The sequence below is a fragment of the Capricornis sumatraensis genome, chromosome 9 (genome assembly GCF_032405125.1).
Source record: "Capricornis sumatraensis isolate serow.1 chromosome 9, serow.2, whole genome shotgun sequence".
NCBI lineage: Eukaryota > Metazoa > Chordata > Mammalia > Artiodactyla > Bovidae > Capricornis > Capricornis sumatraensis.
The window spans coordinates 38313361-38383707 of record NC_091077.1 but is presented as its reverse complement, the minus strand read 5'-3'; the positions used below and the strand labels follow the sequence as shown (position 1 = coordinate 38383707).

Below are 70347 nucleotides of genomic sequence, written 5' to 3'. Positions count from 1 at the left end.
GGCTCCCTGTTGATTTTTTTCAGGGTCAAGCACAGTATGTCAGTCTGACTCAAATCTTTTTTTAAAAAAAAATATTTATTTGACTGTGCTGGTTCTTAGTTGCAGCATGCAGGATCTTCGATCTTAGTTGTGGCATGTGGGATGTAGTTCCCTGACCAGGGACTGAACCTGGGCCCCCTGCATTGGGAGCATGGAGTCTTAGTCGCTGGACCACCAGGGAAGTCCCTAGATTTTCATTCACCATTGTGTTCCCTGCCCTCCTCTATGCAGCCCCTCCTCAGGCCCCTGAAACAGTCACAAGGACCCCAGCTATTCACCCAGTTCTTAGCCATTGTCAAGAACCACCTTCGTTTCCTTCCAGCCTGCATTAACAAGCCCTCTCATTCTAAAGACATCCCTTGATTTCCACTTCTGTCCATCGCCTGGCTACCATAGGAGCCTGCAATGTGGCTACCATAGGAGCCTGCAATGCGGCTCTGAAGGATGGTGTTGGTCCCTGGTGAGAAGATGGTCCCTCCTTAGATGCATTAACCCTCATTACGTCCATCACCCTGGGAGACTCCATGTGTGTTTTGGAGGTGCTGTCCCAGTTTCCAGCTCTACTCAGACACTGTAGTGGCCCCTCACCCATCTCTCCACCTCTGTATTAGCAGCCCCGCACTCTCTGATCTCTTCATTCCTCTGGGAATGAAATCCGAAGCCTGCAAAGCCCTCTATGGTGTGGCCCCACCTGGGACCACGTTCTCCCTCACTCTGTACGTGGCCTCTCTACTGGAGCAGCTCTGATTCTCCCCACTCCTGCCTGCCTCCGGACTACTGTGAGACTATTCCCTCTGCCTGGAATACTCTTCCTCCCACTCATCACAAGGCCAAGCGCTGTCCTCCTTCTACCAAATATCACTTCCTCATGGAGCTCTTCCCTGCGTCAGATCAGGATCGGTCCCCAGTGTAGACACTCACAGCTGCAGTCTACTGACCTTCAGGGTCTATGTTAATTATAGTCAGTGTTTCCCTGGGTGTTTATTTAATGACTGTCCTTGCCTCTAGATTTCCAGCTCTTTAGGGTAGGGTATAACCACCGACTAGAGTGGCACCTGGTATACAGTAGGTGCTCAGTAAACATTTGTTGATTTACTGTGCCTTCCTGTCCTCGTCTGTCCGATTTCTTCTTCAGCTTGGGCCCCCAGGTCACCTCCTCCGGAAAGCATCACTGAACCCTGCCTGGGGTGCACACAGCTCCTGGGCTTTATTCCTTTGTTTGGTTTTCAGTTCCCTTTGAGCCTCATTCTCCTCTTATCAGCCTGTGCCTCGGGCATCAGTGCTAATGGTTTTGTGTGTGTACTTATAACATGTGTGTTCCCTGTGTCATCATCATTTCTTTTGTGCAAATGGCTTTATGCTTTAGAGCCCATTTCATTTCTTACCGTTTCTACTCAGCACGAGGCTTCTGAGGTCCTTCCATGGCTGTGCATCCACTGGGTCCCCGGCACATGTGGTGCATCCACCTCCCAGGATGGACTCCCAACTGCCTCCAGCCCCTCCTCCAAGCTTCCCCATGTGGGCCCCTATGTGTGAGGGTTTGGGAAGAGAGGGTGGGATACATTCAGGCCAAATTGCTAGATCATAGGGCATGCATTTATCTAATTAGTTGAAAGCTCCCAGGCAGCTCTCTGGGATAGCTGCACCCACAGTCCAGGTGGGTACCCTCCCACTCCTACTCCCTGTCCCTGCTGACACCTGGCATTCTCCAGCTCACTAACTTTTGGCAGTGTGATAAGCGACATCTCTTGAGAGCATCTCTTGCATTATTCTTGAGTTTCAGGGTCTCTTCATAAGCTTGCTGACCTCTGGTTTCCTTTTTAATCACCTCATCATACTCTCTCTTTAGTGGATTTTGCTGTTGTGGTTAATTTTTGGCTGCACTTTGCAGCATGCAGAATCTTGATTCTCCAATCCGGGATTGAACCTGTGCCCCCTGCAGTCAAAGTGTGGAGTCTTAACCACTGGACTGGCAGGAAAGTCCCTGTAGTGTTTTGAAGTGTCTTTTTCTTGTGGATTTGCAGGCCCCCCCCTTGGATGCCTCATGCTGTCCTGACACAGGCTGACTGGCTTACAGGCAGACACCCTGAGCCTAGGTGTGGTAAGGGTAGTGATGGTCCTGAGCCTTCTCGGGGTTCTCAGCCCCACTCAGAGAGGGGAGGAGGGTTGACCATCCCTTGGTGGACACTATGGGGCTCATCATTGTGAGCCCCTCAGGAGGCTATGTATGTATTCTGAGGAGACTGTCTTAGCTCCTAGCTTGACAATCTGGAATTTGAAGTTTGAATCTGGGAAATTCATTCAACACATATTCGTTCCGTGAATATCTAGGGAGCACTTATCCACAAGGCCCCCAGATCCCGTTGTTGACAAGTACAACTGTGAACAGAATGGTCCCTTGGCTTCTCAGAGCTTGCCTTCTAGGGAGGTGGCAGTCAGTAAAGAGTGAGCAAATAAGATAATGATAAAAGAAAACAAACAAGGGGCTAAAATATGGAATAACGGAGGGGGGACTTTGGCCAGAGTGGTCAGGAGAGGCCACTGTTAGGAGACGACCTTTGTTCTAACAGCCAACCCAGAAGCACTGGGGGACTAGTATTCCCTGCAGAGACCTGCAAGTCAAAATCCCTGAAGTTCTCATGAAGTTGGGGTGGCAGAGAAACAGAAAGAAGGTAACTGGGTCTAGAGGCTTGATGAGGGAGGGGTGTGCAGGGAGTTTGGGGAGTGGGCAGGGGTCAGTTCAGGCTTTGTCTGATGGGACTAGGTTCATCCTGGGCTGGCATGTGAAGCAACAGGAGGACAGAGGGGCTATATAGGAGGGTGCTGGCCCCAAGAAGCTCTGCAGCTGGCTCCTGGGACAGCCTGAGCTTTGTGCCAGGCCGCTGTGGAAGCTGATGTATACTCAGAGGGGATACTTTTCGTCTCTAGTATTTTTTCTTTTCTTTTAATGAATTATTGTTATTATTTGTGGCCGTGCTGCATGACTTGCAGGGTGTTAGTTCCCCAACTGGGGCTTGAACATGGAAGGACTGGTGCTGAAGCTGAAGCTCCAATACTTGGGCCACCTGATGCGAAGAATTGACTCATTTGAAAAGACCCTGATGCTGGGAGAGACTAAAGGCAGGAGGAGAAGGGGAGAACAAAGGACAAGATGGTTGGATGGCATCACCGACTCCATGGACATGAATTTGAGCAAGCTCCAGGAGTTGGGGATGGACAGAGAAGCCTGGCGTGCTGCAGTCCATGGGATCACAGAGTTGGACACGACTGAGTGACTGAACTGAACTGAACCACGGCAGTGAAAGTGCAGGGTCCGGCCCACTGGACAGCTAGGGAATTCCCTCTTTTCTTTTTTTTATGTGCAAAATTTTATTACACAATATTAAGTAAACATAGTAAATATAAGAATAGTATTGATACATCTGCTGCCCTTATATATATATTTTTTAATTTCAATTTTGGTAAATAACAATGCACGTATCAAGTTTAAAAATCAAAAGAAACAAAGGTCCCCTCCCTCTGTGGCCCCATCCACCGAGTTCCTCTCCCCGGAAGCAGCCATAGTGACTGCCTGCCCACCCTTCACAAGTGATTGCATCCCCACAACTACAGTAAGTGCCTCCCGGGGACAGGGGCGCATCACATCATTTCAAATTTTCCCCTCAGCGTTGTCAGGTGGAGCGAATTCCCCGTCAGGACACTTAAGAGCTCCTTTATGAAGGCTCTGAAACTGTCTTGTCAATACACAGCTCTTTAAACTTGTATTTAAATGAACTAAAATAATCTGTTAGTTGCATGAGCCACATTTCAAGTGCTCAGTAGCCATGTATGGCCAGTGGCTACTGTATTGGACAAAACGGATAATTTCCATCATTGCAAGAGGTCCTCTTGCCAGTGCTGCTTTAGAGAATTCTATGCCATCCATCATTTATCTCTAGCCTGTCTGCTTCAGAGGTTCCCTGGTAGCTCAGATGGTAAAGAATCTGCCTGCAAAGCAGGAGACCCAGGTTCAATCTCAGGAAGATCCCCTGGAGAAGGAAGTGACTACCCACTCCAGTATTCTTGCCTGGAGAGTTCCACGGACAGAAGAGCCTGGCAGGCTATAGTCCATGTCTGTTATTAGCAGTGACTTGGAAGGGGCCACGGTCATCTAGGCAGAAGCCCAGTTGTGTGGGTGAAGCCATCCTTAGCACATGCAGTAAGTCCCCTAGCAATTATAATAACCTCCTTCCCCCAGAATCTGAGGGCTAGCCCGTTGGGCAAGGTTGTAGAGCTGTGCTGTCCAATATGGGTCTGGCTGTCTCAGTCTTCCGAGCCAACCCTCCTCTCCTGGAACCTGGTTTCCAAGGGTCCTCCGCTGTGAAAGGAAAGGGCCTATATCTCCCTGACCAGGAGCCTCATCATCGTCCTTACCAGGTCATTCGGTCATTTCACAAACCTTTGTGGGCCTGCTCTGCACTTCAAGAGGGAGCCCATGAGGATCCTGTCCTGAGTGAGACAGAGAGGGCCATAAATGGGTTATTCCAGTTGTGCATAGAGGTGGAATGCCTAGGCTGTGCTGTGAGATCAGTGTGGGCTTCTTGCAGGAGGTGAACGCCGAACCACGCCCTGAAGGGAACAAGAGTGGTCTGGAGGTTGAGAGTTGGGAGGCGCCCACAGCCATAGGCCACAGGGCCAGTGGGTGTGATCAGTAGGGCCAGGTCAGGCTGGGGCCCAAGCAGCAGCAGAAGAGATAGAGGCCGGCACCAGAAGCCCGGAAGGGACTGGCGCTGTGGAATGTGAGTGGCAACTGAGTAGGAGAGGATGCGGGAAAATGCTGGGTGAGTTCAGCTGTTGGCGATTTCACGCCATCTCCTCAGCCACTTCTTGGGGACAGGCCCCAGCCTAGGGGCCCAGGTGCTGATGAAGGTCAGATTTCGGTAGCAAGAGAATAAAAGGAGATTTCCTCTGGAGGGGGGCCCTCTCCCTGCAGAGAGAACTGCAGCTGCCTCACACTCATACTCTGGGATTAGGCTAAATCCAACAGCAGGTGGAGGGATGGGAGGGGGGCTCCCAGTTAGGGTCCTAGAGTGTGGGAAGGGGCAGTCGGTGGTGGTACACACCTGAGTGTATGTTCTGGGGGGTGAGTCTCCTCCACCTGTCCCTCCGTTCTGCCTGGTGCTGCCCTGGATGGGAGTTGGGGGGCAAGGACAGTAACTGCTACCCTGGATCAAGGGCTACATGAACATGGCGGGAGCAATGCAAGAAGGCTTAGAAAATGGGGGCAGTTTTTTGTGGGAGCAAAGAGGGTGGGGACAAGGGGGTAGTTTTTCATGGAAACCCTTTTGTGCCATTCAAGTTTTTGTTTCAGTTATTTAAACCATGAACACAGGATGCCTCTTTAAAATGTGGTTCTCAAAGTGTGGCCTCAGACCAGCAGCATCCCCTGGAAACTTGTTAGAAATACAGATTTCCAGGCTTTACCTCAAACCTCTGTGTGTGTGTGCGTTTAGTCGCTCGGTCAGGTCTCACTTTTTGTGACCCCGTGGACTGTAGCCTGCCAGGCTCCTCTGTCTATGGGAATTCTCCAGGCAAGAATACTCAAACCTACTAGATACAAAATTCTGGGGTAGGACCCAGCAATCTAAACTTTTCAGGTAATTCTGATATATGCTAAAATTTTAGAACTACTAGTTAAAAATCTACCAAGGCAGTGCTTGCTTCCTGGGGATCACACTTTGGGGAAAGGAGATTCTTGTGAGCATCCTGCTCTATAGCAATGAGAGCATGAAGTGGGGTGCAACTTGGAAGGAGGCCTTGGGGAGGCTGCCCCCCAAAATGAGGTTTAAGTGAGATCTAAAGGGCATGAGGGGCTTGGCCAGTTAAGTGGGGGAGAAGAAGCAATAGCCCATGTGAGGCCCAGAGGTGGCAGAGATGAAGGTCACAGGGCTGGAGCTCAAAGTGCTGGGCCCAGCACCTCTGTGCTTCGGTGTCATGAATGACCATCCATTTGTGTGTGTGGACATTCCATTCATTTCTGCTTCATAGAAATCCAGAGCCTCTCCTGGCCCTCAGAATGACTGGGCCACCAGGGCTTTGGGAACGATCCCTGCAGTGGAAAAGGCACCCGTTCCTGAGTACTGATTCTTTCACTGCCCCCATGCAATCTTGGGAGGAGGAGGAAATGGCAACCCACTCCAGTATTCTTGCCTGGAGAATTCCATGGATAGAGCCAGGCGGGCTGCAGTCCATGGGGTCGCAGAAGAGTCAGACACGACTAAGTGACTAACAACTTCAGGCCAGTCACTTCCTCGTTCTGAGCCTCAGTGTCCTCATCTGAGCAATGGGGACAAGCATGCCTTCCAGGGAAGGGATGCCATAAAGAAGGCATGAGATCATGGCAACCCAGACCTGGGGGCCATTCCCTCCTAATCCATGTAACAACAGCCATTTTTGACAGAGCGTTTCCTACCACTCTCCAAGGCATGTTGTCATTCCTGTGTTTCAGGCTCAGAGAGGGTAACTTCAGTCATAGCTCAACACCCTCCCAACCCCCTTACCAGGGCCAGCTTACCCCTCCCTCCGAGGCACTGATTCCCTCCCAGCAGCTTCCTGCCTCTTGGCTCTGGCTTCTGAGATCTGAGTGGCCGTCTGTCTGTTGCTCCTATCAGAACCTTTGGCTGACCCAAGCAGCCAGCAAGTGGCAGAGTCCGGAGGTGACCCAGTGCTTTTCGGAGAGGCTCTTGCGGTTGGGTGGGGGAGGTGGGTGGGCACTAGCTCAGAAGCTGCTTGGAACCCAGGCAGACCAAGGGTGTCAGCTCCAGATGCTGCCACGATGCCCAGAGCGAGTTTGGGGGAGGGGGGATGGAGCAGCAAAGCTTGCACGGGGGAATTAGTAGCATCTGTCTCATTCTGACATGGGACGTGAGGAATGTGGAAAGGCCCAGTAAGCACGTGCCTGCCAGAGAGACTAGCAGGGAGGGGGCACAGGGAGGGGCAGCTGAACCCCTCTGGGACCCCAGGACCTACCAGGCAGCAGCTGCCCCCATCACTCTGATGAGTCTCCCATGGACACAGGACCTGCTGGGAACCTGGTGTGGGGGATCAACTGAGCTCCTTCCTTAGACCCTAATCCTTATGACCCTGGGGTCCATCATGTCCTCAGTTTCTCTACTATTAAACTGGGAAAACCAATCTTTATCTGGGCCTCCCAGGTGGCGCTAGTGGTAAAAAAAAGAAAACCATCTGCCAATGCAGGAGACATGAGACTTGGCTTGGATCCCTGGGTTGGGAAGATCCCCTGGAGGAGAACATTGTAACTCACTCCAGTTTTCTTGCCTGGAGAATCCTGTGGACAGAGGAGCCTGGCAGGTTGCAGTCTGTAGTGTCTCAATATCTGGCAAGGCTGCGATGAGGGACAGTGGTGGGCCTCTCCCTCCACTGTGCTGGGCCTAGCACAGCAGTGGGCTCACGGTGGGAAAGTGGAAAATGGGGGTCCTCGTTTGCCACTGCCTTGTCTTTACGCACTGCTCTAGCCTCCCAGCCCTTTTCTTCCCTGGGTGGGCTTTGAGGGATCTGTGTTTGACTAGGTTAATAAAGGACAGTCACTAGCCAATAACTTCAGTGGGAGAATAGGGGCTCAGTCAGAAAGTTTGGAGGACTCCTGGGAGCCAGAGGGGGTTCTTGAATGCAGGAGGAACATAAGCCAAGAGCTGCTTTTGGAAGCTGTCTGTGGAGCCACCTGCAAGGGAATAGGAGGGGAGGGGATGGAGGAGACCTCGGGCAGGAAGGAGACCCTTTGAGACAGCACTGAGACTCAGGGATGTGGCAAAGGCCAAGTTCACCAATTCTTAGGGAAACACTCAGCATAACCCACGTGAACTCTGCAGGGCGTCCTTCCCCAAGCATGTGCTCCTCTGAGACTCATTTCATCCTAAACCCTAAACCCTGGAGGTAAGCAAGCAGGGGTACACCACTCATATGGGTGAAGAGTTATGATCTAGTAAGTGAGACAGTGGCCATGGGACAGCGGAGGTGGCAACTCTGAACTTCCTAGCTCCAAGTCCAGTGTTGTCTCATTCCACTGGGGGACAGGGCTCCTGAGGGGAAAGAAGCAGTCAGAGAAGACTCCCTGGGTTTTTCTCTGGCGCCTTCTCTGAGATGGGGGCTCCTGGAGGAGGTACAGTTTTGTGGGGGAAGATGGGACATAGTGAGGCAAAGAGGAGTAGGAAGAGGAGACAAAGAGGAAACCTGGAACAGGAAGAGAAGTGTGGCTGCTGCTCTGTCTTCCAGGATGGCCCTAGTCCCAAATCCGTGCTCCTAGCCCCTTCTGACCCTGTTTGTACTTTCAGCCACCACCCCCTAGAGGTTCTGGGGGCAATCCAGGAGCTTCCACCAAGGGTCTGTCCTGGATGGGAGCTCCTGTTTCAGCAGGGCCAAGCAGGCCCAGAGAGAGTGCCAGGCACTGGGTCAGGTACCTCTTCTGTGGACTGGGGGGCTGAAGAGCGGCAGTGACTGCTGGGAGGGAGCCGGAGAAGTTCCAGGGTTAGAGCCCTGAGAAGCTGATCCCTCCACCCTCCCCCAGAGGGTGTTTGAGAACAGGGCCATGACGGCCTCCCCAGGGGAGGACCAGGCAGGCAGAGACAGCTGCAGCCCAGCCAGGCGGCAACCAGCTGCTGCCTGGGAGACTGGCCAGGGTGGGGTGGGGTGGGCAGAGCCCCCACCCTGAGCGGCAGAGCGTGGGAGCGGGCAGCAGCCTCGAAGCTGAGTTTCAGGCTTTCATGCTGTGTTAATGGTCAGCTTGGTTAATGCTGAGCAGATGGAGGCGGGGTGCTGCCAGCTCCCTTGGGGACAGTCCCAGGGCACGTATGCACATAACACATGTGCAGAGGGTACAGGAGTCCCGCCAAGTGGATGGTGCCATGTGGACTCACCTGCCAGTTAGCACTCGTTCACACTATCATATATCCGACGAGGCTGCTGAGACAGACAAACCAAGACAGAGGGGCACAAAGGCTCCTGGGTCCACCCTGAGGCAGCTGGAGGTGGATATTAACCCAGGGCCTGGCGTGGAGCCCTCCGTCTGTGTCATCCCCAGCAAAACTCCCAGCTCAGGGATCTCTCCACCCTGTTCCCCCTCCATCCGCTGTGGGGAAGACACCAGGCAGGCACACAGAAGTTTATTTCAAAAAAATAATTTATAAAAGGTCATTTGCTTCTGTGTTTTGGCAGGCTCCCAGCCTCTCAGCCAGCACGCGGCGGTGTGGGGATGGGGTGGGCACGAGTGCTCCTTCCATCAAGATGCTGGGACAAGCAGCAGAGGGAGGTAGGGGAGGCCTGGGGAAGTGGGGTTCAGAGGTCTAAGACCTCTCTTGGTATGGGGAAGCGGGGAGGTGTAAAGACAGCCCTGCAGCCAGGTCCAACCAAAGCCCCGGAACAAGGACTGAGTGCCAAGGCCCAGAAGTCCAAGCAGAACCTTAACAAGCCATTAGAACACCGGGGCCTTGACTCCAAAGAACAGGGCCTTGAGATTGGGGTCGAACTCTGGCTTGAGATCCAGAGGCCAGAGAAGGAAGTCTCAAGACTAGGGACCCCAGGACCAAGGACTGACCTCCCCAAAACATAACCAGAGATCTGGGATAGTACCCTTAGGTCAGGGCCTGGGGCTGCCAAGGTCGAGCGCCACCTGGTTGCAGTTGAGCCAGGAGGCCCAAGGCTTGCAGCCAACCCTCCCCGTACAGCCTGTGCCCCTGCTCACGTCTGCTCCCCAGGGAAGGAGAAGGAGCTGGGCCTCAGTGGTAGGGGGTCGTGGCTGAAGACAGAGTCGCTAGAGGAGCAGGTGCTGCTGGCGTCCCCGCCGGCAGGGGAGTAGGGTCCAAAGGTTAGGCGGAGGTCGAGGTACTGTGGGGAACAGTGTTGGTCAGCCCTGGTGGTCAGGCAGGATGAGGCCCAGAGGGCAGTGGGCATGGGGATGGGGGACGGTCTTGGGACCATAGGGGCGCAGTACCTCCTCAGAGACAGCCAGCAGGACCTTGTCCAGCGCCTCCACCAGTTGCTTGAAAGTGGGCCTCTGAGAGGGTGCTGCGTGCCAGCACTCGCGCATCAGCCCGTACCTGGGGGAGGAGCGGGGGAGGGTCAGAAGGAGCCTAGGGCCTGGGTGAGGGGGTGTGGCGAAGGGGCAGGAGGGTTTGATGCGAGGTGAGGCCATTCAGTGAAAGAGTACCCTGCCAAGCCTTCCAGCCGGTGACCATGAGTGAGAGCTGACCACTCTGTATGACTGGACCGTGAGGTCAGGGTTAGGACAGAGAATGAGGACTGAAAAGTGAGGGAGAGTGGGGTGAGGCCTCACAGCTCTGGGGGGCAGTGTGGGGGCCGGTCCATCCGATGCCCCTCTCGTAGCAGCGAGAACAGCTCCTCCACGGGGATGCCAGGGTATGGGGAGCCCCCGAGGGTGAAGATCTCCCACAGTAGGATTCCAAATGACCACCTGGATGGAGGCAGAACCCAGGCTCAGCAGGGTACAGCTTCACTCCCTAACCTTGCGGCTAGGATAGGGGACCCCACAACTATGATCCACCATGGGGGTGGGAATAAGGACTTCTTTTAGAGTCTGGTCCCACTCAGACCCAGGGCAAGGGCTTTAGAAGGCCAAAGGTTGCCTGCAGTTATATCCCGGGCCCCAGCTTCCAGGACTCACACATCACTCTGGTGTGTGTAGACTCTGTCAAACAAGGCCTCTGGTGCCATCCACTTGACAGGCAGGCGGCCCTGGAGGGAAGAGGGCACACTGCTGCCAAGGGCCACGGGTCCCAGTTCCTGGCCCCAGTCAGCTGCGCCCCGCCTCCCTTACGTTGCTAGTTTTCTTGTAGTAATCAATGTGGTGGATGCCACGGGCCAGCCCGAAGTCTGCAATCTTCATCACGTTGTCCTCGGTCACCAGCACGTTGCGGGCAGCCAGGTCCCGGTGGATGCACTGAGGGTGGGGCAGAGGTCTTACATTGAGGACACATGGCTGGGAACTGGGCACAGGTGACCTCACAGCAACCCGACGAGTGGGAATCATCCACCCATTTTACAGATGGGGAAGTTGAGAGAGGGGAAATGTAAGCCAACTAACTTCAGGGCCCACACCTTGTCTCTCGCACCACCTCTTCCTGCCTGTGGGAGAGGAAGGAATGGGAAGATGCAGTGTTAACTGCATGTAGATGAGGCAGTACAGAAGGACTCAAGGACACTTACAGTAAGGAAAAAGAGGAGAGGGAGAAGTTGGTGGCATTTAACACAAGGCCTGAAAGTGCGGGGATGGGTCATTACCTTCCGGGACTCAAGGTACTGCATGCCCCGGGCCACCTGGTAGGCGCAGGAGACCAGGGCAGGGAAGGAGAGCGGCCCCTCGCTGCTCCGAGGCCCGTCAGGGCTGAGGTCAGGGCCTGGGGGGCGGCGGGCCCGCAGGAACTCCCGCAGGTTGCCCTTGGCAGCACACTCCACAATCACGTACAAGGGCCCTGCAGAGGAGAGAGGCGACAGGGAAGCTGACAAGGCTGTGGCTCCATGCCCCCACCATCCCCGCCCCTCACCCTGCCCCGCTCCTACCTTCCTGGGTGCAGACACCCAGCAGGTTGATAATGTTTTTGTGTCGGCCAATCAGCTTCATCACCTCCATCTCAGAGACCAGGTCTGCCAAGTCCTTGTCGGAGGCGTTGTCTGTGAGGATGACAGCCAGGGTGATTACACAAGGGAGGCTTTGGGTTGGGGACAGGACATGGAGCCCTAAATGCCATGCCAGGAAGGTCTGGGCCTGAATCCCTGCTAGGCTGTGTGGCCTTGAAAGAGTCTCTTAACTTCTCTGAACCTCAGGATCATCTTGTATGAAATGGGACGGTGGATTATGCCCTACTCTCATCACAGTTGCAAGGATGCGACAAGATCAGGATCTAGAAGTGCTAGGCCTGCCAGTGAGTGCAACCAGGAAACAGGAGGGAGGGGAAAGCGCTCTGAATAGGAAGGAAGCTCCATCTGGAGGACTTGGCATTAGTCCCCGAATGGGGTGGGAGCTCCTGGGGGCGGGAAGTGGGCTGGCGCCCTGAGGTCTGTCTGACCAGGGCCTGGCGTCCATCTGGCCTGGGAGTTCAGGGAGCTGCTGGTAGAGCGCAGCCAGGGGAGGCCAGGAAGAAGCTGCTCTAGTTTCTCTTGAGAAGGCTAAGGACCAGGGGCTGAGCCCCTGGGGCTGACCTGTGGCCCTGGGCCAATGACATACCCTCCCCGCCAGACCTCACAATGCACATTTCTCAATCCTTGCCTCCCAGAAAGTGCCAGGTGGCCCCAGCTGTGCAGAAAGGAGGGGCTGGCGGGAGTGGAACAACGGTTTGGGCTGCTTTTGTAGAAGGGGCTGGGGGAATAGCAGCGAGAGGCCTGAATGGTGGGTCCCGCCCAGGTGTCCTGAGCCTCCTGGGGCTGCTGCTTGGGCTGTTCTCTGAAAGAGTGGTAGACACAGGGGGAGATCTGGGAAGGACCTGGGGGAGACCGAGGGTGCAATCTTGGGGGGAAATCATGGGGTTGAGGTGGAGGCCTTCAAGGCTAATAAGGTTATTTGAGGTCAAAGCTGACACAGGGTAGCAGACCTATCACCCTAAACTCTTGTGGTCACCATCACCCCAGCAGTGAAGATTTTAGGTATCATTTTCCACCAACCTCAGGCTGGGAGGCGGGGACTGTTATTTATCCCATGTGACCTGTGAGGGAAATCGAAGCTCAGAAATGACTTGCCAGGGTCGGTGGCACATTTGGGCCCAAGGAGTGGGGGGAATGACAGCCTTTCCTGGTCCTCAGCCACTAGCACCCTGAGCCCTGTCTGTTACTTTCCAGGTCATAGGGTCTCCCACAATCCGCCACACTTACCCTTAAGCATCTTGACGGCCACGGTGCTGGCTTGGTCCGGCCGGGTGGGGTCCATGCCGAAGGCCTCTGCACATACCACCTGCCCAAAGCAGCCCTCGCCCAGGGGCTTTCCCAGCACCAGCCTAAAGATGAGAGAGACAAGGCCTCATCCACTGGGCATCACTCCTGCACAGGGTCTGATCCCCACGCTCACTCGGCACAGCATACCTGTCCCGGGGGAACTCCCACAGTGGGTCAAGAGGCAGGTCGAGACTCACGAGGCCAGCGAGCAAGGGGGGGCCGCTGGAGGAGAGACGGACACCCCGCACCAGGGACAAGCTTGACTTGGCTGAGGAGCCTGACTCCAGTGAGAACTGCAAAGTGAGAGACTTGGTCGGTCTGCTGAAGCTGAGCTGGGCTGGGAACGCAGGCCCTGAGCCTTTGCTATGGGAACACCGAGGCGGGGGACAGCACGCTGGATACCTGTCGGGCCAGAGGGAAGCGAGATAACTTCTGCACGGTGGCGGGCTGTCGGTGGTGTCGGGTGAGGAGCGTCTGCCTGCGATATAGCCCGACCAGCAGCAGGAACACGATCAAAGCCAGAGAGCCTGACGAGTACAGGATGATGTCCGTGTACCTGCCTTCGGGTGCTGTTGCTGTCCACGTGAGATCCTCCTCTGCCCGCAGAGGGACACACAGACAGAAACTGATTGGTCAGTCAGCAGTCAGATGGCTGGCCCCACCCCGTCTCACTGAAGCCCTTGTAGCTCCTCACACAGAGAGACACACACCAGTAAAACTGCACTGATACCCTATCCTGCGTACCCACAGACTTCCTTGGTGGCTTAGACAATATAGAATCCACTTGCAATGTGGGAGACTTGGCTTCAATCCCTGGGTTGGGAAGGTCCCCTGGAGGAGGGCATGGCAACCTACTCCAGTATTCTAGCCTGGAGAATCCCATGGAGAGAGGAGCCTGATGGTCTATAGTCCATGGGTCACGAAGAGTCGGACACGACTGAGCGACTAAGCACAGCACAGCACTGCACACCCATGTCCCAGAGAGTCGCACAGTCATATGTGGACATGCATAACAGGATTACTGTATGCAGAATCCCAAATCCACACGCCACATCCCAGATCCATATCTCACAGACCAGGGAAGACTCCCTCTACCCAGCAGGTCACAGCCTATGGCTGGACCACAGCAGGAGCTCACCTGGCAGCACTGTGAGCCAGGCCGACTGGTAGGAAAGGCCAATGGAGTTGCCCGCCAGGCAGGTGTACTCGCCTGCATCCTCAGCAGATACATTCCGAAGGTACAAGACCTCCACCTCTGAGCTATTGATGTCCGCTGTCTGGGGATGGGGGATACACTCAGGGGTCACAGCAGGGCCTGGGATCCCGCTGTGGCCAGGAAGCGAGGTGGGGACTCCCCACCCCCGTGGGAGGATGGTGGAATCAGTTGCCAGCAGGGACTAGACCTTTAAGACTTGAACATAGGGGAAGCCGTCGGCACCGAAGCTGCTGCCGTTGATGACGATGTGCTTCAGCCACTGGATGTGGGGCTGGGCGTCGCTGTACACCTTGCAGAGCAGTTCCACGTCACTGCCCACCACAGCCGTGGTGTTGGCTGGGAGCCCTGCCTGAAGGATGGGCCGGTGCGGGGACCGCTCTGGGGGAGAGGCCAGGCCAGGCTGTCAGCCCTGATCGCTGCACCTTACTGCCTCCCGCCTACCCCCCAGCTCAAGGGAGGAACCTTCCTGATACTCAGCTCAGACCTTGTTCATCCCCTCCTTACACGATTCAAACCTTCCGTGGCTCCCCACTGCCTATGGGGACAAGCACTCAAAAACCCTCCAGGTCTGGCTCTCTGCTTAAATCCCACAACCCAGGCATATACCTCTCCACAGAAGCATTGTATTCTTCATGCCCAGGGCCTTGGCTCAGCCTGTGTCCTCTGCCTGGATGTCTTTCCCATTTCCCCACCTCAGCTGGGCCCTGCTTCTCCAAGCCCACGTTACTCCCTGTGCTTCCCTCGGCCCCACCTGGACACTTTGAGTAGCTTGAGTGAGTCGCCTAAGCCTAAGTCCATCTGGCTTGTCAGGCTGGGTCCCACCTGAAGACAGGGACAGGGCTCCCACCCTCACGCCCCCTCACCCACCTGCCCACCCACTCACCCAGCACGTCCAGCAGGTAGCTATAGCGGATGCTGCCCAAAGAGTTTTCCACGAGGCAGGTGTACGTGCCACGGTCAGAGGGCACCACGCTTTCCATCACCAGGCTCCAGTGCTGGTGGCGCAGCTGGGGAGCAGGCAAGCGTCCACGAGAGGCCACCGAACCGTGCCCACAGGGGTCTTCTCAAGCTCTCTAAGCCCCGGGGAGACCAATGCCAAGGGTAGGGACTTTGGGACAAAGGAGAAGGCTCCCAAAAGTATCCAAACCATGGGTTTGAGTCTTTTGAGTTTTAGCTCTACTTCTTCCAAGCTGGGCCACCTTGAACCAGTTTTTGCCCTTTCTGAGTCTCAGCTTCCTCTGAGACAATAGCTTGGAACTGACCCTGTTGTGGTCTCATCATGAAAATGAGCCGCTGAAACACTGATACCTGCTGGTCAATGATCCTTCCCACTGTACACATGGAGTTGCTAAGGTCGGCAGGTTAAGTCACTTGCCAGGGAGTAGCAGAGTGGGAACTTGACCCAGAGCTGTCCATGTCCACGGTCTAATGCCCCTTCTCGGGCCCTCGGCTGCCTTCCTCATTAGAAAAAGAGCTGTGGGTTTGACTTGAGGGCACCGACGAGGGAACCTGGAGACTCACCCGAATGCCTCCAATGCGGTGCTCCCCGTGGAAGTCCTGTCCATCCTTGAGCCAGCGGATGGTGGGCATGGGGTTGCCTGCAGCTGGACAGCGGAACTTAACGGTGTTCCCGGCAGGCACTGCATGCAGTTTCTTCTCCATGCGCTGGGGGTGCGTCCAGTAGGGTGCTGAAGAGGAGGAGATGGGAGAATTCAGTGTCTACTAGAAGACCTCCTGTTCACACACAGATCTGTTCTCAGTGGCCAGCAGGAAGGCAGGGTCTTTGAGGACTCACACTGACCTTGCTGGGGGTAAACGTGCCCATTCAAGGGGCCCCTGTGGATCTTGGGGTCCTCGTCGCCATTGCTGGAGGTCATGGAGTCTATGTCCAGGACAGAAGGAGGCGTTTGAGGCCCAGGACAGAGAATCTCTCCCCAGGCACCCCTTATCCTCTGCTGGTCCCCCTTACCATCCACAAACAAGGTGACGTTGTGCAGAAGCAAGGAGCCTCGTGCCAGGCAGAGGTACTGGCCAGCATCCTCGGGTAGGAAGCTGGCAATCTCCAAGCGGCCTCTCCAGCCTCGTACCCGGCCAGCAGGTGTCAGGCGACTGCCCTCCTTGTACCAGTGGCCACTGCGCTCAGCCCGCCCACAGCATAACTGCACAGGCTGCCCAAGGGCCACTGTCAACTCCTGCTCTTGCTGCTCCGGGCTGGGGGCCAGGCAGGGCTCTGTGGGTCGAGGGCAGAGGTCCGTGAGCCCCGCAGCCCCCTGCCTACAGAGAACATGCTGCACACACAAGACACGAGCACGCTCGACACATGCTAAACACCTGCTGCCCCTTCACGGACACACAACCACATGCTGCAGAGGCTATGTGCAGGGCAAACGCCACCCCTCTGGTGCATAGCACACACACACGGCACATAGCAGACATGCTGGACTGGACATGCCACTGTCTACGGGACACACACACACAAGGCACATGCTATACGTGCCACGCACAGGGCACACACCACACCTCTGGGGCACATCACACTCACAGTGCATACACCACACATGCTGGTGGGGCCCCCCAAGTCCCACACACCCAGTGCACAGAACACACACGCGCACATACACACACGCCTACGGCCAAGGGGCTCACCACCAGCTCTGCGGCCCAGCTCGGGGCCCCGCACCCTGCAAGGCCAGTCCTCTCTTGGGGACACACAGATAGGTGGACGCTTGCTGGGAGCCAGACACCAAGTCTCCATGGCTGAGTCCTGCCCTGCCGTCACCTCCTCAGGGCCTGGGCCAGGATCCTCTCCAGCCTTGCTCAGCCAGCTGCCCCCTCCTGAGGCCCACTCTTCCCACCCCGGCCACCCTCTCCCTTCTTAGAGGCCATACCCAGCTCCGTTTCCTCAGAGGCCTCAAAGGACAAAGCTGGAGCCCCAGGTGCCCCCAGCAGGACCCCCAGCAGGACCAACAGCAGCCGCATCTCCTTCCTGCTGCTCTCAGGGACCCAGGCGGGGCCTCTTATGACTGCCTTCCTGAAACAGAGAGGGCGAAGAACTCCTACTAGACCCACACCTTTGCTGCCTCTCTGCTCCTGTTTTGCAGATGAGGAAACTGAGACAAGAAATGGCTGGCTGACTTGTCCAAGCCCAACAGGCAGCGTCAGAGCAAAGACTAGAACCAGCTCTGCCGTTAACTAGAGCTCAAGGCTTCCCCATGGTAGGTTGGCGCAGGGTTGGGGGGGGCTGAAAGGGGGCTGGGCTTCCTGCCCTTCTTGGGTCCTGCTGAGACCTTTCTTGGCACAAGTTCACAGAAAGGGCAGTTTTGGAATTCTTTGCTTGGAGGGAAACAGAGAATGGAGACACATCTTCTCCCTCTCAGCACACATAATTTATTTTTTGCTGAATAAATGTATTGCTGAAGAGCCAAAAAAAAAAAAAAAAAACCTGAAATATAATACAAGGCCAAGCTTCAGCATTTGGATGTTATCTGATCTGACCCCCACTCCTTAGAGCATTGCTTACATTTCCATGACCAGCTTTGGAGACCTATGTGGCAGGGTGGGTGTGTGCTTAGTCCCTCAGTCATGTTTGACTCTTTGCGACCCTATGGACTGTAGCCTGCCAGGCTCCTCAGTCCACGGGGATTCTCCAGGCAAGAATACTGGAGTGGGTTGCCATTGCCTTCTCCAGGGGATCTTCCTGACCCAGGGATCAAACCCAGGTCTTCCACACTGCGGGTGGATTCTTTACCGACTGAGCCACCCAAGAAGCCCTGCAGTGGCAGGGTGCTCACTGCTCACAAGGGCATACATCCCATGGCCAGGAAAAATTCTGAGCCAGAACTGCATTCTGGGGATACTTCTGTTTTTTGTACCCCTGCAACTCCATCAGAGGTGACACAAGCTCTTGTAAAGCAGGTAGACTCTAGTGTCTGACAGAACCAACTTCAAATCCTGACTCTTACCAAGTGCAAGTCACTGTCCCTCTCTGGGCTGCTGTCCTTATAGGACTGCTTTGAGAATAAAAGAGAACATATGTAGGGCCAGGCGCACAGAACGCTGCAGTGCTTTCTTCCCTTTCCCCTCTCCATGACTGTCATCCTGCGTCTGCTCTCAGCCAGTCACCTCCAGTTCTGGTGCTGTTCCTAGCAGGTGTGATGTACACGCCCACCCCATCTAGGTACTCTCCTCCAAACACCATCAACGATGTCTCCATCCACCAAAAGGAACCGTCAGACCTAAGCCTCAGCTGGCAGGGGAAGAGGGTGGCTAGTATAGTCCCAGGGGCCTGCTGGCTATCACCTGGGCCCGAGTAGCAGGTGTCACTGATGGCTCTGCATCCACCTCACTCAGGTATCTCACTGCACTCCTCCTCAGCCACTGGTCCCCCTGTCCTGAGTTCTGAGGCAGGGGGCGCTTCACTTGCCCTGGCCAAAGCAATATTCCCCCCCTTCAAACGGTTTCTTCTCTGGGCTGTCCCCACAGCTGGGGCATCGCTTGCACAGTCTCTCTCCAGCCCATCTCACCTTCCCTGCCTGAACCCAGAGCATGTGACAGGCATCTCTAGCTTGGGCCTTTGCAAACATCTCCCTTGATTCTCCAGCAGAGTTTTAGAAATTTATGAGCCTGTCATGTCCCCCCTGCTCAACACCCACCAGCTTACAAGCCCATAATGGCTGCCTCTGTGCAGCAGCATCCAGTCCACACTGTTTATCCAGCATCCAAGGCCTCCCTCCTTGCCCCAGTCATTCTCACTGGCCACACAGTCTGCTTCTTCAGCACTGAGAAGTCATCGGCTTTCAGAACTGGGCATGTCTTCTCTCTTGCCCATACCTCTGTGATCCCACTTCTCTACCTGGCTCAGATGCCACAATCTGTGCTCTGTCTGTGCCCACCTTCGTTTTCCATTGCCCTCCCCTGTGACATCCCCTCACCCTGCTCTGCTCTTCAAGGATGTAGCTCTCTGGGTTGGGAATGGAGTGGGAGGCCCAGGGATTCTATTCCCACTCCGGGGCTACCCTGACCTCACTTAGTCGGGTCACCCGCGCGGCTGACGGGACAGACTGCCCTGCACCTGGGGTCGAAGGGTCTGACTCTGACATCAGGTAGTTCTGGGTTCTCCAGCCTCCCGCAGTCAAGCCCTGGGATAGCCTGGGCAAGTGACTGCACTTCTTGGAGCCTCAGCTTCCTCATCTCTCTATTCGGGGCGAACAGACCGTCCAGCAGCCGAGGGACCAGCGCGCCCTTCCTCCGCCCCTATCGGGCCACCCTGGGGAGCAGTGCCAGTCGGTGGGTCTCGAAAGGAGCTGCAGGGACAGTCTGCCCGCCCCCGCCCCGGTGGGCAATGAGTAACCAGCTCCGCGGCCAGGGTGCTCTTTGGACGGAGCGGGACAAAAGGCCCTGTGTGCGCTACGGGTTACTGATTTACCTTCCCCTTCACCCCCACGCCGAGCGGACGCCCAGGTCCCTAGTGCTGGGAGGGGTCAGCTCTCGGAGCCCCGCTGCCGCTCGCCCCCTGGCGGCTGCGAGAGCAGCACGGGCCTGCACGGGGTCCCGGCTCACCTCGAACCTCCGTGGTCCCGCTACTGGCACAAGGTCCCGACTTACCTGGGTCCTCCGCGGCCTCGTTCTCAGCTCCCACCAGCCCCGACCCCCGCGCCCAGCGAAGACAGAAGACTGCTCGGCAGTTGCGCAGCCCCCGGCCGCAGAGCCAGGAATGCACCCGAGACAGCGGCGTGGCCACGGGTAGCCCAGCGCCCCGCCCACCTCGGGTTTCACCTACTTGGGGCTCCGCCCATCCTGGACCAACTCTGTCCTAACAGCGGGTTGGCGGGGAACGGCCCAGCGCCCCGCCCATCTCGGGTCCCGCCCGGCCGGGACCAGCTCCTGACAGCTGGTGGGTGGTACAGCGTCTCGCTTACCTGGAGGCTACTCCTCGAACTCAACTGCGCCTGGTAGCCTAAGGGTCGGCCCAATGCTGGCTGGCACACCCCTTCAGAGTCCGCCCCTTTGCCGCACCTGGGCCAGGCTTCCAAGTTCTTGACCATCGCTCCGTCCCTTGGTTCTTACACCTCAGGGAACAAGACTCAGTAGTTCAGACCTGCCACCTGCGCAGAACTTGGCTTAGCCTGGCTCCTCTGTCTTCTGTACAATCATCATAGTCTCTGCCCTAACCTTCATCCTTCTCTGCACAATCTTTAAAGTGAAAGTGAAGTCGCTCAGTCGTGTCCGAGTCTTTGCGACCCCATGGACTGTAGCCCACCAGGCTCCTCAATCCATGGAATTTTCTAGGCAAGAGTACTGGAGTGGGTTGCCAGTTCCTTCTCCAGGGGGTCTTCCCGACCCAGGGATCGAACCAGGGTCTCCCGCATTGTGGGTAGACACTTTACCGTCTGAGCCACCAGGGAATCAACCACAACCATCTGTTTAAAACTTTTCAATAGCTTTCTGCAGAGATTATTGGCCTGACCTGGCCCCGCCCACACCTCCAGAGGAAGCCTTCCTTACTTCTTCCCTGCTCCCACCCTACCTCTGGACCGTGCACAAATGGTACCACTTTCTGAAACAATCTTTCTGCTCTAGGTCTGATTTGCTGTTTAGTCATTAAGTCACAAACTTGGCTTAAAACTCAACATTCATAAAACGAAGATCACAGTATCTGGTCCCATCACTTCATGACATATAGATGGGGAAACAATGGAAACAATGACAGACTTTACTTTCTTGGGCTCTAAAATCATTGCGGATGGTGACTGCAGCCATGAAATTAAAAGATGCTTCCTCCTTGGAAGAAAAGCTATGACAAATCCAGACAGAGTATTAAAAAGCAGAGACATTAGTTTTTCTACAGAGGTCCATATAGTCAAGCTATAGTTTTTCCAGTAGTCATGTATGAATGTGAGTTTGACCGTAAAGAAGGTTGAATGTCAAAGAACTGATGCTTTCAAACTGTGGTGCTGGAGAAGACTCTTGAGAGTCCCTTGGACTGCAAAGAGATCAAACCAGTCAATCCTAAAGGAAATCAGTCCTGAATATTCATTGGAAGGACTGATGCTGAAGCTAAAGCTTCAATACATTGGCCACTTGATTCCAACTCATTGGAAAAGACCCTGATGCTGGGAAAGATAGAAGGCAGGAGGAGAAGGGGACAACAGAGGATGAGATGGTTGGATGGCATCACTGACTCTGGACATGAGTTTGAGCAAGCTCCGGGAGGTGGTGAAAGATGGGAAAGCCTGGTGTGCTGCAGTCCATGGAGTCCCAAAGAGTCGGACACAATTTAGCAACCGAACAAACCAAGCAAAAAGTCACTCAGTCATGTGCGACTCTGCGACTGCATGGACTGAAGCCTACCAGGCTCCTCTGTCCATGCAAATTCCCGAGTAAGAATACTGGAGTGGGTTGCCATTTCCTTTTCCAGGGTATCTTCCCAATCCAGAGATCAAACCATGCCTCCTATTGGCAGGAGTATTCTTTACATCTCAGCTCACGTCCCCAGAAAAGCCCTCTGAACTTGCCAGGTTCTTCCATGTCTTTTCTCCTGTGAGCATGGGAAAGAAGCAGGTAGTGAAGTGATTTAGAGCACAGACTGCAGAACTCAAATTTAGCACCATGACACATGGCCTTACCAAGTTACTCCATCCCTGTGTCTACATTTTCTCATCAGTAAACCAGGTACGATAGTATCATTCTCAAGAAGTGGTCGCAAAAAGTAGACATGTTCTTCTCACACACAACAGTAGGAATATAAATTCGTGGGGTCCCTGTGGAAAACAGTATGGTGGTTTCTCAAAAAATGAAAAAAAGAACCACCATGTGACCCAGCAATTCCCTTCCTGAGTATATATGGAAAAAAAAGAAAACATTAATTTGAAAAAATACATGCACCCCTATGTTCACAGCAGCATTATTTACAGTTGCCAAGATATGGAAGCAACCTAAGTATCCATCAACAGATAAATGAATGAAGAAGATATTTTATATATATATATATATATATATATGAATATACAATGGAATACTACCATATATATAATGGAATACTACTCAGCCATAAAAAGGATAAAACTTTGCCATTTGCAACAACATGAATGGACTTGGAGGGTATTAAGTGAAATAAGTCAGAGAGAAACAGACAAATAATGTATGATATTACTTATATGTGGAATCTAAAAGGTAAAACAATCTAGTGAATATAACAAAATGAAACAGACTCACAGATAAAGAGGACAAACTAGTGGTTTGTGACCACAGCCCGCCAGGTTGCCCTGCCCAAGGGGATATTGGAGCGGATTACCACACCCTCTTCCAGGGATCTTCCAGGCTCAGGGATTGAACCTGTGTCTCCTGCATCTCCTGCATTGTGCGCAAATTCTTTACCGCTGAACCCAAGCCTTCAGAATGCTGACTGACATATAGCACTAGCTTTATCATGTAAGCTGTGATTATTTAGGACTTGTTATTCCCTCACTACATGTTCAAAAAATATAACAGCCAATTCTGTAAATAGAAGGCAGGAACGGCCCATAGGCCATACCATTATATCTCAGTTGCCTGGTACACAATAGGTGGACTCTGAATAGATCCACCATGTCCCTTCTGGCTCAGGTCTGCCTCAACTGGGAGCACTTCTCTTGAAAATATGGTGTCATTGGTCTGCTGACCTTTGATTTCTATCCAGTCTTCACCCTAAGTCCAAGCCCTGTGCTCTTAAGATTTCTGCAGGAGAAAGGAACCCCTGCAGTGGAGGCTCAGTCTTGCCTCCCAGTCAGCCCCCAGGCTGGCGGAGACCCTGCCCTTGAGAAGTAGCTTCCTTTCTCTTTGTTATGCAGAGGAGTCCAGCTTTCTCCACCCTGACTCCCAAAGAACTAGAGGCTTTTCCTTTGCATAACTAAAGTGAAAGAAAGTGAAGTTGCTCAGTCATATCCGACTCTTTGTGACCTCATGGACTATAGCCTACCAGGCTCCTCTGTCCATAGGATTTTCCAGGCAAGAGTACTGGAGTGGGGTGCCGTTTCCTTCTCCAGGGGATCTTCCCGACCCAGGGATTGATCCCAGGTCTCCTGCATTGTAGGCAGACGTTTTACCATCTGAGCCACCAGGGAAGTCCTAAAAGGCCATCAAAGTGATTTTTCCCTTTTCCCTCTCAGACAAAAGAAGGGTCTCTTCCCAAAGATAAATCAGAAAATAGTTGATTATCTTTTAAAAAAATATATTTTATTTATTTTAAATTGGAACATAGTTGATTAACAATGTTGTGTTAGTTTCAGGTGTATACCAAAGTGATTCAGTTATATGTGTACAGTATTTTCTTTTTTCAAATTCTTTTTCCATTCAGGTTATTACAGAATATTGAGCAGAGTTCCCAGAAAATAGTTGGTTAGCTTTTAAAAACTGTTTGTCCTGATTCCCCCACGAGGGTCCTTCCGCTTGGAGCACCCTGGAAAGATGAGGTTCCGAAGCAAATGGGAGCCTCCTGCCCAGAGAGGGCCTCAGACCTCCCGGATTCAGCTCCCCACTGCTGGTCCTCTGCTGGCTCCTCCGTGAATGTGGTTAGTGGGGGGGCAGTGGGGTGAGCTGCCAGCAGGAGTTGGACCCCACATAGCTTTCATTCAACTTCCAGGCACTTTCCCGGTTTACCTGAGCCAAAAGCAGAATAAGGCTTTCATAGTCCAGGTTGTGCAACCTCCCCGTCCCCCGAGATGCCCAAGCCCTTCAGCCTAACAACCCACCCCCACTCCCTGCCTCGGCACACGTGCGTCCAGCCCTCCTCCCACACTCACAGCTTCTCACGCTGAGCCTGTGCAGAGTTTGACACTCTCTCACAAGGTCTCTCATTCATTCACTCATTCACCAAGCATGTATGGAAGGTTCATTATGTAGCATATACTGTCCTAAGTCCTGGGGTTAAAGCTGCTGACACAGTAATAGGGAAAAGATAGATAAGTACACAGAGCACAGAAGGAGACATGCGGGGGGAGTCTGGGAGAGGCACCCAAGCCTGTCTTCCCTTCACGGTCTTGCTCTGTTGCTAACAATCTTTCACCAGTCACATCTTCAACCTTTCTCAAAGATGGTCAAACATGCATGGACAAACACACACACACACACCCGACTCCTAACAGTGGCTCAGGAGCCTGCCATTCTGTGATTTTGTCTTTAGTTGTCTCAGCCTCAATTTCTTTAGCCCCAGAATGGGTTCACCCTACTTCCTTTGCCTCAGGGGTTTTGGAGGAATTGAATGAGTTAGGAGAATGGATTTTACCAGAACAGGAAGTCGAGAAGAAGAATTCCTCATGTTGACTGAGTTTCCACTGTATGCCAGGCACCGGGCTAGGCTAAGGTATTATCCATCCATTATATCCTTTGATCCTTCCCTCCAGCCAAATGGGGGAGGAGTCCTTAGCTCCCTTTTGCTGGTGACAGAGCAGGCACTCAGGCAGACAGAATGACTTGTCCAAAGTCACATAGCAAGTGAACTTGAATGGAAGTGAACCGTGAACCCTACTCCCTTGGGCCAAAAAGGGGAGGGAGAGCTCAGGGTGACTGTCTACAGAGCTGGGATGGTTGGTGCTAATACATCAGCCCACTGTCTGTCTGCATTTCTCTCTCTCTGTGGCCTGGAAAAGTGGCGATTCACCTAAGGTGAGTATGTATGGGAGCTGGGGCTGGGCATTGCTCTCTCTGCCCATTTGGCCAGGATTGATGGGCTACCTATGAAGTGCCAGGCCCAAGGCAGGGGTTGGCAGGCTCTGGGATCCTGGATTGCAAGGCTGGGCCAAGAGGGACTCCTGAGGCCAGGCCCCACCCCCCACCTGCCTGGGAGCAGAGTTAGGGGGAGGGGGTAGACATTGCCTGGTGCCGACCATGTTGTTCTTGGATGGCAGCCGGGCCTGGGGAACACTGGGGCTCTTGTGCAGAAGGGCTGCCGTAAGCCCCTGCCCAGGCCCCACTCCAGCACAGGCCTGGCCCCATCCTCTGACCCAGTCTTGTGCTTTCTGCTCTTCTTTCCTTCATTTTTTCTTTTAAAACAATTTTTATTTTGAAGAAGTTTTAGAATAAGGAAAAAGTACCCAGGGTAATAGATTAACAGTTGCTACTCAGAATTGACAGTTAGTATCACTTTACCATTTTTTCCCAGACCTTTTCTCTTCTGATTTCTCCCATGGGCTCTGGGGAGGTCTGGCTTGGCTTGCAAAATGGAGGTGACACTGATAGCTATTGAGTGGTGAAAGGCTGAGTGTTAGAGTCAGACAGATAAGTTATTTGAATGCTGAAAGCTTTGTGACCTTAGATAAGTCACTTAAGTTAAGCCTCAGTTTCATTTTCCATAAAATGGGAACAACAACTCTTCTGTGAGGGCTCAATGTGATAATGATGTATCTAAAATATGATGCACACAGCTCATGTTCAGGAAAGAATAGCCAATACTAATACTCACAACTATGGGCCTAGGTAGGACCTGGTCCAAGGTATGGGAAATATACTCCTGAGGCCAGAAGGGAGGGACTATGAGGGTCTTCTCTCCTCCAGTCCTCATATCTCCTCATAAGCCACCCATTGGGCACATCTACATCCAGTTTCTACTCTGGGGACAACAAAGCCAGGAATTACAGGCTGCCCAGGACCTTGGTAGCAGAGGCAGGGAGCCTGGTGCTGATGTTGGTAGTCTGGGAGAGTTCTCAGGGAGGCCCCCTGAACCTAGAATGATGGATAAGAATGGACTATGAGGGATATGAGGGTATCTCTGGGTCAATCCTGCTACCTCCCAGAGTCTCAGCAGCATTCTTGGTCCCCTCAGGCCTGGTCTCAGATACTGTTAGCCCGTGTCCTGGCATATTAGGACCAGAGGTGTCTCAGGGCTTTTGTGGTTTGCCAGCCTCAGGCCTCCCTTAGCCCCAAGTCTGGAGGTAGGTGAAGGTCATCTTGAAGTCATCAGGATTGTGGTTTCTTCTGGTTGCTAGACTTTTACCTCATTGTTGCAAAATAGTAGCTTCAACTCCTGCCATCACATCTGTGTTCAGGCAGGAAGAAGGAAGAAGCCGCAAAGAGCTGAATATGTACCCAGCAACTTCTGATTTTATTTCTTTGACCAAACTGTGACACATGGCCATGGCTAGCTGCAAAGGAGGCTGGGAAGTACATATATTAATTCTGGTGGACACATTGTCTTCCCTAACAAAACCTGGATCCATTAAAAAGAAGGGGTGGCTGAGCATTGGGCAAATGCCTAATGGTGATACAGTCTCTGTATCACCAGTCTCATTGGCCCTGCGGTGACTTGTTTAAAACACAAAACTAACCCAGTCACTCCTCAGCTTCAACTACTCTCTCCCTACCACATACTGGTATCCCCAGCTCTTTAGCCTAGCACTCAGGACCCTTCCAGACTGGTGTCTTCTGCCCTCTCTTGTCCAATTTCCCCTCTCTGATTTCCAGCTGCACTGAACTCCCTACTGAACAGACTTGATTTTTCACATCTGATGCCTTTGTACTTGCTGTTCTTCTTGTTGGGATTATCCTTCCTTCCTGTCCCTCCTTCCCTCTCTCCCTCCAGTTATCCCACCAGATGCCTGCCATTTGGGTTTCTGGATTCCTTTCAAGCATTCCATCTTCTCTGAGACCCTTCCTGACCACCCTGATCTGGACATTTAAATCCTTTCCCTCTCTGTGGAAACAGGACCATCTTCTCTGAGGTCCTGGCCCTCATACTCTGAATTCATGTGAGGTTTGGGTAGGGCCAACACTTCTCCCTGGTCCTGTGGTGGGCATGTGTCCCTTCACCTGGACAATGAAGATATTCCATCTTCAGCCTATTATGACCAGTTTAGGGATGAGCATACGGCTCTAGCTGGGCCAGTGAGAGGCTGTCTCGGCCTTTTATTGGAACTAATGGGAAGCTAACACTCTCCGAGGTTTCTGAGGCATGAATATGGAAGTCTAGAGCTGCTTGAGTAAATCTGCCTGTGAGTGAAGCCAACACAGGAAACAAGAGGGCCAAGAGATTGAGCGTACTTGGATCCAGCCGTGCCTGCAGCCATTACCTCTTCGAACCTTCCATTTATGTGAGCCAAATACTTTTTTCCTTAAGTTAATTTGACTTTTGTTTTCCCCCAAACTCTTTATACATAAAAGGCTCTTAATAAATATCTTCCCCAGGAGAAATTATTCCTCCCTCCTTTGTGTCCCCACCACCCTCTGTTGGCTCTTAGACCATACTGTTCATCTGTCCACATGTCAGCAATTCATCATGTCTCTGCTTCCATTTGTTTAAAACCATTCAGTGGCTTCCCATTGCTTTTAGAATAAAGACCTGTATTAGTTATCTATGACTGTATAACAAATTACCCCCAAACTTAATGGCTTAAAATAACAAACATTTGGCTGGCTGTTGACAGGAGCCCTTCACTTCTCTCCACACAAGCCTTTCCACCGGGCTGCTTGAGTGTCCTCAGGACATGTTAGCTGGTTTCCTTCATAGCTGGTGATCCAAGAAAGACTGACTGCATGTCTTTTATGATTTACTCGAGAATCATACTCGGTCATTTCTACATGATTCTAGTTGTCAGAACTGAATCACTCTGTAGAGGCCACTCAAGGTAGGGGGTGGGGTGGGGGAGAGGAAATTAAAACTTGACTTCCTGAAGAGAGGAATAGTTTAAAACATGCATGGCCATTTAAGACCACTATAAGATTATGATAAAACCACTATAAGACCAGATCCTACTCTGATGTTTGTTGTCTGAACCCTTTTCTAAGTTTGGGAAGTGCCCCCATTTTCTGCCAAAAATGTTAGCTGCTCTCCAGGTTTCTCTTCCAGCTAAGGCCCAGGCTCTTCCAGTTCACACCATCTCCTCCAGAGAGCCAGTGATGCCCACAAGTTGGGCTGGGGAGGCCCAGGAGCAGTTTTCTCTGGTGGGGGCTGTGGTGACAAGACTGAGGTCATGGGCACAGCGTCAGGACTGGCTGGGCTACTGGCACAGGCAACAGCATCCAGAGCTTAGCATAGGCGAGGACAGTGGCGTCCTTTCTGTGCCTGTTTTGTGATGTGATAGGGGTTATATACCTCAAGCCCAGCTCTTTAGCACTCTTAGTAGTTTCTTGAATTTGAGCTAGCTGGAATTTATTTCTGCTGCCTTCTGCTGAAAATCTTGATTCACCCCGAGGGACTTGGCCCTGCTAGTCTCTCCCCTTACATGGTGACATATTTTCCCTCCTTCAAGATAACAAGCATCTGCTTGCCTCAAGGCCTTGGCACACACTGTTCCCTCTGCCTGGAATATCCCCTTCCCCTCCCCTGCACCTGTTACCCATCACCCCAGCCTAGTTCCTATCCAACCTCCCAGTCTTAGCTTGAAGCTCACTTCCTCAGGGAGACCCTTCCTGCCCCTCCCCCGGCCTGGGCTCAGTCCCCCAGTTATATGCTGTAGCTGCAGTTGTTTTCCTTCCCAGCACTTTATCACAATTGTAATGAGTAACTTGTACCCACTGGGTCCTCTGGGACAGAGATCGTGTTTCATTCCAGGATCCTAGCATACAGGAGGCCCTGAGGAAAAATAAATTCACTGTCCCACATGCTCCAGGGAGCTCTCTCCTACCCTAACAGCCCTCTGCCAGCAACTGCTCAGCTCCTAGCCAACTTCCTGCCCCTCAGGTGCAAGTAACAGATTTCCCAACTCTAATCAGTTTTAAGATTGAAGGTGGGAGGAGAAGGGGAGGACAGAGGATGAGATGGTTGGATGGCATCACCAACTCAGTGAATATGAGTTTGCGTAAGCTCTGGGAGTTGGTGACGGAGAGGGAAGCCTGGCACGCTGCAGTCCATGGGATCGCAGAGAGTCGGACATGACTGAGCGGCTGAACTGAATCGGCTTATACAAAATAGTGGATTGATTGGCCTTTGCCTTTTAAAGTTCAGGGGCAGACAGTCTCCAGGAACAGCTGGATCACCAAGGGCTCCTTTCTCCAGCAGATGCTCCCCAAGAAGTAACAAAGAAGGTTACCAACAACTCTGGGCTCAAGACCTTCCCAAAGCTTCTAGCAGAAGCCAGGAGGGTAGAGTTGGACCCACCCAGACCACAGGAGCTGAGGGTGGGGCTTTTCCAGGAAAAGCCTATTATAGGAAGAAGGGTAAATAGATACAAGGAAGCCAAAACAAGGGATAGATATTGTACTTGGTGATTCTGTGATCCTTTACTATGCAATGAATCATCCCTAAACATAGTGATTTAAAACATTATTATTCCTTGTGATTCTATTGAAGTCGAAGATGTTCTCCTCCATGCATGTGGAACTGGCTACTGGCTTCTGTCTCCATGTGGTCTAGTCCAGACTTCTTTTCAACATGGTGGGAGTGGAAGCTTCAAGACCTATACCCTAGCCTTGAATGTTGCACAACGTCACATTCCTACATTCTCTGAGCAAAGCAAGTCTCGAGGTCAGTCTAGATTCAAGGGATTGTGAAATTCTTACCTTGATGCCTGGGTTTTCCAGGTAGCACTAATGGTAAAGAACCTGCCTGTGAATGCAGGAGATGTAAGAGACTCAAGTTCGATCCCTGGGTCAGGAAGATCCCCTAGAGGAGGACATGGCAACCCACTCAGTATTTTTGCCTGGAGAATCCCATGGACAGAGAAGCCTGCTGGGCGACAGTCCATTGGCTCACAAAGAGTTGGACACAACTGAAGCAGCTTAGCATGCACTCATGCATCTTGATGCCTAGAATGACAAAGTCACTTTGCAAAAGGGCTCAGACCTAGGAGGCCAAAAATCCTGAGAGGCCATTATTGAAACAATCTACTATAGCCCATAACTTCTATGTCCTTTCACTCTCTTCCCACCCAGCAACCTGGTTCCTCTGACCTTGATAATCACTAGAGGCTCTGCTCCTTCAAGAAGTCTTCGTGTAAAATCCCAGCAATGGTCCCTACCAGACCATATTCACTTACCCATTAATTTACTCATCACAAAGCAGTTATTAAGATAATCACAGTCCTATGCTAAGCACCGGGGACTAAGGGTAATGAATAAGGTCCAGTTCCTGACCTCAAAGAGTTTCTAGTTTAAATGAAAGTGTTAGTCACTCAGTCGTGTCCAGCTCTTTGCCACCCCATGGACTGTAGCCTGCCAGGCTCCTCTGGCCATGGGATTCTCCAGGCAAGAATACTGGAAAGTGAAAGTGAAGTCGTTCAGTTGTGTCCAATTCTTTGCGACCCCATGGACACCAGGCTCCTCCATCCATGGGATTTTCTAGGCAAGAGTACTGGAGTGGGTTGCCATTTCCTTCTCCAGAGAATCTTCCCAACCCAGGGATCGAACCCAGGTCTTCCTCATTGTAGACAGATGCTTTACCGTCTGAGCCGTGGGTTGTAATCCTCTTTTCTAGGGAATCTTCCCAATCCAGGGATTGAGCATGGGTCTCTGAGCATTGCAGGCAGTTTCTTTACTGTCTGAGCCACCAGGGCAGTTGACCATAACAGAGAATATTAATAGTAATACTAGAGGAGGCACAGGGCATCTGGGAGCAAAGAAAGGCAGGCAACTCAGCCTTGAGGGTCAGTGATCTTCTCAGGATGAGTAGAAATGTATTAGGCGGCACTCTTGGTTGAAGTGATAGAAAGTCAACTTAAACTGACTTAAGGGAAAAGGAATCTACTGATTCATAACTAAAAAGTCCTGAAAGTATTAGCTTCAGGCATGGTTGGATCCAGGTGCTCATTAGAAATCAGTCTCTTCTTATCTCTCAGCTCTGTTTTCCTCTGAAAGTGAAGTTGCTCAGTCGTGTCCGATTCTTGGCAACCCCATGGATTGTAGCCTACCAGGCTCCTCCCTCCATGGAATTTTCCAGGCAAGAGTACTGGAGTGTGTTGCCATCTCCTTCTCCAGGGTAACTTCCTGGCCCAGGGATTGAACCTGGGTCTCCCGTATTGCAGGCAGACGCTTTACCATCTGAGCCACCAGGGAAGCCTGTGTTGGCTTAATTATCAGGCAGACTCTCCTTATATGTTGGCAAAGATGGCTACTAACAGCTCCAGACTTATGATTCTGATTGCCCATGTTTAGGTCACAGCTTCACCCTTGGAACCAGGGAGTGGGCGGGGTCACTCTCTCAGAACCACAGGGTCTAAAGAATAGAGCAGAGACATCACGCAAGTGAAGAGAGCTTAAAAAAGAAAGGCTGATGAGCAGGCTAGACATCAGGTGTACTCCCGGGCAAGTGACTAAACTAGAGCCCTCAGAGTTATCCCCCAGGGAACACCTGGTAAGGTGTGCTAGAACTTGGGATCATGCGGGTCATATCTCTGCACACTATGTCTTAGTTGTGTAAGCTTTGCAAGAGTTTGCCTCTGTATTTCTCTTGTTAAAATTAACCTTTTCAAATTGTCTCGAGGGCTAAGTGAAATATCAAATACAGGGGCTCAGAGAAAGTCATTCTCTTCTCTTTGGCATTAAATCAAACAGAACAACAGACTGGTTCCAAATAGGAAAAGGAGTACATCAAGGCTGTATATTGTCACCCTGCTTATTTAACTTCTATGCAGAGTACATCATGAGAAACGCTGGGCTGGAAGAAGCACAAGCTGGAATCAAGATTGCCGGGAGAAATATCAATAACCTCAGATATGCAGATGACACCACCTTCATGGAAGAAAGTGAAGAGGAAATAAAGAGTTTCTTGATGAAAGTGAAAGAGGAGAGTGAAAAAGTTGGCTTAAAGCTCAACATTCAGAAAACGAAGATCATGGTATCCGGTCCCATCACTTCATGGCAAATAGATGGGGAAACAGTGGAAACAGTGTCAGACTTTATTTTTTTGGGCTCCAAAATCACTGCAGATGGTGACTACAGCCATGAAATTAAAAGACGCTTACTCCTTGGAAGAAAAGTTATGACCAACCTAGATGGCATTTTAAAAAGCAGAGACATTACTTGGCCAACAAAGGTCCATCTAGTCAAGGCTATGGTTTTTCCAGTGGTCATGTATGGATGTGAGAGACTGTGAAGAAAGCTGAGCGCCAAAGAATTGATGCTTTTGAACTGTGGTGTTGGAGAAGACAACTGAGAGTCCCTTGGACTGCAAGGAAGATCAGTCCTGGGTGTTCTTTGGAAGGAATGATGTTAAAGCTGAAACTCCAGTACTTTGGCCACCTCACGCGAAGAGTTGACTCATTGGAAAAGACTCTGATGCTGGGAGGGATTGGGGGCAGGAGAAGGGGACGACAGAGGATGAGATGGCTGGATGGCATCACCGACTCGATGGATGTGAGTCTGAGTGAACTCCGGGAGTTGGTGATGGACAGGGAGGCCTGGCATGCTGCGATTCATGGGGTCGCAGAGTCGGACACGACTGAGTGACTGAACTGAACTGAACTGAACTGAACTGAACTGAAGGTCCTGAGACTGGTCTGCTTTGTCCAGCTAAAAAAGGAGCTTTCTCCACCTAGTGGCCAATCGGGTCATTGCACTACAGAGTTGAATTCACAGAACTGTAAGATTTCTTCCCAGTTTTGAAGCTCCTGGATGGATGGAAGCAGCATTTGTGGAGAACAGCAAGCTTGGGAGTGCTAAAGTAGGGCTGTGTCTGCCCTGTCTGTAATGTGGGCTTGACACAAGGCAGAGTAGGTCAGGTCATTAGGTGGACAGATGGTGAGAGGGAGTTGTTTTTCCTATTTGACACTATTGGCTGCCCATCAGAAGGCTTGGTTAGGGGTTGGAACAGCTCACTGGACAGGGGCTGTTGTGAGGGAAGGGCTTTCTTTTTTACTATTTCTTGGAAGAATCCCTGCCTGTCACTACCTCTTCAGAACTCTGGCTGAGAGCTCTGATTTCTTCTAATTTCTACTTCACAAGAAAATATTAAGGCCTCAGGTCACATGAAGCTGGTGGCAGGGTTCAGACCAATACCCAGGGGTCCAGAATCATATAGCTCCTGGCACATAACACAGTCTTGTGTCTGGATTGAGTGGTTGGTGCAATCAGTTCTAAGAGCTTTACCTCCACGATTCCATTTCATCTCTTCAGATGTCATTGGCTGTAGGGCTTGGGATGCAGTGATAGGCTGAGGTTCCAGATCAGTGGAAGATGACTTCTTGCTAGAGCCCAGGGGAGAATCATCTTTGGCCAGCATGTTGCCTCTTTTTCCTTCCTCAATCAGTTTGAAACAGGTTTCTGACATTTCATAAATCACTGAGTCTTAATACAGGGGGCTGAGCCAGATGCCATCTGCCTATAGACTTCCTTCCCCAGAGAGACCCAGAGCTTGATTCTGGCCAATGATAGAAACAGTAGTCATCATTCACATAGCTTCTATCATGTGTCAGTCACTGTAATTTTTTCATACATATCTATTCTTTCGGGCTTTCCAGGTGGCACTTGTAGTAAAGAACCTGCCTGCCAATGCAGGAGACTCGAGACTCAGGTTCAATCCCTGGGTTGGAAAGATCCCTTGGAAAAGGGAATGAAAACCCACTCCAGTATTATACTTGCCTGGAGAACCCCATGTACAGAGGAGCCTGGCAGGCTACAATCCATAGGCTCACAAAGAGTCATACATGACTGAAGTGACTTAGCACACATATATATTCTTTAAATAACCCTATAAGGTGAGTACTAACATTTTACCCATTCTGGAGCCTGAGCTCTTAATAGGTACTTTTGTTTCTTTGTTTCCCCTTGGCCACGTTATGTGGCACGCAGGATCTTACCTAACCAGGGATCAAACCCGTGCCCCCTGCAGTGGAAGCGAAGTCTTAACCACGGGACCTCCAGGAAGTCCCAGAGCCCGAGTTCTTTGCTGCTTCACTAGGCTGCCTCTCCAGGGCTGATGCCTCTTTTTCCATGAGAGCTTCCTTGCCCAGTGGAGTCATGGGCATGGGCAGGGGTTCCCTCATTCAGCATGAAATGTTTATCTGCTGTGTTGTGTAGTGTAGGTCCTGGGCCACACTGGAGAATATTCCAGGCTACACAAATTCAAACCTGATTTCAGGGATGCTCAGAGTAAAAGGATCATTGATGAAAAGATAAGACTCTTGGGTTCAAATTCCTGGGTGCCACCAGAATGGTCAAAATTAGAAAGATGAACAATACCAAGTGCTGACAAAGATGTGGAGCAGGAACTCTACACTGCAGGTGGGGATGTAAGTTGGTAGAACCACTTTGGAAAGCATTTGGCGCTGTCTAGTCCAGCTAAACATGCACCTATCCTACGATGCAGCAACTCTATTCCTGAATGTATGCATACCAAATGGCACATAGAAATTTCTTATAGTGGCTTTATTTATAATAGTAGAATGGGTAAACTATGGTATATTCATATAATGGACTACTATTCAGCATGAAATAATTTTTTTTTAAATGAACTTCTGATACACACAATAATATGGATGAATCTCACAGACATAATATTGAACACAAGTGGATGCATGGACAAGTCCCTTTTTATAAAACTGAAGGGCAAGCACAATGAATCTATGGTAAGGCAGGTCAAGATAGTGTTTGCTTCTGTGGGATACTGACTAGGAAGGGAAACAAGGCCAGCCTCCGGGGACTGGTGATGTTTTCTATATTGATCTGGAGGCTGACTGACCATATGGATACATCACCCTCATCAAATTGTAGTCTAAAAAATTTGGCTCACATTATTGCATGTATGCTGTATCTCAAAACGTTAGAAAAGCAGTGATCAAGTAAAGATAATCTTTGAATATGGCTGACAACAGTTATTTGTGCCCTCCACATGCACTATTCTCCCCTGGGACGGAGGGAACTCTGCACTTTCTTCTTTTTGATGCAAGCACCTCTCTCCCGCTTTCAGTCAGTGTGTTGTAGGTGGGACTCACTCCTTTCCAGGTGCCCAGAGGACCATTTCCCCTAGCTGCAGCGACTGGTTTAGGGATGGAAACAGATCCAGATGAGCTAATGAGTCAATCCCAGCATTTTTTACTGGTACCAAGAAAAAGATGTTCTTTCCATTGCAGTTACCAGTCTATTAGGATATAAACCTGAAGCTGCCAGAGGCTGTCTCCACCTTCTGGAGAAAGTCTGCCCAGGGAAAGAGGCCACACAGAGCAAACCAGAGTGAGATGACTGTGTCAGAACCTGAATCTAGCCATCCCTGTACAAGGTTGTTTCATTCAGAGACTCAGTAAATTTCCTTTTTTAGATAATCACTTTAAGGTTGTTACTTACAACTAGAGTCTAATACACCAGGAATCTTGGGTAAAATTATGAGAGGGGAAGGGGGCTTGGAATATAAAATAACCATAGAGCCTTGTCCAATCTCATTTTGATGGTGCTGCTGCTGTGAGACTGTGGCCCTGCCAGATGAGTGAGGCAGGCCCAGGGGTCATGGGGAAAGTACTCTGGTCCTTGTTTGTAAAGACAAGGAATCTAGAGAACCAGATTTTATGCTCCATTTTGCTCTTAGCAGTGAGACCTTAGGCAAATCACTATACCTTTTTGAACCTTGTTCTTTTTCTATAAAATGGAGTATCATCTCCTAGCTCGAAAGGTTGTTATAGAGATCAAATGCTAGTTTCCCATTTTCTTCAGTGTTTTCATACCCTTGGCTAAGTTGGGGCCAGCATCTTTGTGCATTCCGAGAGCATCCTGTATAACCCTCCATCACCATAATGATCTTTGACTGTATGAGCTACCCAAGGGCTCTAAGAGAATATTCATTCCTGCATCCCTAGGCCAACAGGGCTGAGCACACAGCTGGTAGGACTCTTGAATCCTGACTAAGAGATCCTGCAGGTCAAGGATTCATACTCTGGCAGCTCACTCATCTCTCTGTCCTTTGCTTCCTTGCCTGGTAGGTGGGGCTGATCATGACATCTTGGTCAGGATAGAAGGACTCTGGGGAAACTGCTAAGGCAGTCTAGGCTTTGGAAGCTGAGAGCTGTGTAGGGCCTTTCCCAGTTGGTAAAGAGCAGGTTCCCAAGAGTAATAATGCTGAGTGAAGAATAGGAGTTCAGGCCGCCTGGGCACCCTCCTCAGATCTGGCTGTCTGAAGCAAAGAAGGCTGCTGAAGTCATCGCATGCACTCCTTTCCCAGCTCATTTCTGGGTCATGGAAAAGGTTTTTCCAAGAATCACAAGTCCCATGGAACCAGCCTACTGCTATGTATTAGCTGAGCAGGAAAAGCCCATCTCTTCTTATGCATCCTCATTCATTCTTTCATTCAACAAACACTGCACGACAAACCACTCTGTCCATCAGAGGAATGGAGATGAATGATGCTAGGTCTCTGCCCTGAAGGAGTTAGCCTGGAGAGAGTCAAATTGGACACTGTTCCCATTTTGGCCTCCCTGTACATCTCCTTTCCTGCTCCCCTGAATTCCTTCTCACACAGCAGCCACACGATCATCTCAAACAAAGTAGATTCCCAGCTTAAACCTTCTAAAGACATCTGTGAGGCCCTCCAGGATAGGGGGAGGCAGATGAGCAGATAAGCTTGTATTGAATTTAGGGCACCTGGACTCCGTAGGACTTCTACAGAGCTGCCAAGCAATTTGGATATCTGTTTCTGTCCCCGCTCCTAAAATCACTACTTAGGGTGCTGGAAGTTTGAGCAGGACTAGGGCAAAGGGTAAAGATACACATACTAGATGATTCAAATCCCAGATCTGCTGAGTTGCAGTCTGGCTCATGGGAGAAATTCTTTATTTAGATGCTTCAGTGACCAAAAGATAGAGCATAAGCGCACGCACACACACACGCACACACACACACACACAAACACACACACACAATACACGAAGGCATTTACAGGCGAAGGGACAGGGAGTGCAAGGAGGAGCCCACAAGAGCAACTGTGGACTTCTCTGACCCAGTGAGCAGGCCCCTCAGAGGGTGACCCTCCATGGAATTCCTGTTTGAAAGCTATGAGGTAAAGTCCACTCCCAGTGAAGTCCCAGGCCATAAAGCACAGCAGTGTTGTAGAAATCTACATTTGGGGTCGGGGACATAGCTGTTTCCTCACTGCAGAAGCGTACAGCAGCTCTCGTTTCTATTCTCTTAAGGGTCCATCTTGCTCCTTGGTCTCCAGAATCTCCTAGCGGACGATGGGGGAGGACTAGCACCACAGCAGCATGGGCAGACGGTCTGCTGCGCAAGGGGAACAAGAGGACCAGTAGGGCCGAAGGACAGTGGTCAGCCTCGGAGCTGGCTGGCGTGAGGGCAGTTTCCCTTTAAAGGGAGAGAGCCATCCAGGAAATTTTTACGTGGGGACCTTCCCACATGACCCTGTGCCAGAGCACCTCTGATGGAGGAGGGGAAAGGCCTCTGTTGGCATGTTCTGTGATCCCACTGGGCACTGAGGCCTCCTTCGGCTCTAGCTTGTCCCCAGTTGCTGCAGGTCCTTAGCACCATTCAGGAACTGTGGAGAAGGGGAAAGCGGGATACCAGTACTCTGCCAGGACTGTGTCACTGCTCCAGGAGGAGACTTCACAGTGGGCAGAAATCTGGACAACTGGCTAGCATCGGATACCAGGCTCAGGAAAGCTCACACTCTCTGTGGGGCGGGAAGTGTCACATGAACTCCAAGCCTCCATGTGGCAGCCACTTCCATCTGCCCTTTCCTACCTAGGCCTAGGCCTGGAGTGAAATTTCTGGGTTTCACTGGAGATGCCTAGAGCTTAGGGAGACCTCTGTTCTTTAGCTGCAGGGAGTGGTCCATAAGTGACCTTTAGTAGAAAGATAGGCCTGGGGTCTCATGACATACGGCCCAGAGGGGCTGACGAAGGGGAAAGGCCACCCTCCAAATTACCACCCTGGGAAATCCCAAGTCCTGTCAACATCTCTGCTTCCCTTACCCTGACCTACAGGGCCAATTCCAAAGGGGAGGAGGGGGAGTAGATTTGCCTGGGCCAACCCGAGGCTGTCTATGGTCTACTCCTGCCTCAGGCCTGTGTATTCTCCAGGAGTAAGAAAGGAGGAAGACGGAGCCAAGGGCTGACCATAGTAACAGGAAGCTGGCTCATGGCTAGTTCAACCTGGGTTGCTGGACAGAAACACCTCTAGTTTTCCAAGGTGGTTGAGTCTTTCTGAATGGGTTGCCTTTGCATGGGAATCTGGCCCAGAGGTGATGCCACTGTTTTTGGTGACCTGTAATTTGAGAGGGAACAAAGGCACATGATTAGTTTGTGGTGGTGGTGATGGTATCCCAGGTAGCCTATTCTAAAGACAGTACAGCTCTTTCAGGGTGTGGAGTAATGAGCCAGGCAGCTCTCCTTACTGAGGACCACTGCATGCCAGGCACAAGGCTGGGTGTTCTGCTTTCAGCATCCTGTTTCATTCTCAGGCTTATTTTGTAAGGCGGGGGGACCAGCACCCCCATTTTATATACAAGGAAACTAAAGTTCAGAAAGTATAAATGACCTGCCCACAGTAAGCTGATTTAAAGTGTGGTAGATTCAGGACGGAAGCCCATGCGTTTCCTCTGTACTGAACCACTTTTTCTGCCTATGGGGCTCTACATGACCTGGATGGGACAGAAAGACCATTCTTCCCAGCACATGGAATCAAGTGGCTCTCCAGTCATGACCTCACTAGTATCACCTGATACTGTCTGATTTGTTTTCGATTTGTTTAGGATCTCTTTCTACCATCAGAGGGGGATCAAATGGATCAGAGAAAAGCATTGGTCTTGGTTCCTAACATAGCCCTGGTGCTCAAAACAGGGTTTGACACATAATAGGTGAACAATAAATCGCTGGTGAGTGAATGAAAGCTTATCTCTAATAGCTCCTCTTATCAGGACTAGGACTTCACATATATTATCTCTAACACTTACTTCATCCCATACGGTGAGGAAGAAGAGCTCCATTTGGAAATAGCAGAGCAAAATGAATGGGCTTTGGAGTCAAGAGGTTTGAATACTGGGTCTAACTCCAAGTAACCATGAGATCTACGGCAAGTTACTTAATCTATCTGATATTAGGTTTCCTTGGGTTGTAAAGGGTGGGGGGAGTCCTAATTCAGAGATGTTGTTGCAAATTAAATGAGATTCAATTACGTGTTCAACAAATTATACTATAATCTTTGTTTTGTTTTGTTTTTGTAGCATAATCTTATAGAGAAGAAATTGGAGGCTCAAAGAGGTTTATTGACTCACCTAAGGTCACATAGCTGGAAAGTGTAAGAAGGAAATAATAAACAACACTAGCATTTTCAAGTCTGGGTAGCCCCACGGTAGGGTTCTGACTGGTTCTGAGTTGTTTGCCAAAACTGCCACCAGCCAAGCTGCAATGCTGAAAGTGAGATGCAAGCCAAGGTGCGAGGGCTTGTCTCAAATCCTATCTAAGGGGAACCTCACGAGTTCTACCAGTTTAAGATGTATCTATCAATAAAGCCACAGTGTGGGAGAGGAGACTTCAGGCAGAGCAGAGAGGACCAAGAATGTTTTGAGCCTAACACTCTGCCCTTCTACCACCTTTAATTCACTTGGCTCTGTAAGCAGTCCAGAACCAATCATCAAAGTCAAAGCAGTCATCTCAGCAGATCTGCCTGAAACTGTTTCCTCATCTGTAGAACAGGGATAATTCCTATCTCCCAAGGTTATGTTGTGGCACACCGTCCACACTACCCTCCTGAGAAGCAGGGACTGAACCATCTGAGCCCTCCCAGACAGTCCTGGCCTGTTTGTATCACACGGCACCACAACCCCCTGGTCAGCACTGCCCTGGAGGAACATGCTGTGAGCCTGCCAAGCCTCAGTGTGAATTGTAGCTCTGCCTCATAACACCACTCTGAGTGGTGGTCGCCTGTGTTTGTAAATCAGAATAATAACCCTTTTCTCCCAGGACTATTGTGAGGATTACCTGAGACAATCTGCTTGGCATATGGCCTGCAACAGACCAGGAGCTCAACCAAAGAATGTGAATCATTTTCAAGATTATTACAGACAGACAACTCTGTTAGTCTCTTCCCTTTAAAGCACTTATCACCATTTGTAATTATTGGTGGTTTGCATGGTCATTGTTTCTGTCTCATCCCATCAGAATGTTAGGTTATCAGAGCAGGAACTGAGTCTGTCAGACTGGGTCTGTCTGGGCTACCACTCAGAGGTGTTCAGTATTTGATCAATGAAAGAACCTGGGTCATATTTGGTAATAACCTGTAGACGAAGCTCTTGCCACAGAACTAACGGCAGTTCTGGTCTTCAAGCCAGTGGTGGGTTGGGGTTGACGAGTGTCCCCAGTTAGACTGCTAACATGTTGCCAAAAAATTTAGGCGACCACTAAGGGAATCATTTCTGTTTTTCTACTAAAACCTTCAGCCCAACAGGTCTAAAGGCTGGGGAGAAGCTGACAGGAGAACTCACATAGGGGATACTTCTATTGACTGACCAAGGTTTTGCTAACTAAAAAGAAAAGACTGCCAGGATTCCTTTCTAGCCAAGGAATACCTGGCTTTGTTCTGATTCCGAAGCCCTGAGCTCCTGCTGCAGACCCATGAATTTCAAAGTGTGATTACTTACTGGTTCTTGTGTTTGAAGCCGCTGACATGAGCTTGGTACTGTTCTATGGAGTTCAGCACTATCTTGCATGTCTTGCAGGGGTAGCCCTTCCCGGCTGAAATACACGTAAATGTTAAGATGCTTAGTAATCCAATAAGAAGGGGCCTGGAGACTTTGTGCTTTTGACAGCATGTGCAAATGCCCTTCTGAAGATGGACGAGTGGAGTGAGGTTAGGCCCTGGTAAGAATCCCAGAGGCCTCAACGACTCAACGATCAGGGGCACATGTATGCCTGTGTGTTCCCTGGAGCTGGGAAACTCCTTGTCCCCCCCTTGCCCTGTACTCTTTGTCCCAGCATGGAGCCTGGTCCAGAGTAGCTGTCTGCTGAGGAAATAAATGATTGATAGAACAAAGAGGTGACATTTGGTGTAACTGTCTTTTCTACCTGGACTGTGCCCTTAGATGAGAGATCTCTGGGAAGGCAGGCCTCTCCTTGCGCTTGCAATAACAGTAATTAACGAGAAGGCCTATAGGGAAAATTAATCTGTCTCTCTACTGTGGGGCTCACAGATACCCTTTCTCACTAACAGGGCTGCTCCAATGACAAAGCGGCCTTTCTTCACATGGTCTAGCAGAGAGAGCATGGGTCGGGAGCCAAGAATTGGGGCTGGACTCCTGGCTCTGCATTCACATGACCTTGGCTAAATCCCTTTGCTTTTCTGATCCTCAGCTTTTCTCAACTATAAACCAATTATACCATACCCATAGTACTTACAATAAAAAGCAGTTATTATTTACTAAGTGCCTGATATAGTCATGCACTTTATATTATTTTGATTGATGCTCATAAGGATCCCATGAAAACCATCCTCTTACAGAGGAAGAAAATAAGGCATGGTCACATGTCCACGAACACAGAGTTAGTGAATGGCAAACAGGAGTGGCTGACTATGAGGCTCTACTTACCCAGCATGCCTGGTGCCAGCTGCACAAGGCAGGCCACTGTACACATGACTTCAAGAGCCCTCTGACACACCTTTTGAGTCATCTGGCATCCTAAAACCTCACAGCTCTGAAGTTAGATCACCTAGGTTCAAATCCCAGCTCCATCATTTCTTACCTGTAGGACCACACGCTAGGTACTTAATCTCTCTGAGATGTGTAAAAGTGGGGCTTCCCTGAGATTTAGGTTCCATACCTATAAAATGCAGTTAATATTAGTATCAACCTTATCAGGTTATTGTAATCATTCAAATACAAGTAACTGACACATAGTTAAGTGTCCAGTAAATATGAGGTTTTGGCTTATTTTTATTTCACTCTTATAGATTCCATGAGTGATGCTGGCAAAAAAATGGACAGTATCTTTTAACCAGCCTTCCATGGCAGCTGGGAACACCAACAATCTCCTTTAATTCAATAAGCAAGCCAATGTTTCCAGCTACGTTTGTTTCTCTTGTATCTTCAGGTATTTCCTGGAAGACATATCCTTTTAAAGCATTTAAGAGGAAAATTATTACAATCAGAATTCAGGTCTGTTTTAGACTCTGAAGGCCAGAATTCATGGTTCAACACAAACAGGCAAAAGACTCACAATGGACTAGCAGAACCACCATCCCTGCAAGGTCCAGGGTAGAACCTGGGGCTGGTGTGGGGTAACAACCACCAATGGTTAAGAGTCACTGATGCCCAGATTACAACAGCTCACTCATCATCTACTAAACACCAAGCACCATGACAAAATTTTGGATACTTATGCCCTTGGATTCTTATAACAATGCTGGAAGATAGGTAGATGGTTTTCTCCATTTATCAGAGCACGAAGCAAGCTCAGGGAGGTTAAGTGACCTGGGGTCAGAGCTGGATTTGCCCTCTGGTCTGTGAAGCCCCCATCCTTTCCTCTGAACCACAGGTCTCTGGACTCTTCTATGCTAAGTACATCTCAGTGCAGAGTATACTAACCTGTAAGCTAGATTCAAAACGTCACTTGGGGCAAGTGAAGAATTCATTGGTACTTCTAAAAAACAGCTTTGTTCAGTACCCACACTCATCCATTTTTATCTGGTTTTCATTTTACATGTTTGATATTCTAGTTTCCCCCTGTGATCTTATGAAGAATAAGTCACTACAGCTCATTTAAAAACATCTGATTTATTTGGAAAAGCACCTGTATCTCCTCCCTTTTACTGCCAAGACTTTGAAAGCCCTGTTTACAACTGCTTCTCCATTTCCTTGTCTCTCAATTATTCTGCAACCTCTCCCCGCTACACGCACACACGCTCCTTCTGAGGCCAGTGGAGGCTTCCCTGTGTCTAAACTTAACGGACAACATGGATGCTTATGCAGCCTTTTTGTACTGGGCTTTCCCACAGCACTTGGCAGCGTGGGTGACTCCTTCCTCCTTCAGTCTCCTGCCCTTGCTCTCAGCATGCCACAATCTTGATTTTTCTCCGCTGGTGGTTCCTTCTCAGTTTGTTTTGCTGTCTCTTGTTTGACCTTCACCATTTACTATTGCCAGTTTCAGAGGTTTCAATCTTGGTTTTCTTTCTGTTTTTACTATTTTAAATTGTGGTAAACTACAAATAACAGAAAGTTTACCATCTAATCTATTTTAAGTGTCCAATTCAGTTAATGTTAAAGGACAGTTCTGGGTCAGAGAAATTCGTGTTTTCATCATGTCAAGCATTTTCACATTATCGTGCAGAACTTTTGTCATTTTTGTGAAACTGCCAATCTATACCCATTAAACTCTCCATTTCTCCCTTCTCCTAATTTCTGGCCACCACATTCTACTTTCTGTTTCTATGAGTTTGACTACTCTAGATATTTCGTACAACTGAAATCATATAGGAATTTTCTTTCTGTGACTGATTTATTTCACTGTGCATAACATCCTCAAGGTTCACCCATGTTTATAGCACATCAGAATTTTCAGAGGGCTCAATCTTAGGCCCTTCACTCCTTTCTCTCCAAATTCTCTAAGGGATCTCATTCATTTCCCTGATTTCAAGTACCACTTATTAGCTTCAAACATATGAAACTACCAATATTTAGCAGTTTCTAACCACCAAAATGGTGGTATCTCTAACCGAGACCTTTCTTATAGGTCCACACCTATGTATCCAACTGCCTCTTGAACATTCCTACTTGGGTATCTCATAGGTATCAAACTCAGGCTGCCAAAACCTGGTTATTCACCTCGTGGCTTAAGGCTAAACCTTGACTGCTCACTTTCCTTCAGCTCCCACACTGGATGGCCAATTCTACTTCTTACCTACCTCCTGAATCCATTTACTCCTGTCTATCTCTACCAATGCTACCTTAATCCAAGCTCCCATATTCTCCACTATGAATTACTGCAACAGCTTCACTGTTGGTCTCTCTCCACTACCCTTCCTCCTCATTCTAAACTATTCTCCACTTTGTAACTAGAATGCTCTAATTAATAATGCTAAGGATGTGAATGGCTTCCCAATGCTCTTAGGACAAAGGCTCAAATCTCAAACATGACCTACAGTGCCATGATTGGACACCTGCTCATCTCCCCAGCATCATGTTGCCCCACACTATCCCTTTTGCTTCTGGGAGCCTTTGATCCTTGCTCCTCCATCTTAAGTTATCTTCATAGCGTAACGTTTGTTTCTTTTTCTAAAGCTTGCCACACTTGTAGTTAATTGCTCAATGCCTGTCTGCTCTGCTAGACTCTAAGCTCCATAAGAACATGGACATGTAATTAATATATGTTATATACACAATGCCTGGCGTATATTAGGAAAGAGCTCAACAAACATTTCTTGACTTTGTATGAAATGAATAGACGTGAAAGCCTGTCCCATGTACAGAGGTTGAAGAAACTAGGGGATCAGATGGGGCAGAGAAAGCAGACCTGACCTGCAGGAGGCAAGGCCCTAAGGAAGGTAGAGAAGGTGACAGGGGTACAGAAAAAGAGGGCTCCAGTGACCCAGAAGGGATGCTGAGAGCTCCAGCAACTGAAAGGATTTGGCTACCTGAATGATATGCAGGGCTTAGTTTGGCATTCTTGAATAAATGAGAGAAATGTGGGCCTGGAGTACAAAGCAAACTCCAAGTCTTGTTTAATCTGCTTGGTAGATGCTACATCTCATCCTTGTGGGAGACATTTGAACACTCTGGGTCATCTCACATTTGACTCATACTTGTCATGATACATGCCAGAAGCCCCATGGAAACTATTCTGTGGACCTAACACAGAACCTTACCTGGATTTCAATGTTGGCTGCCACAGTCTAGCATGGGATCCAGAACAAACCATTTCATCTTTCTGATGCTAATGTCCTCATTTGTAAAATGGGAATAATCAAATGTGTACAACAGAGTTGCTGTGAGGATTAAATCAGGTAATTACATGTGAGCGCATCTAGCCTAAGGCCTGGACTATGGCAGCTATTGGTAAGTGCAGGATGACTGTCTGAAAGAATGAATGAACAAGGGTGGACTGAAGCCAGCAGGGAAAAAAAGCCAAGCTGCTAACAACCTAAATTGTTTGGGAAGGCAGAAGTCCTGTCAGTGGAAGTCCCTGCTTGCACATCCCAGGTCAACACCCCACCTCTGTAAGTAAGAAGCGGATCAAAGTCAGTTCAATATTTCTGCTGACACCCTGTACTTGGAGCGCCTCCAGCCGAGTACACTCAAAGCTGGAGGCAGGGGGAAGGAGTATAAGTTTAGGAATCAGACAGAGTTAGAGACCCCGACTGATGCTGTCATTTATTAACATCAGGTCATATCAGCTGTATGACCTTAGCATGTCACTCTGAGTTTCATCTTCTTTACTTGTAAATTGGGAAAATCACAACTATTTTATAGGAATCCTGTGGGGATCAAATTATGCTGTATACATTAATATCAAAGTGGGATGTGATACCCTTTCCCCTCACCTAGGTTTTCATGAAAGAATTTAGTTGATCTGTAAAGAAATCAGATGATTTAAGCAAGAAAAAAATATCTAGGATACAGTTCTAGGATTAAATGTTAGACAAATGGAGGAGGGTGAATATAAGGAGAAGGCTTTGGCTTGAGATAAAAGAAAAGAATGGATACGAGTTAAGATAAGCGGCCTGAAACACTGCAGTGCCTGAATCCTGCCAATAAAAAAGAGACAATGAGGGAATGGCCAGGCAGGACCAGGTAAAGCAGGGGCAGGGACTAGAGCAAAAGAGGGTCAGCTGTAAATCTGGCTTCCAGAGTCTTTCAAAAAACTGAAAGATACGGTTAACAAATGTTTAACACTGCCTAGGAGAGGCATGTACTCTTCAGCTGACTACATCCCTTTCTGGCTTTTTCACTTACCAAAATTTCCCATCTAGTTTTTGCAAGCATTTAAATTTGCAATGCTTGCTTCAGAAGACCTAAAGAGGAAAGGCATACCCTTGATGGTCCAGGGAGCTCTAGCAGTCAAGCCCTGATCCAGCTCTGGGTGTGAGCTAGGCCCCTTACCTGAGTCAGTGACAGCAGGGTCGGCCAGCCGTCCGTAGTGTGCCATAAGTTTGAGTTTGGTCTCCTGTTTCCTGTGTTTCTTGCCCACATAATGTTGCTGAGCCATGACAGGGTCATTGAAAGTCGCGTGGCAGAGGCTGCAGAACTTGTCTGGATCTATCATCTCTCTATTCTGGTGCAAGGCTAAGGTGGAGGCCATAAGGAAAGGGTTTGTAAGGCGTTTCGACAGAGCTGTGGTGAGAAAGTTCAAACAGAAACAATGAAAAAACCCAGAAGGTGCCAGGCTTTCATGTATGCTGAATGCAAAGAAAGGCTGGGTCACTAGTTAATCACACTTGCATATGGGGCACTGCCTGTGTGAATCACTCAGTGAAAATCTTCTCTAATTGAGAAGATATGGGGGAACCCAAAGACCGGCTCCTTTGTTTGGCAGCTTAAACTACTTTAGGCACGTGAATCCCTATTTTCTCATATTCCAAGGAGGTTCTGCACTTCTGCTACCCATATGCCAAATTACAATAGATGTGAGATGTACATGCTTGCAGTCTTTTCATCCCTCAGAACTCCCCAGAATGTCACAGCACATAGGACAAGAAATGTGAGTGTTTTATTCCCATCCTTAAAGTTACCCCAGTTATAGATCTGGAAGCCAATGCACAGATGCACAGCCTGAGGGTCTAGAGGGTCATTTAGAAAAGGCGCCACACTAAGGGGGTCTTTTGAGCTGCACTGCCTTCTAGGCTGAGTGGGGAGAGGAGAATGACACTGACAGTTACCAGCTTTGTTTACATATTTTCTCTTCTGGTCTTCTGAATTATGCTCTGCGGTAGGTATCATCTTGGCACGATACAGAGAAAAACCAAGGATCAGATGGGTGAAATGACTTACCAAAGATCACTCAGTTAATGAGTGAATCCAGGTCTGTGTGACCCTAAAGACCATGCCTTCTTTGCTATGCCAGCCTGCCAGAGCGTGGCAGGGAGACAAGAAGGCTATAGCCCATGTGTTTACCTATAGAAAGCATCCCTGGCTCGAGTCTATGAATTCAGTTAATCAGAGCCTGGTATGGGCATATGCGTAAACCTCCTGTGGGCCAACAAATGTCCTGACTATAGGCTGCACTGCTGCTTTAAAAATTGATGCCATGGCTCACTAATGAGCCCATGTGGCTGGAATGGTATCAATCCAGAAACCACTGCTTTAAGAATGTGGCCTAGAACCCCCACCAACGGTGGAGGAGGGGTGAGGTTCAGCAGCACTCACACACAGATGCTCTTTCATCCCTTCCACTTTAATGGGGGAAGTTTTGAGGATTTTCAACAAGCCAGTAGAAAGTTTCTGGCTTTTCCTACATGGTTTTCCAGTACAGAGACTCTTAATTCTCCTAGCTATTAATTTTCCATAGTCATTATTTCAACAAGTCACTGGAAAAGTAATGTACATGTTACAGAATATTCAATACTATGAGAAAATATTCAGTATGTGGTGTTGAGTGGGAAAAAAAAAAGCAGGTTATATAGCAAACTATTTCTTTTGTCCTCAGTTCTGTAGAACAACTGGTAATGTGCAAAGAAAGACCAAAAGCATTGAGTAAAAGGATAATTTTCAGTATTTTCCACCTTTTCTACAGTGAATGTAGATTTTTGATATCAGAAGAGATAATCATAATCATTAAAACATAAAGGTCATTCTTTAAAAGATACTAAAGAGAAACATTAGAGGTGAATGGTTAATTAAAGCTGGAGGAACCATTTAATGGACATCCAATAAAAATGAGAGCTATGGGAGTCTTCTTTCAGGAAACAACTTGAAATATAGAAAGAGAATTCTACAGGACTGTTCACTATAGTGTTATTTATAAATTCCAAAAAAGGAGAGGGAGAACACGTAAATATTCATCATTAGAGGATGGTTAAATGTATGTGGTGCAATGGGATATTGTCATTAAAAATGTTTATGAAAAACTTTTTAATAATATGGAGAAATACAAATGTTCTATTAGTGAAAAGAGTATAAAAGAAAATTATACACACAATATGATCATATCATTACTAAAAGACAGATGTGCAATCTATATGTGTGTACTGGTATTTTGAAATGCTGCCAACATATTAACAGTGTTTCTCTCTTGGTGGTAGGATTTGAGTGGTATTTACTCTTCTCTTTATACCTTTTGCATTGTTTGAACTAGAAGTAACAATGAGGAGTATGCATTGTTTTTATAAAAACAACAGGGTTAAAGTATTTTACATTTATATACATAATCTAGACATACATAAAACAAATATAGACACAGATATACACACATACACATAACAAAAGATTATAGGAGAAACAGTTCTCCAAAATGTTAACAGTGGTTGTCTTTGAATGGTAAAATTATGGGTATTTTTCTTTCCATTTATCTATATTGTCCGTACTTTCTACAATACACTTGTATTACTTTTACATTAGAGAAATGTTTACTTTCAGAAATATAGCTATAAACTCATGTAATAACATGGAAATGTGCTCTAACTACAAAATTAAAAGTTAACACAGGATACAAATGGTACATGAACTATGATTATAATTATATAAAAACATATCTGTTATGCAGCAAGGGCCAAAAGTAAATATGAAAAATAAACTCTTCAATATGGAATCTTTGGACCAGGAATATTCCAGAGAATTTTCCTATTTATGGAAAGACAAGTTCATATAAATCTAAAGATAAATGATCTTACAAAGTTCTGTTCTTAAGCTAGTTTCCTTTGGCTTAATGTTTAATCTCTTTGGTACCATAAATGGTACCAACAGTGACTTCACAAAAAAGCAACTACTACTAGTACAACTTAAAGATGAACAAATCGGAAACAAGGCCAATGACATGCTCCGGGTGGTGAACGCCTGATTAACCATTGCATTTTATGTGGGGATTCCACGCACAATCTTAATTGTGCTGTTAATACCGACAATAGGATCTGCTGGGTACTCTCTGGCAGTCCAGTGGTTAGGACTTGGTGCTCTCACTGCTGGGGCCCAGTTTCAATCCCTACTTGGGAAACGAAGGATCTGCAAGCCGTGCAGCATGGCCCCAAAACAAAACAAAAAATTCTAAAATGTCATTTACTGAACATCTATTATGTCTCAGGGCCCTTATATACATTATTTCATCCTCATAACCTATGAAGTAGATGATATTATCAACATATTATAGGTGAGAAAACTCAGGCATGAAGGTCAGTCATACAGATGGTAAATAGCAGCGCCAGGATTTAAACTTGGGTATCCATGACTTCATCTGTTGTTTCATTGATAGAATACTAGATTTGGGTGTGGTAAGACAGTATAATTATGAGTGATTTTTTTTTTTATCCTATTCTTCAAAGTCTTCTAGAACATGATTGTCTTATTTTCATAATACAGCAATTCAAAAACGGACAAGTATTGCAGATATTATAGTCTACCTCTTGGTCCAAAATAGAGAAGAAAACTTACTGAGAAAAAAATGAAATAAAGATCAAAGAACCTTCAGTCTTGAGTAACTGCAGTTAGCAGAGATGTAAAATCCTAAAAAGTCAGTAGTTAATGAGATGAAAATGAAGGCTGAGCCCCAGTGGTGACAAGGTAAAGGGGGTTATTTTAGAAGTCACTGCCCTGGGAATGGATACACAGCAGCTGCAAACACTGTTTGTTGGGCAGTACTGGCAGTGCTGAAGTCTTCAGCTTTGAAAGGCAAGTCCTTGTCTTGAGGAGAACAGGCAGCTTTGAGGATTAAAGTGAACAGGGCATAACCTGAGCACACAAAAAAGATAAGAATCTAACTTTTAACTTGGAATACATGGTAATAAGGGCAGGTGGATGCTAGGAGGGAAAAATCTAAGTGAGAGAGGCAGGAGACAGAATGCTCTCCTGGTGTGCAGAGCCTGGAGGACTTGGGCACTCCCGAGTTATAATTATTTGTCAGGACAAAAGCTCAGGGCTAAGAAGCTTCTACAGAGAAAGGTTGATATAACCAAAGAAAGGAAGGTTAGGTGAGTAGGACTCTGAGGCTGCATTTCAATGAAGCTGTGTCTACTCTGATATTTTTAAGGGCTCTCAAAAGCAGTTCAACCTCTTCAAGTCTGTGGCCCCAGTGAGCATTTCTGGGAGCACCTGGCATTGGTGCCTTGAGGACGGGAGGGGTCCCGATATAGCACCACTCAGGAAAACCAGTACCTTCCACCTTAGTGGATTGCTGCTTCAGCTTTAAGTTCTTTGCGTGGGTCTTCCCCAGGTAGTGCGACTGGGCCACGACAGGGGAGGAAAAGGTCATGTTACAGATGGGGCAGCACTGGTTCTTGTCTTTGCTTCTGCTGCTCTTCTGGTTAGGAGAAAGAACACAGGTCTGATCACGCCACTGCCCGGCCAGAAAATCTTCACTGGTTCCCCACTGCCCACAGGAGAATGGGCCTTCAAGGCCCTCTTCACACACTGACCCCAACCTACCTTTCTGGATTCTTACTTCATCCCATGCTCTACTCACCATTCCCCGTTTTGTTCTCTGCTACTTCCGTGTTTTACTTGGGCTGTTCCTACTGCCTAGAATGATCCTCCTTTCTTTCCTGCCTGGCATACGTCTGCTTAGCCTTCAAGGCCCAGATTAAATATCACCTCTTCTGAGAGACTTTTACTCAAGAAAATTACTCAGTAAAGAATTATCAACCTGCTTTATGTGATTATTCCAGGAAGAATTAGTTTTATTCTTTCTCTGTACTCCTGGAATACATTAAATAGACCTCTGTCGTACCATGTGTCACCCTAAACTGACAGTGGTGTAGCTTAGGAGACTTTCTTGTTGACTAAAGTTCAACGTTTGGGCAAAGATCGTTAGACTCATTTATGTTTCCTATCCTTAGCACCCTGGTGGAGACTGGCACACAGCAGATGTTCAGGGTTTATTGAACAAGCAGACCATTGTATTTTATTTGATGATTATGACTAGGCTAGAAAACAATGTATTTCAAGCCTATATTAAGGGCTTCCAGGATCTCTTTCAGGTCTGCTATCTGAATAAAATATTCATCTCAGATAGGATTTTTCAACCTTGGTACTATTAACACTTGGGGCTGAATAATTCTTTGTTGGATGGGGAGGAGTCTGTGATCTCATTTGAACTACGAGACCACCCCGAGAGTTGAGGGATTAGAGATATAAAGAAGTTAAGTGACTTGCCCAGGGCCACAGAGTTGATATTGTCTTTCTGAATTCCACATGATAAGGAGGGCAACTAGGGGGTTAGTCCAGTTAATGTGGAGAAGGGATGAGCAAGGCCCTTCCAAACCTGTGGCCCCTGTGATAGGGAGACACAGTTTGTAGTGTAAACTCTAACTCACTGAACATCCACTAGGAATTGTAATTTGACTTCACAATACCCTTACAAGGTAGCAACTATTATCTCTACAGACAGGTTAAGTGACTTGTCCAAGGTCACCCAACCAGTAAGTTCTAGAGCTAGTATTTGGCCCTAGTCTGCTGACTTATCATCCCATAATATTTGCACAGCCTGCTATGGAACAAAAATAATGGTACACCTGAGGGGTTGGGTTTGTTTCAGCATAATTCTCACAGTATTGCTAAGGCAAAAGCAAACATGTTTACATCTTGATCAGAGCGAGAATTTGGAAAAGTATTCCTTCCACTTGTTTATTCCCAATATTCAAGTGAGAAACTCAGTTCTTTCCACTGGATCTCAAGAACGTAAGCATTCTAGTTTCCTTCCTCTCTCTCTTCTTGAGTAGGGCATGGACAGTGGTCCTACTCTAACAAACCATTCAATGTAATATATAACAATGGTTCCATTTACTGAGCCCCTACTATGTGCCAGGCTCTGTGTTGGGTGCTTTAATAAACCTTCTTTCATTTTTGTTTGGAAAAATCCTGAAAGGTAGTTGATATTAGCATCCTCATTATTATTATTATTATTTTAGCATCCTCATTATTATAGAGGAAGAAATCAAGCCTTAGAAAGGATCAAGACTTGCCCAAGTTACACAAAGGGCTAGGATTTGAAGCCAAGTCAGTCTGACTCAAAGCCCACACTCTTTCCACCACACCAACCTGCCTGCTGGCTTCATCAGGAAGCGAGTGGTCTCAACATGGCAGCTGGATTACCTGATCTGAGTCTAGCCTCTTCATTTCCCCCTTTAGTGTCTCCATTCCATGGATTGCTAGGTATCTCTTCACTTTGTTGGCATGTTTTTTGCTCTGTAAGAACCCAGGAAAAAGATCAAAGATACCCAAATGCCATTTTATACCTAAGGCACTCAAAAATATCTACCAGATTTTCAGTGGTTCATCCTCACAGAAACTTTTGAGGAGGAGAGGGTAGGGGAAAAATCTGGTTTACTGAATTTCTACTTTGTATAAGGTACTTAGATGCTGTCCAATCTAATCATAAAAATTTATGAGAAAATTATCATCATCTCAATCTTATAGATGAGGAAACTGAGGCTTAAGATAATGAGGTTTCTTGACCAAGATGAGTAGCAGAGTTGTGATTCAACTACAGGTTTATTTAAAGCCAAAGCATAGACTTTCTACTACACTGAGCTGTAAGGGAACATATAAGTACAATGATCTTGATTTGGATGGAGAAATGAGACTCAGAAAAATTAAGTAAATCAGTCAAGTTAAGACAATCAGTCAAATTAAGACTCAGTCAAAAATTAAGCCAACATGCATGGAGGCAACATCTGGGTGGCTAAGAAGGAATTCACTGTGCAAGACAGAGAGAAGAGGGGGCTTGGCATTGGGTCTAGAAAGTACTAAGGTACAAGGGCATACCTGATAGTGTGCCAGCTTCTGGGACTCAGAAATGAGCAAGGCGCAGCAAACCTTACACTGGGTGTTGGTGAAGAGACACTGGTTCTTCTGGATCATGTGTTCCACTACAGAGAAAAAAATAAAAGCGCTGTGAGTTAAAAACCTGCCTCAACAGCACTGTCTTTGAACGCTGCCTCAAACACAGGCACCGAATAATGGAATGCCATACCATTAAACCTGCCACCCCTTCCCTAAGGGCTTTCATGACTCAGGCTATATTCTTGAGCCACCAAACCTATAACTTACTCTATAATTTTATGTAGGCTAACTTTCTTTACTAAATTCTTTTAAAAAGGAGTCTTTAAATTACAAACTTAAGTAAAAACCAGTAAAAATGAATACATTAAAAAAGAAACAATTCTAGTTAGATACTGGTGCGAGAAGCTTGCAGAGCTTCCTAAAAGGAACATTAAGACAGTGGCAACTGTGAGGAGAGGTGTTAAGACATGGTAGCAACCAACTGAGACATCTTCTCAGATAGAACTGGAAGGACTGAAAGACTTGAAAAGGAAATAATTCTCTTACTGTTCTTGATCTGATTTTGAAATATCTAAAATTACTCAGTATGTCATGTAAGTTCCACACTGTAGGAAACCACAGTATTAACCTGTACTTAATTGTTGCACCTGGAAAACAAGACCTTACTTTTTGAGGAGGGAGTAAAATCTCACTCCAGACATTTCTATCATCATGACATTGATAATCTGAGGCAGGGATAAGTCTAGAAAACCATGATGAGATGGCAAATCCATGTTTTTTATCTTCTACTCTGGATCAAAAAGTGGACAATATTTCCTGGAGGGAATTTTTGGGTTGGGAAGTTTTAAGGTTCTTCTCCCACAAGAACTAAAGCTTATTTATAACAGCCCTTTTGGGAAGAAGGGGTGTTGCCTGGCTATATTTCTGCTCCTTGGAGTCCCTTGTTTATTTCCCCATTTTTCTCCTACACTGTTCGGTAAATTTTTCTGAAAGACTTTGGCTGCCTCAGCCATCCTCAGAGAAACAAAAGGAAGTGGATGTGTGACTAGATCTGGGCCAGAGGTTTTAAATTTTTATTTATCTTTGGCTGTGCTGGGTCTTCGCTGCTCTGTGCGGGCTTTCTCTAGTCGCAGCAAGCAGGGGCTACTTGTTGCGGTGTGAAGGCTTCTTATTGCAGTGGCTTCTCTTGTTGCAGAGCACAGGCTCTAGAGTGCATGGGCTTGGCAGTTGCGGCACATGGGCTCAGTTGCTGTGTGGCATGTGGGATCTTCCTGGATCAGGGATTGAACCCGTGTCTCCTGCACTGGCAGGTGGATTCTTTACCACTAAGCCACCAGGGAAGCCCCTGAGAGCTTTTTAAAGGGAGGGTGAGAGGCTCCTCAGAATGCAAAGCCCACAAGGGGAAAATGTTACCCAGGGTCCAGTCATCCTCTCCTTGCCTGGAGATGTTGTAATATTTTATTAAAGAAGATGGGGTTCTCTCTCAAGAATATTTAGAATCTGATTCCCAGAGACTAAACAGGGTAAGGATCATGTCATTTATGACTTTGTATCCCCAAAATCTAATAAAATGCGTGACCCAGAATGGTCATCATTAAAAAGTCTACAAATAACACATGCTGAAGAGGGTGTGGAGAAAAGGGGACTCTCTTACACTGCTGGTGGGAACGTAAATTGGTACAGTCACTACGGAAAACACCATGGAGGTTCCTTTAAAAACTGAAAAAATAGAGTTGCCATATGATCCAGCAATCCCACTCCTGGGTATATATCCAGACAAAACTACAATTCAAAAAGATACATGTACCTCTATGTTCATAGTAGCACTGTTCACAATAGCCAAGACATGGAAACAATCTAAATGTCCATCAATAGATGAACAGATAAAGAAGATGTGATACCTATACACAATAGAGTATTCAGTTCAGTTCAGTCGCTCAGTCGTGTCCGAATCTTTGTGACCCCATGAACTGCAGCACGCCAGGCCTCCCTGTCCGTCACCAACTCCCAGAGTTCACTCAGACTAACGTCCATCGAGTCAGTGATGCCATCCAGCCATCTCATCCTCTGTTGTCCCCTTCTCTTCTTGCCCCCAATCCCTCCCACCATCAAAGTCTTTTCCAATGAGTCAACTCTTTGCATGAGGTGGCCAAAGTACTGGAGTTTCAGCTTTAGCATCATTCCCTCCAAAGAAATCCCAGGGTTGATCTCCTTCAGAATGGACTGGTTGTATCTCCTTGCAGTCCAAGGGACTCTCAAGAGTCTTCTCCAACACCACAGTTCAAAAGCATCAATTCTTTGGTGCTCAGCCTTCTTCATAGTCGAACTCTCACATCCATACATGACCACTGGAAAAACCACAGCCTTGACTAGACGGACCTTAGTCGGCAAAGTAATGTCTCTGCTTTTGAATATACTATCTAGGTTGGTCATAACTTTTCTTCCAAGGAGTAAGCATCTTTTAATTTCATGGCTGCAATCACCATCTGCACTGATTTTGGAGCCCAGAAAAATAAAGTCTGACACTGTTTCCACTGTTTCCCCATCTATTTGCCATGAAGTGATGGGACCTGATGCCATGATCTTCGTTTTCTGAATATTGAGCTTTAAGCCAACTTTTTCACTCTCCTCTTTCACTTTCATCAAGAGGTTTTTAGTTTCTCTTCACTTTCTTCCATGAAGGTGGTGTCATCTGCATATCTGAGGTTATTGATATTTCTCCCGGCAATCTTCATTTCAGCTTGTGCTTCCTCCAGCCCAGCGTTTCTCATGATGTACTCTGCATAGAAGTTAAATAAGCAGGGTGACAATATACAGCCTTGATGTACTCCTTTTCCTATTTGGAACCAGTCTGTTGTTCCATGTCCAGTTCTAACTGTTGCTTCCTGACTTGCATACACATTTCTCAAGAGCCAGGTCAGGTGGTCTGGTATTCCCATGTCTTTAAGAATTTTCCACAGTTTATTGTGATCTACACAGTCAAAGGCTTTGGCATAGTCAATAAAGCAGAAATAGATGTTTTTCTGGAACTCTCTTGCTTTTTCCATGATCCAGCAGATGTTGGCAATTTGATCTCTGGTTCCTCTGCCTTTTCTAAAACTAGCTTGAACATCAGGAAGTTCACGGTTCACGTTCTGCTGAAGCCTGGCTTGGAGAATTTTGAGCAGTACTTTACAAGTGTGTGAAATGAGTGCAACTGTGTGGTAGTTTGAGCATTCTTTGGCATTGCCTTTCTTTGGGATTGGAATGAAGGCTGACCTTTTCCAGTCCTGTGGCCATTGCTGAGTTTTCCAAATTTGCTGGCATATTGAGTGCAGCACTTTTACAGCATCATCTTTCAGGATTTGAAATAGCTCAACTGGAATGCCATCACCTCCACTAGCTTTGTTCGTAGTGATGCTTTCTAAGGCCCACTTGACTTCATATTCCAGGATGTCTGGCTCTAGGTGAGTGATCACACCATCATGATTATCTTGGTCGTGAAGATCTTTTTTGTATAGTTCTTCCATGTATTCTTGCCACTGCTTCTTAATATCTTCTGCTTCTGTTAGGTCCATACTATTTCTGTCCTTTATCGAGCCCATCTTTGCATGAAATGTTCCCTTGGTGCCTCTAATTTTCTTGAAGAGATCTCTAGTCTTTCCCATTCTGTTCTTTTCCTCTATTTCTTTGCACTGATTGCTGAGGAAGGCTTTCTTATCTCTTCTTGCTATTCTTTGGAACTCTGCATTACTCAGCCATAAAAAAAGAATGAAATAATTTCATATGCAGCAATATGGATGCACCTAGAGATTATCATACTAAGTGAAGTCAGACAGAGAAAGACAAATACCATATATCACTTACATGCAGAATCTCAAAATACGACACAAATGAACCTATCTATGAAACAGACAGATTCACGACATAGAGAACAGACTTGTCATTACCAAGGGGAGGGAGTGGGAGAGGGATGTATTGGGAGTTTGGGATTAGGAGATGCAAACCAATGTATGTCGAATGAATTAAACAAAAAGGTCCTACTGTATAGCACCGGGAACTATATTTAATATCCTATGATAAACCATAATGAAAAATAATATGAAAAAATATTACTTTGCTGTACAGCAGAAATTTATACAATATTGTAAATCAATTATACTTCAATAAAATAAATTAATCAAGTTTCTGAGGCAGGAATAAGTCTGACATATGCAAGAAATGAAGAGAAGGACACTGTGGATACAGTATGGTGAATGAGTGAATAGTGGTAGGAAATAAAGTTGGGAGAGACAGCTTGAGGCCTACCAGATAATGCCAAATCAGTACAGGCCTCATAAACCATGGTCTGAACTATGGATTTTATTCTTAGTGCAATGAGAGGTGACAAGATATGGCTTACATTTTGAAAAGATTAGTCTGTTCATTGTGTCAGCAGACTGTATGGGAATAGGAACGGAAGCAGGGAGAGCAGGGAGGAGGCTGCTGCAGTCTTCTAGGCAGCAGATAACAGAAATCTGGACCAGGTAGGTTGTCAGTGGAGATGAGGAGAAGTGGATGGGTTTGGAATTATGTTCTGGAAGTAGATATGACATCCAATTTCTCTGACTGGATGGAGGGGGTGAAATAGGACAGGAGTCAGGGATAACTCCTAGGTTTTGAATTTGAGTAACGAGTAGATGAGAAGTGGAGGAAGACAGTGTTGGAGGGGAAATCACGACTTTTCCTTCAGCTATATTAAACATGAGTGTTCTATCATACACATGGGTAGAGATATCAAGTAGTCACCTTGAGATGCAAGCCTGGAGTTCAAGGGAAAGGTCAGAGCTGGAGATACAAATTGAGAATCATCAGTGTATTTACCCTGTTTAAAGCGGTGGACTAGAAGAGGATGCCTAATGTAGATGGAAAAGGAAAGAGTTCTTGGGATTAATGTTTGTTTATTTATTTTGACTGTGCTGGGTCTTTGTTGCTGTGCGGGTTTTTTCTCCAGGTGTGGAGGGTGTGGGCTTCTCATTGGAGTGGCTTCTCCTGTTGCAGAGCACAGGCTCTAGGGTGCACAGGCTTCAGTAGCTGCATCTTATGGGCTCAGTAGTTGTGGTTCTCGGGCTCTACAGCACAAGCTCATTACCTGTGCCACACAGGCACAGCTGCTCTGCAGCATGTGGAATCTTCCTGGATCAGGGATGGAACTAGTGTCTTTGGCACTGGCAGGAGGATTCTTTACCACTGAGTGGACTGGATTCTTTACCAATCCCAGGGAAGCCCCTGGGATTTTGAGTCCTGGACCCTTCAAATTTAGAGGTCAAGCAGAGAAAGTGAAATTGAACATAAAATGAGTATAAGGTAGAGCTTGCAGCTATAGTAGAGGAGATCTTCTTCGCCCAGAGCCACTGTAAAACTGGACAAAGTTGACAGAGACAATCCCTTCAGTACTCTGGAAACTGATCAAAGGCACTTAACAACCCGGGAAGCAGTCATGCTTGTACAACTGCTGAACTCTGGATGAGAACAGCAGGGGTCTGGGACTGTTCTCATCACCTCCCACACTCAGTCAGAGCAGAGGTTCTACCAGGAAGAGGCAGGATGTGAGAACCAACAGCTTCCCCATGAAAGAGGAAAGTGCTTGAGTTGGAGTGGTGCGCAATGCCCTGATCTTTTGATAATGTCGGTGGAAATGATGGTCTCAGAGGCAGGTGAGCAGGAAAAGCCAAAGGCTTTACTATAACCTGAGGTTAGTAATGTCTGTGGCTAAGCCTGTGTGGCAATGGGGACCTAAGAGGGCCTAAGGTAGCTAAATACTCCTGGCCAACTCTGGTTGTTCACATGAACATAAGTGATGCAAAAGAGCCTGACAGAAAGTAAAAGTTAGGGCTGACTTTAAAATGGCCTGAACTTTGAATGCCCTTTCCAACATACCCACAGATCCAACTGCAGAGGACTGAGGCCTTACTACTCCAGGTGTTACTGAATCACTGCCTGACCACTAAGCAACATATAGACACGTGGAAGACATATTATAAAAATGAACCAAATTGGGAATATTTGCTCAAGTCTTTTTTTTTTAATATGGAATGCTTCATGAATTTGTGGGTCATCCTTGTGCAGGGGCCATGCTAATCTTCTCTGTATTATTCCAATTTTAGTATATATGCTGCCGAAGCAAGCACTGTTCTTCAAGTCTTAAGCCACTACATAAGCAGTTTCCTTCCAAGCTTGGAGGAAGCCCTAACTATTCCATCATGAAATTACATGGAGAGACCCTGAGACTACGTGAAAAAAAAAGACACCTAGTCAGCCTCCAGAAGTTCCATCCACTATTGTTTCAGCTCTAGCTACCATCTGATTGCAATTGCAAAAGGGACCTTGAGTCAGAACTGTCCAGTCAACCCTTTCCTGAATTCCTGACTTACAAAAATCTGCGAGAAGTTCATGAGGCTGGAGGAAGCTAAGGTCCACAGAGGGGAAAAAGACTTACATGAGTTATCAGAATTCTGGGAAGGTGGCCTGAATGTGCATCTCTGTTGCTCAGATACAACTCTAATCCATCTACCAATTACCACAGGGGACAGGTTTGATACAAGAAATTAGGTGCTTAGAAAATATTGGAAAGACTGAGGTACTAGGCTGAGCCTTCTGGAAATGTCTCTGGAACAATGCATGCATTACTGTTCCAACATGTGAGCTAGTCTCTGAGGCCTCCACTGCAGTCTTGCTGAAGTAAGAAGCTCCATGTCACTGAACAGGCCTCTTAACCTATGGATGCTGGAACCCTGATGTGAGAAGACCGTATAGTTTTACAATTTTTCTTGATAGTACCAATAGTCTTAGGAATGTGATTTTCACCACATTTCTACCTTCCAAATCTTATGAGAAAGCACCTAATTGGTAGGATTTATTTTGTATCTATATTGTAGATAATCAGAAGATGTATGGGGCAGAGGCTGAGAGATCTAGAATGTGAAACAGAGGGCTGATTTTCACAAGGTCATGAAGGAGAGACAGCAAATCTAACCATATCAACAACTAAATTAAATGTCAATAGTTTAAACAGCCCACTTGAAAGGCAGAGATCATTAGAGGATAAAAAAGCAAGAATCATACAATGGAATTTTATTTAACAATAAAAAGGAATAAAGTATTAATACTACAATTTGGCTAAACCTCAAAAACATGCTGAGTGAGAGAAACAAAATGCAAAAGACTGTATTATATTTCCATTTATGTGAAAAGTTCAGAGAGGGCAAATTTATAGAGACAAAAAACAGATTAGTGGTTGCCAAGGGCAGGAGGTGAGAGTGGGGATTTAACGTAAAAGAACACAAAGAGGGACTTCCCTGGTGGTTCAGTGGCTAAGACTCCACACTCCCAATGCAGGTGCCCTGAGTTTGATCCCTGGTCAGAGAACTAGATCCCACATACTGCAACTAAGACTTGGCACAGCCGAAAAAAGAAAAAAAGGCACAAAGAAACTAATTGGAGTGATGGAAATATTCTAAGTTGGCCTAGGGTTATACAACTCTATACTTTTACTACAAATCATTGAATTGTACAGTTATAATGGGTGAATTTTATGGTGTGTAAATTACAACTCAATGAGAAAACAAAAATTATAACTAAGAGAAAATAAAAAACCAAAGGTGAGTAGGACTTGGTGTTACAGGTATCTATCTAGACCTCAAACAAATCACTGGACAAAGTGAGATCAGAGAAATGAATTGGTCTTTAAGTGATTGTGTGCACTCACACACATATAAACAGTTCACTTTCCAGAGCACAGCTGCTGTGTTCTCTGCTTCAAGGTCCAGAGCATGCCTGCTCTGTCCCCTGAGGACAAAGGTCACTTCCTCTTTGTGTATCCCAACTTTTAGACTTTCCTCTTTACTGCACCCACATTATACTGCAACTGTCTTGGCGTCTGCTTCCTGGACCAGACCACAAGCCCCTCCAGGGCAAGGACAGTATTTTCATCTCTGCAGCTTTGATTTCCAGCCAATCCTGGGAAGACAGTATTTGTCAAATTAATGAAAGGAAAATTGTAGCTCTGTGCCAAACAAGTTTGAAGTATAAGAATGAGGGAGATAGGAGCCTCATATTAATTTAAGAGTCACACAAGACTAGTTTTACTGGTAAAGTACATATAGGGTATAGGTCTGTCGTGTGTACCACCCCAAATTTAAACATATCTTCCTTGGATGTGGTCAAAAATTTCATTTTATCCCATGGCAGTCAGTTCACAAGCAATATATTAACTTCCAAGTTTAGTCTCCTCAGCAAGCAAACAAATCTTTAGAGAAATCTGATTTCTCCGCAGATTACCTGACAGGATTAGCACAAAAGCCCAGTTTGTGTACTTCTGGGTTAGAGTTAAGCAGGTAGCTCTGCTAAGAACTGTGAAGTGGGTCACAAAACAGGGTCACAGCAGCTCTTTCTATTCTCCTCTTTCTATGCCTATCTTATCCAGGGCCAGGTCAAGTGCAGAGCAAGCTGGGAAGCTCAGAAATGCCCTCCTAGGTGGCCTTATGTATTCCATTCTCAACTTTGGGTCAAGCGTGGGATACAAACAAGAAGCTGGAGCCAAAGAATGCCCTGGCCAGGTTCTCAGGCTCCTGGCCCGCATATTAGAAAAAGGACCCAGCCGGTGAAGACAAGAGAAGAGACACCAAAAAGCAGAGGTAAGCCAGGACTCAGTCACCAAGTCCAGAAGGTACACTGAGGTAAGGAGGCGGCCTTCTACACCCCTCGGAAGTGCGGGGCATGAAAGAAGGGAAGCAAAAGACACTAGGGATGGGTGAACCTGGAAACTGGGACGGTGAAGGGGCTACGACGAGGCTGGCAAGGAAGGTTCTGGGGGGGTCTCTGAGATGGCCTAGACGGCAAGCCTAGAGATTCCAGTCCTCGAATTCAGGAAAAGGTGAGCTCTGGTAGGTGACTAAGGCGGGAGAAAGAAGCCCACTGCCAGAGCGTGAGAAGGCCACTGACCATCTGCGCGCGATTCTTGGGGTGCCGCAGCCTGGATTGTTCAGGGGAGCTGGCCCACGGCGCCAGGGCCATAGCGTGGTGCACGAGTCAGGGAGTCCCCTGGCGCCTCGCGCAAATGGGCGGGCCGAGCGCCAGGGGGTGTGACCGTAGACCTAGGGGCCGGTCCACGTCCCCGCCCCGCGCTTCCGCCACTCCCTGCGAAACTAGCAGGCAGGCGAGGGGCTTCCAGCCTCTGAAGCCCCCGGACTCACCTTCCTCCCTCCCCACTGGTTGCGACCCGGACACTGCTTCCCAGAGGCGGCGCGCCCTCTCGCGGTCGAAGCGCAGCCCATCCGGTTCCCGGCCCTCCCGCTCCTCCGAATTGTTGTACGACCTGGCTCCGCCGCTGTCCGCGTTCTCCACCGTGCCCAATGCAGGATACTCCATCTTCCCCGCAAGCCCTAACCGGCCGATAGCCGCTCATGAATCTTGATCTCGCGAGATGTGGCTGGGAAGATGAGTTTGCCCGACCAAGAAATCTCGCGAGGTTTGGGCACCGCAGGCTCCTTTGCGACTTTGGCACGCGCGCTTCTTTCTTGTCGCTGCGGAGCTCGTGCGGTGGATTCTAAAGTCGGTTGTTCCACGGCAGCCCCTTCCTCTGGGGCAGGGCCGTGCGGTCCTTGGCTCAGGGTTCTCACCTTGCTCATGGCCAACTTTGACACTTCTCATTTTGTTCTCATGAAGGCCCTGTTATATGGGAATATCCTTTTCATTTCACTAGTAGGGCAACAGAGGCTCAGAACCTAGAAATGATTTACTCACGAGTTCGCTACTAGTAAGTGGTAGAGCTGGGACTCGATTAATTTTATAGGTACTATTTGAGTTCCAGGTGCTGACGCCTAGGCCAGAACTCTCCCTAACCTCCACTCCAAAGTAACTGTCAAAAGTCAAAATGTAACCTTCCAACCCCACACCTGCTCGTTCCCTAGTCTTTCGGAGCCCCGATCTCTTGCTGTGGTATTTGTAATGTCCTTACTGGTCCCTTCACTTACCTTTCAGGTATTCCCAAAACAGCAGCCCCAGCGATCCTCTTAAAGCGAAACATGTCATGACACCCCATGCTTAAATTCTTCAAAACCTTCTCATCGTTCTTTTGTAAAAGTCAAAGTCCTTGATTTAGTCGATAGGGCACTATACAATATGAATTTTCTTAACCTTCCCGACCTCATCACCTACTGTGTTAGCCTCCAACCCCTTCATTCCTGTCCCACTTACCCTGTTCTGGAATGCACTTCCCCCACACATCTCATGGCTCAGTCTCATTTCTGTGTGCCCTCCACATACACTTCATACCCTCCTTTCCTGCTCTTTATTTTTTCTCCTTAAAACTTAACTATCAGATACAGCATGTACTTCACTTTTTATCTTATTTGTTGTTTGTTTCCCCACTAGAAGTCAAGCCCCAAGAAAGCAGGAATTTTTTCTGTTTGGTTCTCAGCTGAATCTCCACCACTTTGAAATAAAGCCTGAATCCTCATAGGTGCATACAAAATATTTGTTGAATAAATGAAACTTTTGATATAAAGTTATTTCAGTCTTATTTATTCAAATGTTTGTTGAGAGTTATCTATGAGCTACATGTTTTGGGGCATTGGAATACAGTGGTGAACAAGACAGACACAGGAGGGACTTTCCTGGTGGTTCAGTGGTTAAGACTGCACTCCTAATGCAGGGGGCTCAGGTTCAATTCCTGGTCAGGGAACTAGATCCCACATGCTGCAGCGAAAGAACCACCGTGTTGCAATGAATATCTAATATCCCATGTGCCACAACTAAGACCTGGTACAGCCAAACAAATAAATTATTAAAAAAAGACAGACAAGGAATCTCTAGGAGAGTGTTTTTTATTCTAGTGAAGGAGAGTATATAGGTCAACAGGTAGAGAAAATAAAACAGGAATATATATTGGGGTGAATGATAGGAGAGGAACATTAGGGTGGTAAGAGAAAGACTCTGAAGAAATGACAGTTGGCTTAAGACCTGACTGAGGAGAATGGAATGGCCGTGCAAAGAGCTGGGGAAGAGTGATTCAGGCAGAGGAAACAGTAGGTACAAAGGCCCTGAGGCAGGAGTAAGCTTACTGTTTAGGAGGACAAGAAAATGGACAGTATGACTGTAGTCCAGTGAACAAGGGTGACAGTGATATCAAAGGAGGAGGAGGAGGAAGTAGAGGAGCAGAGATTTTTGTTGCCTGAGATCACACAACTCATCAGTTACTCATTTTGCTCTGTGAATTTGGAATTCTAGCTCTGTGTCAGGTCTCATGCCAGGCGCTGGAGCTTCCAGTGCAAGAGATGACTGATGTTTGTGCAGTGCTTTATAGTTTGTGAACCACCTTTAACATTAAAATAAAATGACTTTATTTACAGTTGGCTTAAACACAAAATCTTGGGTTCTGAATCTGTGATGCTTCCAAGGTCTCTTGATCAAATGGGGCAGCAGCCAGCAGGGAAGCCAGCACAGGGGCCAATCCAAGTTATCTTACTCAAGAGCATCACATTGAACAAGGGAAGAGGCAGTGGCAGAGGTAGAGGGTCTGAGATTCAGTCTCCCTCTGGACTAAATCTCCCCACACTGTGAGATCACTACAGGCAGCTTGGTCTTATTGTTGGAGCCTGTGGGAACATTCTCAATCTTTCTCATCACCAAAAGTCCATCAGTGATTTTTTCCAAACACCATGAGCTTCCTATCTAGCCAATCACACTAACAGCAGGTGATGAAAAACTGGCAGCCATTTGTACTGGGACCGCTGTTTGTCACGGAAAGCAGGCCTGGAGCTAAGTGTCTAAGCTTAAAATTTTCATCTGTGAATGGCCCCCAGTAGATAGATACTGGTGACTCAAGTACCATCTCCATTAACAAAACCTCCACCCTGAATCATGAAATCTTTTATGACTCTGTGGAAGGTGCTCCCTTTGTAGCCTATTGGAACCCCATCTTTTCTGAATTCTGTGCAGAACTGCCTAAAATTCTCTGCAGTCTTAGGCACAATGTCTGCAAAGAGCTCAGTCTTCATGTGGCCAACTTCCTGGCCGCCAATGCTGTCATCAAAGAATACCATGGGATTGACGAGGCTTGAATTTGCCACTGCCATGGCTCTGACCCAGAAGCAGATGAAGCACCTTTAACATTTAATTGTCAGGGTGGTTCTCTTATGATAGATTCTTATTTTTCAATAAAGGTTTTATCAGAGTCACACAGCTTATTAGTGACAGAACCTAGTCACTCTTATACTTGAACATATCAGTCCTCAAACTGCAAATCCGTGGCTTTTTGCCAATACCAGATGACCTAAAAACCAATGACTATATGTTACTTATTTATCTTAAAGAGGATTTCTAGATACTTATATTTGCATTTTGCTGCTTGCTAAGTTGCTTTAGTCATGTCTGACTCTGCTACCCTGTGGACTGTAGCCCACCAGGCTCCTCTGTCCATGGGATTTTCCAGGCAAGAATACTATAGTGGTTTGCCATCTCCATCTCCAGGGGATCTGAATTATTCAGTTAGAAATACATCTCTGTTTAAGTCCCATAACTCAAGCATATGTAATTTAAAAAACACAATGGAACAAATCTTGAGAATGGGATAGTTAAGATGCTTTAGGTTTTTGAAAAACAATCCCCAGTTCCTCACTGTCAATCCAATTAGATACTCAAAATAATTTCCATTTATTCTCCAATGAGTGCTGTCACGATTTGTCTCCTGTGTGGTTACCAACCAGAGTCCTGAGCCACAGCACCGAGTAGCTGAACAGCCATGTTCCCAGTTTTCTGCTTTGTCTCTGTGTAAATGCCTCTAATATTGGTCTAGGCCTGGACTCCTTATTGGGACCCAGCAGTCTAGGTAATGCCTTGTGTTTGTGGGGCTGGCTTTTTTATTTCTTTCCTGTGGAAAATGAGAACCACTTCTCTGCATATCCTACGGTGTACTGTTGCTATGGGAGAAGAACAATCGCAAGGAAATGGCTTTGCCAAGGGATAGGAATTGACCACAGTTCAGCAAATCAGTTGGATAAACACTGATTGTGTGCATTCTTGGGCATGTAAACCCACACTACAGAGCTTTTTAGTAAAATATGGTTCCTGTCCTCAGGGAGATTAGACTCTGGAGATGAAAGTATCTACTATATGCATAATATCTGAGAATATATGTTAACTGCTATAATGGAAGTGACAAATGTTTTGATTGTGCCCAGTACTTAATTTATAGAGGTGACTGAGTTAGGACACAGGGGTTCAATGCCATTGAAAGTTTTATTATGCAGAGTTCCCAAGAGGCACATGCAGGGACCTAAGCCCAAAAGTTGGCCAGGAGGCAGAAGGTGTGAGGAGAAAGCTTTGCCCGGAGACTTTATTATGGTTTCCACAAGAAGGAATGGGTGAGGCAAGGAAAGAGATTGAGTTGGCTACTTTTGAATAATTTTTTTCTTTTTTTTTTTAGAATGTTGTTATTTTAAAATATTTATTTATTTTTATTTTTGGCTGTGCTGGGTCTTAATTGTGTGTGGGCTTCCTCTAGCTGCAGTGATCGGGGGCTATTCTTTACTTGTGGTGTGTGGCCTTCTCATTGTGGTGGCTTCTCTTGTGGCAGAGCACAGGCTCTCAGGGCACACAGGCTTCAGTAGTTATGGTGCATGAGCTCAGTAGCTGTAGCACATGGGCTTAGTTGCCCTGTGGCACGTGTGATCCTTTCCCACCAGGAATTGAACCCATGTCTCCTGCATTGGCAGGTGGATTCTTAACTACTGGACCACCAGGAAAGTCCCAGTTTGAATAATCTTAACAGGGCTCTGGGCCATATGGGTGATCCCTAGTTTTCTGGTACCTGGCCTGGGTGATTTAGGGCAGTGAGAATATTGGTTTGGTGCATGGGAGTCCATAAAGGAGGTGGTTAGGCATATTGATTTGGATTGGTTAGTGTGCACAAAACAGTGTGATTGAAGGCAAGCTGTTTTCTATCTCTATAAATTAGTGAACGCTGAGAGGGACAGTTCCATCCTGGTCCACAAGGCCCAAGACGTCAAAGCATCAATAAAATAAAACAGAAAAAGAAAAAAAAAAACATGTCTAGTGTGGATAGAGTGGAATAATGAAGCCACAGTTGTGTGGATCATGATGGTTTCTGCGTTACCCTATATGAGGCAAACACATCTCTAGCTGTTAGAAGTGGCCATAGATTAGTTTTTTTTTTTTTTAAACAGGATATGAACAAGTGTTATTGCAAACCTGAAAAATTAATCTAAAAAACAGCATGGGTATTCCTGAGGGAAATGGTGGAAAAACCACACTCTGGGAATGATCTTTGCTACAATCCTAGTCTATTTCTCAGGCTGGGTCATTTTAATTAGTGTCTTCAGGGAAGCAGTGTCTTCAGCAGATGCCAAATTTTAATTCAGTGGCTTTCAAAGGACAGATTGAGGGTATAGTGGAGTTTGCTGATCCCAGATAGGGGTTTCCAGAGGATTTTGAAAGGAGGAAGATTAGGAAGATTAGGTTTCAAGCAGAGCTGCTCAACTTTTTCAGTGTCATAGCCCACTTAGAAAATGAGCATGTCTGTATGGCAAGTTAGAGTAAACAGATAAGACTGCTTCTTCTCATCACCCTCATGGCAGTCTAGGGATTCTAACCATTTTAAGCTCTACCAAGTCACCCTTGGGAAAGAAGAGGTGGATAGTCAGAGCCACATGAGGGGCAGTGGATGGTCATGATGTTTCGGACCTGGATGACATCTGAGGCAAGCGGCTGGGGATTAACCTCAATAATCTCTGAGGAAAAAAACAAACAGGCAGTCATTTAAAGCTGTGAGGTTCTCAGCTTGACGTCAACTGCTCCATTCTGCTCCCATGACTTATGTGACTTTAGGTAAATTGTTTCACATTTGTAAATTGGCTTCTTCATATGATAAGGATTTTAAATGGTGGTTGTGAAGATTAACGAAAATAATCTTAAACTACCTAGCACATTGCCTGGCACATAATACATGGTAGTTGTTACTGGTTTATTCCAAGACCCACATTTTCCTGTAATTTAACAAATTGTTACTACACTCTAGTTTCCATCTCAGTAGAGCCTATATCACTTCAATCCTGCTTTTCTAGAGCCAGTTTTAGATCCTAAAATTCTGAGAACCAGTTTCAGTTAATAGTCTGTACATTTGATTGTGGGTCAGAGAGATATAGTCTAGTTAATGTATCTAACGAAATCTAGAAGGGCTTAAAATGATCAATGAAGTTCTGTCATCTCTGCCAAAGGATTTCCAAGAAATCAGTATGGATCTTGAACTGGCATAGTAGTTTTAGTCACATCAAATCAGAGGCTTTATTTAGAGCCTACTACATTATGTGCCAGCGTCTCAGTCTATTTGGGCTGTTATAACAAACTACGATAGATTGAGCAGCTTAAATGACCAACATTTATTTCTTATAGTTCTGGAGGCTGGAATGTCCAAGACTGAAGTGCTGGCAGAGCTGGTGTCAGGTGGGGGCCTTCTTCCTGGTTCATAGATGGTCTGTCCTCGCATGGCAGACAGGGTGAGCGAGCTCTCTAGGATCTCTTTTATAAGGGCACTAATCTCATTAATAAGGATACCACCCTCATCACCTATTCACCTCCCAAAGGGCCCACCTTCAAGTACCATAACATAGATATTAGGATTTCAACATCATAATTTTGTAAGGACATAAACAGTCTGTTTCAGCCAGGCATTGTACTATACCTCCTCACTGACAAAACTTTTGACTCCCCATTGCTTTCAGGACAGTTAAAATGTCCCACTGTGGTGTAAGAGGTCCATTATAGTCTGACTCTTTCCCTCTCCACTTTCTTCTTCTGGTATTTTGCCAAGCACCTTGTTCAGTTCAGTCACAGTTGTATCCAACTGTTTGCGAACCCATGGACTGCAGCATACCAGGCCTCCCTGTCCATTACCAACACCTGGAACATACTCAAACTTGTGTCCATTAAGTTGGTGATGCCATCCAACCATCTCATCTGCTGTCATCCCCTTCTCCTCATGTCTTCAATCTTTCCCAGCATCAGGGAGGGTCTTTTCCAATAAGTCAGTTCTTTGCATCAGGTAGCCTAAGTATTGGAGCTTTAGCCTCAGCATCAGTCCTTCCAGTGAATATTCAGGACTGATTTCCTTTAGGATGGACTGATTGGATCTTCTTGAAGTCCAAGAGACTCTCAAGAGTCTTCTCCAACATGACAGTTTAAATGCATCAATTCTTTGGTGCTCAGCTTTCTTTATAGTCCAACTCTCACATCCATACAAGACTACTGGAAAAACCATAGCTTTGACTAGATGGACCTTTGTTGGCAAAGTAATGTCTCTGCTTTTTAATATTCTGTCTAGTTTGGTTATAGCTTTTCTTCCAAGAAGCAAGCGTCTTTTAATTTCATGCCTGTGGTCACCATCTGCAGTGATTTTGGAGCCCCCCAAAATAAAGTCTGTCACTGTTTCTCCATCTATTTCCCATGAAGTGATGGGACTGGATGCTATGATCTTAGTTTTCTGACTGTTGAGGTTTTTTTTTTTAGAAAAACTGATTGACATTTAATCTTTTTTATAAATTAAAAAAAATTATTTATTTTTTAATTGAAGAATAATTGCTTTACAGAATTTTATTTTCTGTCAAACCTCCACATGAATCTGCCACAGGTACTCACATGAAAGTGAAAGTGAAGTCACTCAGTTGTTTCCGACTCTTTGCGACCCCTTGGAGTATAGTCCACCAGGCTCCTCCGTCCGTGGGATTCTCCAGGCAAGAGTACTGGAGTGGGTTGCCATTTCCTTCTCCACTGATTGACATTTTAATTAAAATTTGCAATCATCTAAGTCGCTCAGTTGTGTCTGACTCTTTGTGACCCCATGGAATGTAGCCTACCAGGCTCCTTCCATGGGATTTTCCAGGCAAGAGTACTGGAGTGCGTTGCCATTTCCTTCTTCAGAGGATCTTCCCCACCCAGGGATCTAACCCAGGTCTCCCACATTGTAGGCAGACGCTTTATTGTCTGAGCCACCAGGGAAGTCTACAATCATCTCCATGGAGTATATAAAATTTTGCCTTTTGCTTTTCTTACTTATATTCAATTCACATTTTCAGTGAGCTGGTCAGAAAGACCTAATGTCTTATTCTGGCATGAATTACAGTAGAACCCCTACTTGTGTATGTCTGTATTCAAACATTAATAGGCTTGAATCCAAAAATGCATAAATATGAGTCCCATCATGCCTTCAGATCTGTATCCAGTCTCCTGTGAATCTGTATGACCACAGTGTACGTACATCATCAATGATTTGTAGATCTGTAACTATATGCATGTATGTCTGTATATGTGAAGGAGCTTTCCAGGTGGCTCTGACTGTTGAGTTTTAAGCCAACTTTTTCACTCTCCTCTT

At 47.5% G+C, this 70347-nt stretch overlaps 2 protein-coding genes, 1 non-coding gene and 1 pseudogene across 9 annotated transcripts; all 4 read right to left on the bottom strand.

Moving 5' to 3' along the window:
- Positions 1-9249: 9249 nt before the first annotated feature.
- FGFR4 (fibroblast growth factor receptor 4) lies at positions 9250-17186 on the bottom strand. 2 transcript variants are annotated; one of them, XM_068979815.1, is made up of 17 exons: positions 17080-17186; positions 16161-16421; positions 15993-16073; positions 15713-15879; positions 15075-15198; positions 14379-14569; positions 14114-14252; positions 13378-13571; positions 13123-13268; positions 12916-13037; positions 11611-11721; positions 11332-11522; positions 10868-10990; positions 10715-10785; positions 10367-10504; positions 10025-10130; positions 9250-9918 (listed from the first exon to the last, which is right to left on the bottom strand). In XM_068979815.1, exons 1-17 carry the CDS (start codon positions 17168-17170, stop codon positions 9772-9774), a joined length of 2403 nt encoding a protein of 800 aa, XP_068835916.1. In that variant the 5' UTR covers positions 17171-17186; the 3' UTR covers positions 9250-9771. The 2 variants fall into 2 exon arrangements, with proteins under 2 accessions (XP_068835916.1, XP_068835917.1); XM_068979816.1 differs by having other exon boundaries at positions 13173-13268; positions 13532-13571.
- Positions 17187-37115: 19929 nt separating this feature from the next.
- On the bottom strand, positions 37116-62330 carry ZNF346 (zinc finger protein 346). Of its 6 annotated transcripts, none has more exons than XM_068980474.1 (7): positions 62156-62330; positions 52926-53029; positions 52254-52346; positions 50319-50463; positions 46119-46349; positions 40668-40761; positions 37116-38293 (listed from the first exon to the last, which is right to left on the bottom strand). In XM_068980474.1, the coding sequence occupies exons 1-7, from the start codon at positions 62328-62330 to the stop codon at positions 38206-38208; spliced, it is 930 nt and encodes a 309-aa protein (XP_068836575.1). In that variant the 3' UTR covers positions 37116-38205. The 6 variants fall into 6 exon arrangements, with proteins under 6 accessions (XP_068836575.1, XP_068836576.1, XP_068836578.1 ...); XM_068980475.1 differs by having other exon boundaries at positions 46119-46301; XM_068980477.1 differs by lacking the exon at positions 46119-46349.
- Positions 58986-59092, bottom strand: LOC138086750 (U6 spliceosomal RNA). The gene has a single exon (XR_011145446.1). It is a non-coding gene; the product is annotated as a U6 spliceosomal RNA (small nuclear RNA).
- A 2172-nt stretch (positions 62331-64502) lies between the features above and the next one.
- On the bottom strand, positions 64503-65038 carry LOC138086581 (peptidyl-prolyl cis-trans isomerase H pseudogene; annotated as a pseudogene).
- Positions 65039-70347: the final 5309 nt, after the last annotated feature.

Excerpts from the sequence above, each read along its gene's own strand:
- ZNF346 (XM_068980474.1), bottom strand. The coding sequence starts at position 62,330 with ATGGAGTATCCTGCATTGGGCACGGTGGAGAACGCGGACAGCGGCGGA. Across the intron at positions 53,030-62,155 it reads ACCAGTGGGGAGGGAGGAAG|TGGAACACATGATCCAGAAG; the intron begins GTGAGTCCGGGG and ends TTTTCTCTGTAG. Across the intron at positions 40,762-46,118 it reads CCCTGCTGTCACTGACTCAG|CCGGGAAGGGCTACCCCTGC; the intron begins GTAAGGGGCCTA and ends CGTGTATTTCAG.
- FGFR4 (XM_068979815.1), bottom strand. The coding sequence starts at position 17,170 with ATGCGGCTGCTGTTGGTCCTGCTGGGGGTCCTGCTGGGGGCACCTGGG. Across the intron at positions 11,722-12,915 it reads GGCCGTCAAGATGCTTAAGG|ACAACGCCTCCGACAAGGAC; the intron begins GTAAGTGTGGCG and ends TCATCCTCACAG. Across the intron at positions 10,505-10,714 it reads TACACACACCAGAGTGATGT|GTGGTCATTTGGAATCCTAC; the intron begins GTGAGTCCTGGA and ends GCCTCCATCCAG.